Below are 67,969 nucleotides of genomic sequence, written 5' to 3' on the forward strand. Positions count from 1 at the left end.
TTTGTCATTTTTAATATTTTTCACCTGAAAAGAAAATGACAATTTTCATTGAACAAAAAATTGAAATCTAAAAAAATAAATAAATAAATACACCAAAAAAACAAAAATTTACATTTTTCAAATGGAAACCATTTTCCTTCAAATTTTACATGTGCAATCATAGTCCAACATGCCCCATTTTCATGGTGTCGATTTTAATCCACATCCCAACGTTTAAAGTAGTTTTTCAAAAAATTTCTACCAACTTCACTTGACTTGACTTATAGAAATCAAAACCAACGTCTGTCTTGCGACATATTGCCGAAATCTGTGATTGAAAAATTAAAAAACATTGTCAGATATATAGTAGTGACACCGACTACCTAAAGCAATCCAAGTAATTATGCAAGAAAGATGAATATACTAAATTACAAAATAAAAGTACCTCTACCATATAATTTTTTATGTTTAGTGTCTATCTACCATATAAAGCAAGAAAAGTACCTCTCTTCAGTAAAACTTTATTCGAAATTTGGGCCAATCAATAATATCACCGCATGTCAAATCAGCGAATGTTCCTTCTCCACTCTGTAGAATCACATTCCCATCAAGGACTTCATCTATAAGAATATCGTAACTATCTGAATCTGCATTAGATGCACCTATCACTCTTCCTTCAGCAACACAATCATGTGGTCGTTGTAAGCGATTAACCTTACAAGGACCTGTCTATATGCTTGATGAACTGTAATAATTGATAATTGACTATAAGCATCGTTTGAGGAGGGTGAGGAGATCATCTAGATAGAGTGAATATAATATATTTGGAAAGTAGTTCCTATAACATACAAGAAATATGATAAAAATGTCTTCTTAGAGATAAGTTTTTATAGGTAACTAGTTTTCAACACTTAGTCAAAACGAGCTTTCGACTTTTTGTGATTGTAAGAAGTCGACGTGCTTTTTATTACCAGAATATGTTCTTTGGTCTGTGGCATGGGCCCATCAGGGGCAGATACAACCAGAATGCCCCCGTCCATTTAGGCAGCCCCAGTTATCATGTTCTGTGATTCAAGCAAACTCATAAGGCAGGGCACAAGGTAATGAAGAAATTCTCCCATCAAGCAAATATGATAGCTTGGACGTGAATACAAGAGACAGAAATCAATTTAATCACTTCAACAACAATGGTGGAACCAACTGCTAATCTAAGGGAAAAACAACTAATTGAACTTCAAGGCATAATTAAATGATGTGATGTTCAGACTATTATGTTGTATGACAGTCAACAGAACAGTAATTTTTTTTCTTTTTTGGCTCCAACCAAACATTATTAATTAACTTAATGAATAAATAATAAGTACAACTTTTAAAACAATAGCATTCAAAATGAGAACATTAGAGATGAACACAAACACTCTTTGCTAGCAAGCTTTAAATCGGCAAAAACAAAGGGGCAATAGATGTGAACCTTGACCACCATTCACTGTTTTACCATTACGATGGTGGGTACCTTTTCTAACAATAACTATTTAGCAACAGTTATTTTCAAGTTAAATCAAAGGAACATCCCATGAACAACAAATTTAAGACTCCAGATTTATAGCATAACTACTTATTAGAAGGACAATCAGAGGCTACACCATTTTACTATATGGTATAAGACTCAGATCATGCTTTAAAATTATAACTGAAAAGGATGCTTCATTTCCATCAAAACAGCTATAGTTGTGAGCACATACTACAAGATAAAATATGTAAACAAAGCTGTGAAGAATATCTTTGTCCGTTTGAGCATTGAGAATGTAAGGGAATCGAGATTCTTGTAATAAACAAGTAGGCTCAGCAATTTTGGGCTCAACTAATGGTAAAAGCATTAAATGTTATTTTAAGAAGTAGAAGGATATCCTTTACTTCTTTTAATTTTGGGCTCATCCTGACATCAGACCTGTCACTTGTTTCTCAGAATTATTGAGAAGAAAAGTTGTGTATCTCAAGACTATATAATATATATCATTTAGATTGTCTACAAGCCCTTTCCCCTCTAGATTTTATGGCTGGGGTGATGTTAAATCCAAATAGAAATCCACAGCAGGCTGACTTACAGTTTTTCCTGTATTTGAGCCCCATTGGCAAATGAGTCGGGCTGGGGTGACACAAAGGGAGACACAAAGATGACAAAAAAAATTCGTGGTGTCATGGACATTACCAAATCAGCCAATATGCATGGCTGGTGGACTGCCTACAGTATGAACCAAATTCCTTGCTTCTGCCCCTGTACATGATTAAATTAATTTGGTAACTAGCTGTGCTGTCCTCTAGCATGTGAGATTGGTTAAGTTTTGGTTGGATCTGAATATTGTTCATTGGAGTAGGTATGAACACACTTGCAATACCAATAGACATGGGTTTATACACAGATTTGGGCCTTAATTCTCAATCAATAAACAAAATAACTAAACTATACCTAGTTATGAAGCTAACTCACCGAGATTTCTAACATTGCTACAAACTGACCACAAAAATCAACCTAGTGCCTACTAGGTGTTGTTCTCATATTACATGATCAAATATCAAGTTAAATTACAATAATTAATCACCATATATTAAATTACAAGTAACCACATGTCTATATAACACAATCAAGGTTTGTATTCTTCTAAATATAAAAAGATTACACTCATGAGTGCAAGTTAAGATTTATTAACCGATCAAAATTAATCTCATCTTCATTTGCATCCTCATTACGTGATACTTCATTGGTCAAATGATCACTACCATCTTTATCAAAATTAATCTCATCTTCATTTGCATCCTCATTTGCATCCTTATTTCTTATAAAATAAATTAAAACTTTGTCATGCCATTTACATACAAATTCTGAACTTCTTATAAAATTATAAATCCAAATCACAATTAATTGAGGTGAACCTTCATAAAGAGGACCAGCTGTTATTGACAAATAACATAGAGAAGCCTTCAACAAAACAAGCCAAAACACAGGGAAAGGAGTAGAAGAAACACAAAATACCAACAAATCAACAATCGCAGAGATAGATCCCTCTTGAGAATCAAAACTAATCGGGTTTCTGAAATTATTAAATTGTTTAATACTTCTAAAATTATTCTTAATGTCAGTCGTCTCGACTTGAAACAGATCTTATTAGATCAGATTTACTTGAAAAAAATTCCATATACAGTGAATCCCAACCAGCCCCATCATCTCTTCCTCTTCTTAGGGTTACAAATACAACAACATGGAGAGAGAGAACTACCTGGAAAGCTTGTGCCAGAGAAGATGGTGTCGAACTTTGCCTGATTTCGTAATCACTTTGGGTTGCTGAAGACTCTTTGTTCTGATCGAGAGAGAAACGATTGTAAATCCGAAACGCTAAATCGCGAAAGAGGATACTGTGAGAGGAGATCGAAAATAAAAAAACCTAGAATCGTGAGAGAAGAAATCGAATCGAGTATGAGATTTGAATTCTAGGGTTTTTTTTTAAGAAGATCATTCGAATCGGCTGTTGTTAAGGTTTTGAATCTGAATTTTAATCGATATAAATAATACTGCCAGCATAATTTTTTTTAACGCCACACCATTTGGTATAACATTAGTAAAAATAGGTGCGGCAATAGTAACTCGCTTAGTTATTTAATGACGGATTAAGTTAGTTGTTAATAATCGACAATTATAGACGTCGTTAAGGGTTAAACAACTAACAAAACCCGTCGTATATAAACAACTGCTTTCGTCCGTCGTTTTTTCCGCCTTTTTTAGTCGTTTTTTCTTATTTGTGACGTAGTGCATGTTCTATGATTGTGAAATTTTATCCCAAGACTTTGAGTTATCGACTCTATAGTTAAGTCGTTAAAGATATATTATGATAATTCTATAACTGTGTTTTTCTCTAAGAATGGAAAGCACTCAAACGGTGCAAAACACATGAGTCTAGAAATAATTAATGTCACTAGAGAACAGTAGTACCACTCAAGTGATTGCTAATCCATTGACAAAGGGACTATTATCAAAAGCTTACAAATAACATGTTATCAAGATGGGTATTTTGAAAAAATCTTTTATGTATTTGGAATAAATTATGTTAAAGTGGTTATGTAATTGACATTAACATTAATACTAAATAAAATTTATTTATGTTTATTTCTTTTTCTATTTATATTATGTATATTTTATTTGAATTTAAGTAATGCAAAAAATATCTTGACAAGAAAAATGACATAAGCAAAATTAAAAATTATATAAGAAAATGTATTGATGACGTGGTATATGAAAGGAAATGTGGTATAGATGACATACAACCGTCATGACTTACATTAATATTTAATCGAAATATGACATTATACAATCTAATTGTAATATTGGAAATATTGACAATTTTTAAAATTCGTAATCACGTATAAAATATTTTATTTATAGAATCCTAAATTGAGTTTTTTCAAAATATTTTGAAAATTCACTTTAGCACAATCAGTCTAATGGACCAAGTGGGAGAATGTTAGAATAAATCGTATGGCCCATTGACCTCACGTTTGGTATTTTAATTGCATTAAAGATTTTATAAAGATAATAAATATAAATATTGAAAGAATCTCAATATCGTTGGAATTATATAGTATTCTTTTAAGGTTAATAGGAAACTTTGATGGAGAGGAATCTTACTAAAAGAAGAACTCTAAGTCCTCAACCTCCATCTATAAAAGAGGATTGACAACCCCATATTGGTAATTGTGGAAAACGCACATAAGGTAGAGAGTTTTAAAATAGTGACACCCATCAATTACTAGAATCTTAGCCGTTCCATATAGAGAACATGGACAAGGTGAGTCTAGAATGTAAATGATTAATTTGATTGGGATTTGAACACTTCGACAAACACGTGGATTGCAAAGGCACACTGCCAACGATTATTGAATCAACATTTTATTATGGCACAAGGTAAATATCCTAACTCAATATAATTTACATGAATAATATTCTTGAAATATGTAATAGATTCCGATCTTATTGGGAACCATAGTTTATGAAAGTTATGTTAAAGATTTGAATGTGTGACATCTAACAAAAGTAAAAAATTGATGATCTAAATATACTTTGGAACAACAATTTCCGTGATCTTAAATATATTAAAAGTGAGAATGGAAAGATTGAAGAAGATGTTACCCACTGAATCAAATTTGGATGGTTAAAGTAGAGGTGCACTTCTGAAGTACTGTGTATACCAATCAAAATAAGGGAATTTTTTATTATTAGACAACATTAAGACCAACTATACTTTATGGAACTGAATGTTGGGCAATCAAGAAACATCATGATTAAGCTTTTTTAACTATTTATTGGAGACATATGTGAATGGATGGAATGGAGTTGACCCAAAGTCCAACTTAAGTTGGACTTTTAGTGGGTTTGTATCTTAACACCATTATCAATAAAAATTATTATTTTCTAAACACTCTATCTCTCATAGTCCTAATGGAGATGAATTATTTTATGTTTTTTTCATCTTTTGAATTTCTTCTCTTAAGAAGGCTTGAATCCACTAGTGGAAATCATGGACCTACAAACTTGAATGGTTCTAGAGTTAGAATCATGCAAGGAGACCCATTCTTGAACAGAAACGTCAAGATCTTCAAGATTGATGCTTTCGAATTTTCCTTTTTTGGTCAAATTCCTTCATTAAGACCATTTTTCAGCAAATTTGCCAATTTAGGAAAATTTCTGTTTTGATTATAACTTTACTTATAGAAGTCAGAATCATGCACTGGCAGTTTCACCATACTTGTAGGGTTTACTACTACCTATTTCTAAGCTTAGTTAGTTAGTTTTTTCTTCTATTGTTAGCATTTTTTTTTTCTTTCTAATTTTTGTTATTTTTGTGTTACTAGGAATAATTTTTTTTTTCTTCCATAAATAGACTGCAACTACAATGTAGAGCCATCTTCAATTTAATAAAATTTCTCTTTGAGAGCTCTCTTTTCTTATGGATTCCAAATTTTCTTTTTCTTTCATTGTTTTACCCTATATTAGATGCAATCGTTTTTCATGCTTTTTAATTGATTAGACATCATCATTATATATAGATAATAGAACATACATCACACTTGCATTTGAAAAGAAATACCAAATATTCAAAGAGTTTTGCCAATTTTTCTCCCAAGTATCTATTTTATTTTAAGAATACCAATTTTGTTGCTCCATCAGATTGTTTGTCTAATTTTTGTCATCAGCATACCCTTAATATTGGTTCAAATCCATATCACTTTCATTTTCCCTTCATAACTTCAATAAACATGTTGAAATTCTTGGTAGAAGACCCATTTTTACTAACACTCTTTCTTGCCATTTCCTTTATCTCTAAAGCTCTTCCTCTTATCTTCTCATCACCAAGCAAATCTTTAACATTTTTATTAATTTCTTCCTTTGGGATAATTCCATTCTCTTTTGGGTTCAACTTTAATCCAACCTTCCAAACATCAGAAATGAAATTTTGGATATGGAATTGGTCTGCAAAGTAAGGCCAACAAAGGAATGGAACTCCCATGCTTAATCCTTCCATAGTTGAATTCCAACCACAATGAGTCAAAAAACAAGCAATGGAAGGATGGCTCAGTACCTGTTGTTGTGGGGCCCATCCCACCATTTGTCCACGTGAACCTACTCTTTCTTGAAAACAATTTGGGTATGTTGTGGTCGGACCATCAGTGAGATCCGGCCGCACGACCCACAAGAAAGGTTGACAAGTAAGCTCGAGCCCCAGTGCCAACTCATGGAATTGGTGCTGATTAAAGACTGTGAAGCTTCCGAAAGCTACATAGATGACAGAACAAGGAGCTTGTTTATCAAGCCAGTGTAGGCAAGTTGAGTCTTCGGGCCAAAAATTTCCATGAATTCGGTATGGGTGGCTACTTGCAAGTAATGGGCCGATTGGGAGGAAGTTGGGATACAATTGGAAAGCTGGTTGTTCAATATCGTAGAATGAGTTGCATAGAACCCAATCAACATCTCTAACTGCTTCAGTGTATGCGAATATGTATCGAAACATGGTTTGCTGTACCATTGGGTCACCAATGCAACTCCATACAAAATGGGCCGTGTTCATGGGAGGCATGGTAGGTGATAGGTGGATCATTTGGTGATTTATGGGAGTACCTGCATGATGTAAATTTGATGAATCACTTATGTCCTATTGCTATTGGACTTAATCAAGGAGTATGACATCATTCTTTTATAAAATCTTTGAAAATGACTAATTTAAATTTAAATTCTTGGCATGTTGTTGGAATCTATTTTATATTAAAATAGACATGGTACAAGACAAAATCATAAATCTAGATTTAATGATTTGATCCTTTAAATCTAGATTTGATTTGATATACATGTCCTATGTGAAGTACCCATGTCATTATGTATAGTTGGAAAAAAGAAGATAGATTCTATTGGCACACCAATTTTTACTTAAGACAAATCAATCCGTTTTGAACCAACTAGTGTTAGAAGTAGTGGTCAGGGTTTCCCTCCAAAAGGCAGAGGTCTTGAGTTCAAGTCCCTTAGTTGGCTATCAATAGGGATTTATCCCGACTTACCTAATATGTGTGATTTGTAGGGTATTGCATGTACGCGGGTATTAGGGTGAGATATGCTACTTTAAGAGGTCAATTGGCTCACTTCATACTACTAATTGGGCATATTAAGACTTAAAATAAGATGAATTTTATCCAAAATTCAAGTGATCTGAATATTAATTTAGCAGATTTGGTTCCTTTAAGTATATCCAAATTAAAACATGGGTCGGATATGGGTTGATGACCCTTAATTAGAGTCGGATCTAGGTCGGATACGGATATATCTTACTTTGCAAGTTATATTTTCATATTTTTCAAGATATTTTTCATCAACCAATAATAATTGGCCGGCATACGGTCCGGACATCCCGTCACAAAAATAGACAAAAAAAAAAAAGAAAAAAGAAAAAAAAAAACTAATTTGAAATTAAATGCCTGTATATATATAGATTCATGTGTTATAAGTAAAAGTTGGTGTGTTACTAGAAACTCTAAAAATTGCAATAATTCTTACCATTTGTATCAATTATTCCCCCTTCAATCAGCTTTGGAATGTGTAGGTTCAAGACTCTTGACGCTGCCGCAGCAGGCCAGAAGGCTGCACAACGGATTCCCATCTTCTTGGCAACTTTTACCGCCCAACCCATGATTTCATCAACAATGATGCACGTGATCTTATCATCGTCGGATTCATTCATCTTTTCTATCAATTCCTCGAGATAACGCGGCATGTATCTCAAGATAGAGTCAGATAAGTTCCCCAGTTGATTTCGGTCTTCTTCAGGTCCCATTCCATCAGGAATTGAGATTAGATGAATCTGATTCTGTTTGATGTAGTTCTCCTCCTCACCTAAGGAGGAGATGACACGTGTGTGATTGAACTCTGTGTTAACGAAGGTGATCTTGAACCCATGTTCGGCTAAGCGGTGTGATAACTCCAGGAGGGGTATTACATGGCCTTGAGCTGGATATGATATAACCAGAGCGTGTGGTTTGCCCATGTTTTCTTGTTTCTATAACTCGTCCATCCACAACCACAACCACAACCAGCTCTTATATATTTGGCGTTTGCAACTTGCAACAGTATCTATGCAATTATTGCATAAAATAGTGTCAGAAGATGCGATCTAAAAATCACTGAGTCTACTTGAAAATTACTTGATTTGACTCGATCTAATCAGTTCCAACGTGACTCGGCTTTAAAACTTGTTTGAACCAACTCACTGAGTCAAATTGGCAATGTGGCCAAGTCGAATGGGTAGAACTTGAAAAGACACTGAAGCTCATGTATTCACACAATCCTGATCGTGTAAAGGCAAAATCAAACTGTTGGGTTTATCTTAACTTAGAGGTCCCTTTGTGTATTGGGGATATGTCTTTTATATATCCCAAGTATTATTGATTTAATTGCATTTATTTGACTGGAATTTATTTATTTATTTTTGTAACGAGGTGGTGATCCCCGTGGTAGCACGCAAGCATTTGTTCCATTGGGCTTTTGCCCGACCCAAAAGGATTAATTCTTGGGTTGCGCACACCATCCCACCTGTCACATGAAGTCGTTTAAATAGTCAACTTTTGATGGAGGGGGATATAGAGATTTGAAGTCAGCTTGGGGAGCACACCCAGTTGTTTCTTACCATCTCAGCTAACCCCCGGTGACATATATGTTCGGAATTGTGTGTGAACATCCAACCTTTTACGCGAGGAAACATATCCCGTTCCATATGTTTTTTGTTTTTTCAGAACGGTGAACAAATTATCCTAATAAATGATAAAATTACTTTTAAATATACTTAAAAGCTTTAACACATCTGTTATTGATTTCCTAAATTGGCTCATGATTCATCAAGTTGACTCTACTCAATGCACATCCTAGTCGAATCAAGATTTAATATATTGCCCAAACCATCCTAACAAGAAGGGTTTTAAATTTGCTTCTGAGTTGTTTGGTGGTGAAATCAAAGGCCCAATTATTTCTAATTTGTACTTTGTCCATAATGTTCACGTAGTTAAAGACATATATAACATACATCTATTTATAATAATAGCAACCTTTTTACTAAAATAAAGCTGGCAAAAACAAAATTTCCATCAAGGTTGAAAACAACCCAAGGAAAATGATAAGTATTGCCAATAATGGGTTCAAAGAAAAATACCTGTAATGCTTCAATAAACAATGCAAAACAGATTCAATACATATAGAGGCAATTCCTTTGACCTTTAGGTGATCAAATCGATGGGAACTTCATAATCTATTGGGGTAGGGGACGGCCTCCACATTCCTTTCACTACGTGAAAATCCGAAATTTTAACCAAAAAATTCGATGGGCCTGGCCCGTCAAATTTTAATACCAAAATTCCGCGGCCCTCGGACCACGTTTTCCATCTCTCGTTCGATCTCACTCTCTCACTGTCTGTCTCTCGATCTTATCTCTTTCTCTGTCTTTGTCTCTCTCTCTCTCACAGTCTCTCTCGATCTCATCTCACTCTCTCTCTCTCTCTGTCTCTCTTTCACAGTCTCTCTCTCTCGATCGACCTTGCTCTTTATATCTCTCTATCTCGATCGATCGATCGACCTCTTCATCTCTTTCTCACAGTCGCTCTCTTGATCGATCGACCTCTCCATCTCTTTCTCTCACAGTCTCTCCCTCGATCGATCTCTCTTTCGATCTGTCTCCCTCGATAGATCTCTCTCACTTCCATATCTTTCTGACGTAATCGCAATCGGATTTGAAGTCTCTAGGGTTTCGATTTCTCTCACGTAATCGGATTGAACTCTCTAAGGTTTCGATTTTGTCACAATCCGTCGTCTTAGATTGGAAGTTGAGTTTCTGCTAAGGTATTCTCACTTTTCTAGGTATGATCGACTGTAAATCTTGATTTGAAGAGAATCGACTGTAAATTCGATGATGATTTGTTGGTTTACTAGTGCGTCTTACGATAAATCTATCTTCGATTATTTTAGTGATTCATTTTGTATTATTTTGATGGTTTTAATGGTGGATTCTATGAGGATTATGAGGGTTTGGATATGAAATTGTGAGATTATTCTGTTTTGTTGAGGTTTTGAAGGTATATGAAGTGGAAAGTTGGGTTTTTGGTTAATTTTTGTTGTACAATGAACATCTTTTAGTGTTTTCAGGTGTTTGTTGATTTTCTAAAGCAATTGGTTTGGTTCTATTTTTTGTTTCTGTGAAATTGGTTTCCAAATGTTGAATTAGATGGTCAGATTCTTGAGAAATCATAGCCATGTAGATTGTAGATTGGACTTTTGCTATAGGTTTCATCAAAGTATATAATCTGCCTGGTTTCATGGATAAAAGAGAATAAAAAGAACTGTTGGGGATAAAAATATATAATTTTTTATTCCCTTGTTAGTCTTCTTTAATGGACACACGTGCATACACACACACATATTGATTTTATAATTGAAGGTATGGATTAAATGAGATCACTTTTCAAATAAGAATGTAATTATCCTTATTAATTGATATTGTAAGTTTGGTTATTTTGAGTGAAAGCTCTTGGTTTGTTAGGAGATTAAGATCTGATCCTCTTGACCAGAAAAAAAAATCCAATTGATCACTTTTTGTTTCTTGAATTTTTTTTTCTTTTTCTCTATTTGAGTTTAGGAGACTTGTGGCCTTCATTGCAGTGCAAACTTGAATTGCTTTGTATTTTGACTTAACACATAAAGCTAGCAAATGGGTGGTGGTTGATATGAGATTAATTCCCAAATAAGCAAATGCCATTGTTCACCCAATATTTGTATAGAGTATGGATGATGTTGATGTAGTTTTCAAAATTCAGTTCACTATGTTTTCTGTATGTAATTGCCTTCTACTAGGAAGAACTATATATATTTTGCCTGGAGCTAAGGTAACTTGCCTCTCTCTCTCTCTCTCTCTTGTCCTTTTTTGTGTCTCCCATTTGATACAAGTTGTCCCAATGGACTTTGTGATGTGGGATTCTGCAGTCCCTGATCTCTTATATATTTCCTTTACAAGTGGATTAGTCATAGGAAACCAGCATTTGTTCTTGAAAAAAATTCAATTTAGTCATACAAGTAGTTCAGTTATTATGGTTAAGCTTCACTTTAAATCTTTCACACTTTTTTCAACTGATAGTTATGTTGATTTGAGCCAAACATAGAAGGGTTTGGAATTGGATTAAAACATAACATTGAAAGAGAGAGAAAGAAAGCAAGTGTGTTAGCAAGGGGTGTCTTGGATTAAGTAAAAAAGAGTATGATAAGTTTGAAAAGATGGGTGATGGATTGTGAGGTGAGGTCAAAGTCCAATAATCTAAGGGAAAAAGGGAAGTGCAAAGTCTTTACTAACGTGTTCTTTCTATGCTTCTCAGGTCATTCTTTACTATGAATTTTATAGATAGAGAGTTATGGATGATCATCCAACTGCTTATGTACTTGTTGTATACAAAGGTGATGTATGCTTGTAGTTACAATTTTTACTTGTTTTATGCTTATAGTTACAAATTGAAAATTCTATTTTTACCTCTAGAGGTGATGTATGAAAAGGTGATGTTGTTGTGTTCGTAGAGAGAGTTTATGAGAAGTACACCTACATTTCCTAGCATCTGTTATTTCAATAGTTTGTGAAGCTTTCTGAATTTGCATTTCTGGTCTCAAATTTGCTTACTTGGTTAATCAAACACGCATTTTGAAAACCATGCATTTAGCTTTGTTTCTCTTTTATGTTACATTCAAGTCAATAACGAGACGAGTTTACTTCAATTGAGACCCAGATAATTGAAATAATTTTCATACACTACCAGTTGAGTGTCTCCTTAGTGTAGAATCTTCATGATTTCCTTTGAGAGGTTTTTTTTTTCTTTGTAGAGCGGTAAAAGTGTCCTTGTTAAGTCTGTTGGTGTTGTTGATGCAAGCTTGGATACAGTCTTTGAAGTGATTTTGAGCCTTGACCAGCGTAAGAGATACGAGTAAGTTGATCAGCCTATGTTTACACTACTTGCATATGCTATCTAAATGAAGTGCCAACTAGCTAAGTTGGTAAGATGTGTGGAGTGTTCCCACGTCTTAGGTTCAAACCACCCTTAAATCCAACTTCACTTTCTAACTTTTGACTTTTTACCTGTCAGAAAAAAAAAGTTACCTAAATATCTCTAAGAATGATCTTTGCAGGGGGGATATGTTGACATGCGACCTAGAACTAGTAGATTCTTTGGATGGGCACTATGATGTTGTCTATGGGGCATATGACCCAAAATACCTAACTAGGTATGTTGTTGCAGATGACTACTTGTTTACTTATTACTGCATGGTTGGTTGGTTGGTTATAATTTGATAGGTTGTACTCCTCGAGCTTTTATCTATGTTGATTCTAATCAAAATAAGTTATTCTGCATTTTACAGATAAAAAAATGTTTTTCTGCCTTTATTTGATATATAGATATTGTTTTTTCTTACGAAGGAAACAATATTCACATAAAAACACATTTGTTAATCTCTCATAAAAGTTAAGGGATAAATAAAGAACCACAAATCTAGGTTGTCACGCAACAATAGTTTACTGGGTTGTATGTGTTCCTTTTTCTTTTCTCTTTATTTATTTTTGGTGAATATTGCCATTTCTTCCTCTGTTTGCTCTCTTTCATTTTCACTCTGGAAACATCAGATGGGAATTGTATCATATTCGTTTGCACTCCTGCATTCATCTCTATATTTATGACATTTACATTCATCTATGGATTTGTGATTCTGTTAGTTTATTTGTGACCCAAGATGGATATAAGTGTTTGTTCTAGTGGAGTGTTGTAAATATTTTGATGGTCTACTACCCCAAGAGAGCTATAGATAACGCTAGAGTTTCTTGCCCGTGTTTTACAGCCGCTCATTCCTTCTGTAAGCTCTTTAGAGAGTTCATTGGTGTTTTTTTTCGAAGGTCTTGTGGGGAGATGAGATCGGGTTTGTTCAATTTCCATATTATTGCTTTGTCGGTTTGTATTTGTCTTTTTAATGTTTCTTTCTTTTCATGTTTTCTTGATTGGTCTCCTCGTCCGCCTTTTTAATAAAAAAAATCATTTACTTGTAAAATATATGTATTTGTGGGTGGTATTTTTTTTTTTTTTTAACTTTTTTGACAAGTGGTTGAGTTATGCTAATATATGCTGAATTGGTGGGAACCTTGAGCTCCTCCAAATACTGCCTAGCAATCTACACTTTAACATCCTTTTCCTTTTTTCTTTTTCTATTTTCCTTCTTTTGTTCCTTCTCTATATTTAGAAGAATGGGGTTGGCATTATGTGAAATTATTTAACAAGTGGGGAAAGATACGTAATCATGGTTCAAACTTCAAGGTTTTGTGCTGTTTAGAATGTTTCGGTGGTATATCCCAGTTTCGTCTGAGACCCTTATGGGACATGGACTCCGAATGTTGTGATGGAGGATGTTTTGGTTTTTCTCCTGATCAAAACATTGCTTCATAACAAAATTTTAAATCTTGCTTGTAAGTGGTTTCAATACTTTCAAATCTTTTTGAGTGGGATTCATCAATGTTCCAACTCCCAAGTCATTGACTATTATAACTTTGAATTGTACTAAATTGGCCTACATATTTTATTATTGTTTCCAAGTTATTTTGTATTGTATATTTACCTCTAAAGTTTATATGTCCTAACAATGCAAGTATTTCACCCTTAACCTCGAGTTCATTTCTCATAGGACTAGGAGTTCTGTTTGTTGATTTTGGAGAGGAAACCATCCTCACAAAAAAAAAAAACCCAACACTTCTAACCCTGTGACTGCCTATTTCACCTTCAATTTTTTAAAATAGCTCATTGTAACATATCAAACATATAATTTAAAAGAATCTGGACAATTGAAATCCTAATCTACTTTAAGTTCACAATTGATGAGGTTGATAAGTTTAAGAATGAGCTGATATTTGTGATGGAAGTGACCTTATTCTCACTAAAAATCAGCCTTGTGAACCAGTCTGTAGTACCCTATGAGATTTTCAGGGAAAACGACACCAGATGATTCTTCCTAGCCTCCAAGTGTGTCACTTGTTTTCCATGACTCCATACATTGGAATGTTTTTGAATTTTCCTCAGGTTTCCTCTTTTAAGTTTTAAATTGGTTGTATTGTTTTGTGTCTTGTGCACACCATTTACTAACTTATATGCTCGAGTGAGATGTCATAGTTTGGGAAAATGGATCATGGGTATTTGGTGCTTTTTGAAACATAAAATGTTTCGTTGAATTATTTTTAGTTATTTACATGATCTAATGAGTACTCTAATTGTGATGATAGTCCAATATGCGAATTTTGGTTACTGGGGGCGCCGGATTCATTGGTTCTCACCTAGTGGATAGATTGATGGAAAATGAAAAAAATGAGGTACTCTTAATTTTCTTTATTTTCATAATTATTTTCTTTGTTTGATTGTTATATATCACCCAAGTGTTGGGTGATATCACTCCCGCATAAAGTATTTAGTTAGAGTATATGCTTTAGTTGTGGTGCCAATCTTATCTTACAAATACAAACATTCCATCATCTTTTCTTCTATTGGTAGAATGATGCAGAGGAATAGGCAGCATGGCATTGGTAACATACCATTAATTATTTGCTACTTCTGTGGTGTCTATAGTGATCTTCAATATAATACACTCACTTGTCTCAATATTTGGTTCAACTCTGTAACAGAAATACGCATTGCTCAAATCTTCAATACGTATGGGCCACGCATGAATATTGATCACGGGCGTGTTGTCAGCAATTTTATAGCTCAAGCACTCCGGTAACTTCTAATTTTCTTTCTTGGCTGTTGATTATGTTTTTTTATTCTTTTGATAGAGAACTGTTTCTATGTGTCATATCCCAATCAAATTTTCTTGAGATGGTGTATTTCTCTTTTATATGACTCGGTTATTTCTTCATCATACCTTGACCTGTTGGGGGCAATAGAAACCTTTCTGCTCGCTCATCTTTTTATGGCATTAGCTATTGCTTATGCTTTTGCTTTGTGCTCATGCAGAGGTGAAGCCTTGACAGTTCAAGCTCCAGGAACGCAAACCAGGAGTTTCTGTTATGTCTCTGATATGGTAAGGAGGATATTGATAGCTGCCTTCGTATCTATTCAAGACCATTGAATTTTGTTGTAAAATGGATGTTTAGACCATTCATTGTACCCTCAATTTTTTTAATTTTTTTAAAAAAGGAGTTACATGGTAATACATATATGTAGAAAATTCAATAGTACCCACAATTATAATTATATGATACTGACATCTCACTGTTATTGCAGATTGCTTTTCTCATATAAACAAGAATCATCCTGTACGAGGTATGCATGCCACTATCACATTTTAAATCCTTGTTGCAACTTTGATATTTAGTTGACTAGTTGGTGCCTCAATTTGATAAAACAATTAAGTCAATGTATATGTATCCATTCCAACTGAATACTTTACCTTTCTTGTGCTTCAACATCTTCAAATCAAATATGTTGGCTCCTAGACTGCTATTTAGACTTCAGTTATGTTGACATTCTCATTGCTCCATAGGTGATTTTAACTTGTTAACATCATTTATCTGTTTCATGGCAGCTAAAAAGAAAATACAATATTGCAAAAGAAGCTATTCAACGTGGCAAAACAACGGCGGTACATTTTAATGTTAATCCCTTTCTTAGATTATGAGATTTCTTTGTTTTTGGTGTTTGTTTTCTTCGATCGGTACATTTTGTTAGTTTTTGTTCTTGAAATGAACTTCGGCCATAACTACAAACTCTTATCATGTTGTTACTTCTATCTATGGCTAGTAAAATCCATGCACGTGAGTATGGGTTTTCAACCAATATCAGTACTTAGTCCTACTTGCGATAGTGATACATGCTTGCTTGTATCTTGAATCTTTTTAATGTTACACTTTCCACAAACCATTATGATGGTTCTGCTCTATGTATCTTGGTGAAACTTTAATTTCATTTACCAGTAAGGCAGTGACTGATCAATCCGTTGTTACCATTTACTTAACGGATGTTCTGCATTCTTCCTTATAGATCACTATTCCATGTCCACAAGTTACTTGAAACTTCCACTGTTTAAGTGCCAAACTTCCAAACCTTTCTTGCCGTCCAAATGCATTTCATATTTGCACACATCCTTGGAGTTCTGCAGAACAGGGGAAAACTTAAAGACATCATTATTACAATTCCAGCAGCTATTGTTTTAGGCCATCCTAGATACATGTTTAGGTGTCACCACCATTTTTTGTTATTCGAAAATGCTGTTTTTTTTTTTTTGCAATGTTATTTGTGAATTTTAGAAAGTAGTTCCAAATGCATTTTATTGCACATCTCAATATAATCGATCATATTTTCCAATGTAATTTTCATCACCTGTTGTTCAGGATTTACTCTCTCATTTTCAGTATTGAGGAACTACACTCGTAAGTCATAACTTATAAACTAGGCAATTGATGACAATCTCTTTTAAGCACTTGTTGCTCCAAGTGCCTTTTTGGGCTAGGGTTAACTTCTATTTAATCTCTATGATAGAATATAGTACATTAGTAATGATTTTCTAAATAAGTTTATTTTTTCGCTTGGTGCAGTAACATCAGTTATTATATGTATAAGATCCTTATATCTTCCACTTTCAAATTTACTAGATTCTGCAATTACTAAGCAAGCAAACTAGTGGTTAGTAGCAAGCTAGCACCATGTACTAGATTCTACAACCAAAGTATTCAAATATAATTGTATAACTACTTGATGCACGCCTTTTGAAAATATAGTCCTTCTCAATCTTTCTGGTAAAATCTTTGTAGTGAATCTGATCCTACATGATTTGATCTGTCATTTGATATGAGGAAGTTGGTTCGATTATCCATGAACTTGGATATTTCTTTATGCTATTTATGGAGTAGTTTCTTATTTGTTTTTCCTGAATTCGTGAAAAATTTGTATATGCCAATATTAATTAATTTGGACATTTATTGATTAGGCGAAGATCCTGTTTCTTAGATTTCTTGAAATTGGGTTTGGGCTGTTTGTTATTCTCAAATGACTTGTTCTTGCTATCTCACTCAAGACTTTCCTTCAATAAGGTTAGTATTGTTCAATTTCTACATTTTGATGATTCTCACATTCTCAACATAGATCCATTGTAGTACTTTAGGCCACTTCCAACATAGAACCATGTTCTAGCACTTTTGGTAACATATTTATTATTTTTTAACATTTGTGAATAAAATCTAAATATGTTCTTCTATTACTTTGGGTTGATATCTCAATACATCAAATTTTTTTCGTGTAGGTACGAGAGCGCTATTAGGATTTCTTTTAGAACAGTAGCAATGTGGGGGAAATCCAAACCTTGAGGAAAATAAGAAGACCGATAGAACGGAGAGAGTTAGAAGAGATCAAGGGCATCACAACCATTTGCTTCTAACTGTATTTTATTTCTAAATAATTATGTGACGTAATTTCATTTGTAACTGCCCAATTACTTCAATTAGAGCTTGTTTAGTAATGAAATTTCAATATATAATATGAATTTTGAGCTGTTTAGTTTAATTTGGAGCTTGTTTTATGATTTTTGTTTTGTTTGTTATTTTTCTGATTTTTTTTTTTATTATTTCATTTATTGTGATTGGTGAATTAGAGGACCGTCTATTGTTTGTTAAACCTCCATATTCGATGGTCATATTCTATGGATTTTTTTTTTATTTTTTTAAAGCCCATTCTACAAGAAAAAATTTGATAGTCCAGGGCCGTCAAAAAAAAAATTCTACAAGAGAATATTTGACAAACATATTTGACGGGAGGGTCCGTCAAATTTCTCAAAATTTGACGGGCTAAGACTGTCAAATATGGGCCTTTTTTCACATAGTGTTTATAGCTTTGTCCTTCGCATTTATCAACATCACCAATTTGGAAAGAACTCTAATTGTAATGGGAAGCCAAGACAGTTCCATGGTCTCAAGACCGGACACTAAAGAAATCAAGAGTTTAACTTCATAGTGATTTTAATAGTCTCAAAAGATCATGTACACTCATGCAATCCTTTTCGTACATTCTTTAAATTCATCAAGCTTTACACTTTTGGGTGTGTTATTTTGATATATAACAACAAAACCTACCATGTCAAAACCATCACCATCCTATAAGAATAAATGTTTCAACAATGCATTGTCTAGGTGCTTCTAACCCAAGCCAACCTTATGAATACTATAATTGTATTCCCAGGCCAAACCTTTATCTCCATTGCATATGCACAAAAGTATACTATGGTATATAGTAACAATAACGATAATGATTGTAGACACCCAAATTTGAATTGGCCCTATGTGTAAAGTCCCAAAATAGTTAAAATTAGAATGAGTTTCAAGGCCTAAACCTTCAAAAAACTTGCTTGGCGCATGGGCTAAAAATCTTTCTCATTCTCTCACCATCATCACCTTACCTCTCAAACCCAACTCTAACCAAAGTAAACCCAACCCAATCCTATACATACCCTAACTCAATCATTCTCAACCTAACACCTAAGCCCATTAGATCCAAAGCCGAACCCAAAAGCCCTTATCCTAAGTCTCAACCCAAGTCCAATAATCACCACCAATCATCACAATGATCCAATGATCATCACTTATTACAATTCGTTAGAATGTTGAAAATTCACCTCTTGGTGAACATAGACTCTAAGATAATAGGAAATATTATTTTTCACCATGTTCTTAGGACTCACAATTGGACTGGTCTCACTAACTTAGCTTGCCCAACCTTAAAAAATAAGGGTTAATGCCTTAAACTTGATTAGGGTTGGCTAATATATATATTTTCACTTCCTTTTGTTATTCTTATTGAAAATTTTGATAAGGCTATTACCAATATTATCAATTGAGTTTTCTATTACAGTTTGCCCCCTTGGAAGAAAATCATGGCTCCACCCCTAGAGTTGAGGACCTGAAATCTTTTATCCACCATGAGTTACAAGATATCATTCATCGTCTTTGGCTTGCTCGCTCGGAAGGTTACTCTAGAATTTAGGTCCAATCTGACTCGAACTAGCTATCAATGTCTTGAAAGATAAATGGAGTGCCCCTGGGGGCGTGCTTCACCTTGTTTTGTTAATCAAGAGGGCTCTCGGCCAACTTTCATGAAGTCAGGTTTTTGCATGTTTTTAGAAAACTAACAAGGTTGTTGACATCCTTGCTACCTCCCTTTCTATTGTGGGATGGTTGGAGATTGATTGTGGCTCCATACCTTCACTAGTTTCTCTTCTTTCTCAAGATTCTAGAGGTCTACTCTCCCTATGGTTGTAGCTAGTCAGGGTTTGCCTTACCCTATTGACCTTTAAAAAGAATCATTTTACACCACATAAGAGAAAGTGGACACAAATCAATCTATTTGAAGTCTATTTCAAATTCATCTGATAGATATTTTTATTGCAATTTAGTTGGTAAAATATCATACTAGTGAAAATTAAAGCCATAGATTCAAAGCGTATTTGCAACTCAAAAAAATAATTTTGGCAAGTATTTTGCATAATCCTTTTTTCACGTAAGAGAACACTTGTTTTATTATTGATAATAATCCTCCTATTTGCTGAAAATACATATTGTAATCCATGAATTGCTTTCTCTTGATGTATTGGCATCCTTAACATTATTTACTATGGAATTTTAGTAACCACATAATGTATATAATGGAAGTTTCTTGACTAAATTAGATTCTGTGTTTTTTTTTTTCACATTAAGATGTGTTTGATTGCATGGAAAATCAAAATCCATGAAAAAATGACTAGGATAGAAAACATGAATCTATTTTTTAATATTACTTTGAAAAAATAAGAGGGGAAAAAAAAAAAAAAAGAAAAGAAGAAGAAGAAGAAGAAGAAGAGGAAGAGGAGGATGAAGAAGAAGATAGGGAGGGAGAGGGAAAGGGAAAGACATGGTGGTGGTGGCAGACGTGAGGGAGGAAGAAGAGGGGATTTGGTGGCTAGGTTAACGGCAAAGGCGAAGGAAGAAGAAGAAGAAAAGAGAGAGAGAGAGAGAGAGGTGGCTGATGATGGTGTCTGTGTGAAAATTTTAGAAAGGTTTATAACATCGGCTTATTGATAAATCGACATTAATAATATGCTTTTTTTTTCCTGCAGTTTTCACGCTAAAACTCTAGAAGGTTGACAATGACATCTTTTCACAAACTAACGTGACAAATCATTAATAAAATTACTTCTGATTCTCATAACCTTTTCCATTCCCTAATTCCTTCTTCTATCTCCCAAACCCTAAATCGTTTCATCTTTATTGACCATCTTAGGGTGTATAACAGAAAGCATAATGAAGATCGAGAAGAAAAAAAACTTCATCTTCAAATTGGCATAGAAGGGTTTTGGAAAGCTTTAACTTTTCATAGTGGTTGTAAACTTCACTTTGCAGCCACTATGAAGGAAGGAAAGCAACACTGGCAGATACAATCGTAGTGTTGCTGAAGATACGTGCCATTAATTTTTTTACCATTTTATCTTTTTTTTTATAAAATTTTTAATTCATGTTAGGAAACTCTTTGGCGAAGTGTCCTCGTCCACCACAATTGTAGGAATATATATGTGGAGATAGAAATTTGGATTAATGTGTATAATTAAGAAAGCAAAAAAATAAAAAATAAAAATAAAAATAAAATAAAAATAAAAAAATAAAATAAAACCCATATAACATCAATTTTTAGACAAAATGACATTATATATTAAATATAACGTCAAATTTTACTAAAACCGACGTTATGTAGGGGTGGTATTTTTGATATTTTTGGACATTATATATAACGTCATTTTGAATAAAACAGACGTTATAAAAAATTATAACAATGGGTCAATTAAAATCGACGTTATAAACCGTTTTAAAAATTAAGGCTTTTGCACCATATTCTTTCACTTTCTATCGATCTGTTCATCTCAAGCTCTCTCACTCCTCTTCTTCTCGCATTCTCTCTCTCCATTTAATGTCTTCTACTTCTCAGTGAGCTAAGGGGACACTATGTGAAAAAGCTCATATTTGACAGTCTTAGCCCGTCAAATTCCGTCAAATATTTTCTTGTAGAATTTTTTTTTTTTGATGGCCTTGGACTATCAAATTATTGGAAAATGAGCTTAAAAAAATAAAAAAATCCATAAAATATGATCGTCGAATTTGGATGTTTAACAAACAATAGCACTGTCCTCTAATTCACCAATCACAATAAACAAAATAATAATACAAAAATTAGAAAAATAAAAAACAAAAGAAAAATCATAAAACAAGCTCCAAAATAAGCTAAACAACTCAAAATTCATATTATGTATTGACATTTCATTACTAAACAAGCTTTAATAGAAGTAACTAGGCACTAACAAATGAAATTGAGTCACATAATTGCTTAGAAATAAAACACAATCAGAAGCAAATGGTCGTGATGCCTTTCATCTCTTTTGGCTCTCTCCACTCTATCGTATCCTCTTATTTTCCTCAAGGTTTGGATTTTCCCTACATTGCCACTGTTTCCTAGATCAGATACTCCATTGGTTCGATTTTGAGATGGTTAAAGACTTCACCACCGTATCAAAAGTTTATTATGTGATGTATACTCAAATTTCAAGTTCAAAGATCTTGTCACGTGGAATCAATCACTATATATAAACCACTAATACCATCAAACAACCAAACAGAACCTTACATTCTCCCATGCCTCATGAACACAAAACATGATTACCAAGATATCACTCCATATCATCAATATCAAAGGTTCATGAACAGAAGTGTGACGTTTTTCTGATTTCAATGCCGGAGCTAAAAAACAATAAGCAGAAGAAGAAATCAATGATCTTGCAGAAGATGGAATACAAACAAAGTATGTCATGTAGTTAATTAAAAAGAATAATACTAAACTCAAACACACTCAACTGACGTGGGATGTGCACAGAACTATAGTGCTTGAGTCACATAGGGATAGATGGGGCTTGAACTTAAGTTGTGCTTTTGTTTTTTTTTCTTTTCCACTTATTTCTCTTCCCATCTGGGTTTTCTGATTAATGGAAAAAGTTGTTTACCATATAACAATTATGAAAATGCATATAAACAGATTAAAGGGCATCAAGACAAATACCTCAGGAGTGAATGTGAGACCAACTCTAATATCTCCACAATCCCCTTGGTCCTTGACTGCATTGTAAGGAGTTGGTGGCAAGTTTCCCTCCATAAACAGTGGATCAAGAGGAATGCTGGAAGAATCATAAAATAAAAGTTTGAATAACTTCATTTCAAATATGATGATAATACATAAAAAATAGTAGAGCTAAACAGAGCAATGCCAGCCTTGTATATTTTGTGATAGCCACTGACCCATGAGCACTTTTCAAGCAACGATTTAATGAGATTTTAATAATATGAAAAATAAGAATTGAAAGATGTTCCTTTATAAATTAAGAAAGACTGTCACCACAAACAAAGGAACTGGAGGAGGGGGGGGGGGGGGGGGGGGCTATGTCTAAGAGTTAATTCAAAGGCAATAAATAGTAGCAGTTGCAAGCACACCAGATAATATTTTTTTTCCCCACAATGTCAGAAAAAAATAAATTTCTTCCTTGTATGCGTGATGCATACCACGATTGAAAATGATTTAATAGTAAATATTCTATATATTAAGGCAATACTCACGTTGCTTCTCCCACAAAATCATATGAAGCCACACCAACTTTTTCTAATGCCACCCCAAGATGTGTGATAAATCTTTGGTGATTTAATTCAAAGTTAAGTCAAAGGCAATAAATAGTAGCAGTTGCAAGCACACTAGATAATATTTTTTTTCCCCATAATGTCAGAAAAAAATAAATTTCTTCCTTGTATGCGTGATGCATACCACGATTGAAAAGGATTTAATAGTAAATATTCTATATATTAAGGCAATACTCACGTTGCTTCTCCCACAAAATCATATGAAGCCACACCAACTTTTTCTAATGCCACCCCAAGATGTGTGATAAATCTTTGGTGATTTACATATGAATTGGGGTGGCATTAGCAAAAGTTGGTGTGGCAATAGAATCACAAAATTTTTTGGGGTCAAATTACACATACCTGCGGTGGAATTATGGGCATGGGTTGCTGGGTGTGTTGTATTGGTCCAGCTCCAACACTTCTGCCCCCCTGATGTTGACTCTGTTGTTGGCCCATTGGCATAAAGAAGTTTGGCATTGGTGCACCAGGCCTCATTCCAAGAACAAGTTGTTGCTGATACCCAAACCTAGGCTGGCAAATTATAAATTAATAGAAACGAGATCATTACCACCATGCAAAGGTTAATAAACATTGTATATGTTAACGATACAGTGAAACAAATGCCTAATACAATTTTGAAACAGTACTAAATGCAGCAGCCAATTTTTTGTAGATCAAGTTTGAAGAAAGGGTGACAATAAATCCGACAATAATTCATAAAAACATGTGTTTAAAAAAATTATTTCCTATTTACATTGAAATAGATGCTTAAAGAAAAATCTACAAATAAAGAGTTAAAAGGGTCTCTCCAGGAAAACACAAAAATTAAAAACAAATGAAATTCTAGAAAATATCATTTATTATTGTTTAAAAACATGTTTTCTGTTTATTGAGATACCAAAACTTGGAGTATTATCATCGCTTTAGGAAAACAAATACCGTTTCCATGTAGATAAATGTCCAACGTAAGGCCCTACAACAAAAATTGTACAAAATACCAGGAACATAGCTAGTTCAAACATGGGGTTTTACCTGAGGAGGAAGTATAGTAGGCGTGCCTTGACCATAAAATATTTGTTGTCTAAGACTTGGACCACCAACATGGTACATTGGCATACGAGGAGCAACAGAAGGAGCCATTGCAACTGGCCTCATTTGAGAAAATTGTGCCTATATAAATATTTAGGGGAAAAACGTACATTACTACTTTTACTTGAAATGATACAGTAAAGCATGCCAACAATTGCTTGGCATAAGTGAAGAAGTGACTCATATATGAAACAACTTTCAATTTACAATAAAATGGTTAAATAAACACTGAGAATATTCAATGAAGAATAAGAAAGAATGACAATGGAGATTACGATAAATTATAAAAACAGAACCAACATTATTTGGTAAGAAGGCAGAAGCAGAAGTAAAATAAGCAATGCAATAGCAGGAATGGTAACAACAACAGCATATAACCAAGAACAATGTTATATGCCTGGGAATAACAACAATGAAGTTAGCTACTTCTAGAACCAATTCCATACAAGAGCAACAAAACAAATCCAAATGGAGTGCGTACAATATGGTAAAAGAAATATGATCCACCAAAACACGACAAGTACCTAATGAAGTTAGCATCTTTCCATCAAGAAATTCATGGTTCGAATATAAATGTTTAGATATGTGAATCTAGAAACTTACCTGCAACTTTGCCCTTCTATTCTCTTTCTACTGCGCAAGAGCAACATAAAGAGGTTTGCTAAAAACCATTTTTCCATTCATTTCTGAAAGCTACAAAAATAAGAAGACAAAAATTCATTTCACTGCAACTCCAAGTGTTTAATTTTTCTTGCTCAAGTCTTGCTAGTTAAGATTGATAAGCGAGACACACCCTAAAATAGATTTAATGCAAATTTAGTAGGGAGACTCAGAAGAATGAGATGCTAGTTAAGACTTAAAACTGATATGCAAGAAATACTCTAAAAATGCACTTCTGTTATTTAAATTTCATTAACCATGCTTATCAAAATAATAACAATCAACCATAAAGATAGAGCTATTGGTGAGGATGTGTGGCAAAGAATAAGTGTTGGTGGCTGAAGTAGAAATGTGCTTCCGAAGTATTATGTGACTAACTTGTACCAAAAAACTACATGCAAATTTACAAAACAACAATAATACCAACTAAGCTTATTCTTTTTTAGGTAAGTGATACCAACTAAGCTTTATGGAGTTGTAATTCGAACAATCAGGAAAAATGATGTTTCTAAAACGAGCACAACAAAAATAAAGATGGTGAGATGGATGAGAGGTAAGACTAGGAAAGGCAAAACTAAAGGGGGAGATATTGGTATGTGACTCAAAAATTTAGTAGATGATAAAAGTGGAAATATCTTCTGGAGTATTATGTATGTTCAAATGTAGGGAACAAACTGAAGGGGAAATTTACAAGATCGCAATAAGGCCAACTAAGTTTTATGAAGCTGAATGTTGAGCATTCAAGAAATGGATGTTCATAGCAGAAATGAAATGTGAGTGGGCTGAAAGACTAGGAAAGGCCAAACAAAAGATGATTTGGCTCGAGAAATCTAAGTATAATACTATTTAACATCCAAGGTGCAATTATGAAAAATAGATAAAGGTGAGAAAAAAAAGTGCACATGGAAAGGTAAAATGGACTGAAATATAAGATACTGTCAAAGTCATACAAACTAGGCCAGGCAAGCAATGGATTGGTGAATATTCGGACTTTGAAATGAAAAGCTTGAGGGGCTAACCATAGTTATTGAGTCACCAGAAAGGTTATCAAGTCCAGACAAGCCAAACACTTGCTGACATTAAGCACAATAAGCATGACTTTCAAAATTCTCAAGTACATTAAATGGGAAGTAATGTATATTTGGCTTTTAGTTTTTTGAGATGAAACCCCAAACCCCTCTGTTTATCTATTTTCCATCTTCACTTGACGTAGTTTTTTTTTTGGAAGGTAATGTTTAACAATCCCTAAAAAGAATTGGAAATTTTACCTCATCATCTTGCTCAAGAGATCCATGAACCTACAGCCACGCACAAGAAGAACCAAATTACCTCCACAGAATAATAATATATAAGTTACACATTTATCAAAACGCATTTAATAAAAAAAAGAAGAAATATTGAATGAGCCTATTTAACAAAAGAGACTGGTTGTGTGGGGAAAAAAACAAACAAGCATGTTACATAGATTACAACACTTTCCTACATTTGATTCATATTTGTACAGAAGCATAAATTTATAGGATTTTTAACATAGTATATGTTGCTGAAGACATTCTTTTAACTTTTGAAAGGTGACAGGCTTTGATACAAATGAGACCATACCATTTGCTAGAAACTCATCTGCACTCTCTGCCAATGCATTTGCTGTAATCAGCGATTTGTACAACCAATTCCCGTTAGTCAACATATATGTATTGCAAATACTTGTAAAAAATTCTAAGATGGTATGAAACTTTATATATATATGTGTGTGTGTGTGGGGTGGGAGGGTTGTGTCAAAATCTGATATGTCCAATGCGGATACTAGGCCCTTTTATAAAAGTCCACGCAACATAGATTTTTAATTGTACTCTTTTGGATGATTGGAAAAGAACATAAATAAAGATCCAGAAATTATATATATATATATATATATATATATATATATATGGCAATGTTCATCCACTCAGATCAAATTTTTTATCAAGAGCATCTTTTTAGTTGGACCCACCAAAAGGCACAGGCAGGTTCAACCCAATCTATGCCACAAGTATTAAAGAGCTGAATTAATGTGCCACATGATAGAAAAAACAAAGACTTCACAGAGACATTCTAGTTCCCTGAATTAATGTACAACGTCATACTGATCAAAATCGAGCCTTGAAGATGAGCAAAATAGTGTACAGTTTTAGAGGCAGTCTTGTCAGTGGGACATTACTTATTATTTGGGTGATTTAGACTACGGGTGGCAATGGGTCGTGTGGCGCCCCGCCAAACGCTAACACAAATCCTCATGTCAGATCCCGAGGTATTAGGTGGCACCTCGAAATTTCGGCATGGTCTCCGCTATTTATATTAGTATTCCAAGGCGTTCAACCTGTACCTAATAAACGACATACAATCCTGTATATATATATATATATATATATATATATAGCAATTGCGGCGGAAGACGGTTTGACCTTGAAATAGGCGAAATCCGAGGTAGAAGTTTCAAAACCCCCGTATATATATACAGCTGATTTTTGACGATACGGGGTGAAATAGAAAGTGAAATGGAAAGAGATTGGGTGGATTTTGTAGAGAACGCGATTGCGGATGTTTCTCCCTTCTGCGTTGGTCGTTGACGGTGAGCCGTTTGCGAGGTATCTGAGGTGGAAGATCAAAGAAAAAAAAAGATTTTTTTTTGAAAAAAATGAGTTGACTGATGTTGGGTCGTTTAAAATGAAAGTGAATAGTAAAAAATTTAAAAAAAATTATTTATATATATCTTAGGACAAAATCGGTATTTTGCCTATTATTTCGATCGACGTTAACTTGATCGTCCGGACTCCAAAATTGACAAATGAATACTCTATTTATCTAATTTTTTATTTCAAATCTAATGGTATGGTCAATTTCTACAAATTTTGTCTCTAACAAAAATTTACATTTTTTGCCTGAGGTGACTCCTAAAATTGACGTCATTTTCGTTTCTAAATATAATTCGACTTTCTGTGCTCCAAAAATGACAAATAAATAGTTCATATTCAATAATTTTCGTTATGAATCTAATGGTATAATCAAATCTTAATAATTCTTGCTCTAATAAAAAGTCACTATTTTAGTCTGGTCCGACTCTGTAATCGAGGATTTTGTAACTTTTATGTTCGGACTCGCATTTGAGCGTGCTTACAGGCTAAAGTGTTTTTTTCGATCATGTTGAATCTAATGGTGAGGTCAGTTTCCATTAAAAATGATCAGAAACATCTTAAAGGTTTACCCCTAAGTCATACTTCCAAGATTTTCTCAAAATTCTACTATTTATATTTTCTCAAGATACGAATCAAAAACTCAGGATTTTACAGTCGTGTCGTGTTGAGTTAAGGGTATTCTAAAATTTACCCAACCTAAACTTATAGATTGTGTCAACAACTTAAACCCATCACACTGTATGAGTATAGGAATGAGATATACATCTTTATATAGCAACAATTAAAAGCAAAATCATATTCTCACATTTGAGGTGCAGGACCAACAAAGAAATTTCCAGCATATATATGTATGTGTGTGTTAGTGATGAACCAAAAGTAATCCGTCTTTGGAATTTATATTTATATATCTTCATCATGGAGATCATCAACAATAAAACTCAGCTAAATCTGAAAATTCTATCCTATAAAACTAGTTTACAAGTTATAAAGTTCGGACCATCCCTTTATATGCTATTTGAGACCACTTTTCATATATTTGGATTCTTTGGAATGGGCTAAGGAATGGTTTTTTGTGAGGATGTCATCCAAACAACAAATCAGACTCAATTTGATGTAGCACCCCCCCCACCTCCTCTCCCTCTCCCTCTCCCTCTCCCTCCCCCAGACCACATAAAGATCTGTGTGAATGCATTTTTTCAAATTTGTTATTTTTGATGAACTTTGAAGCTCAACAAAGAAAGTAGGCTTGTCAAGTACTCAACATTATTCATCAAACAAAAATTAACTGATAACGTTAGTAAATGTATGCAATAAGGCAATCTCTTATGGCCTACAGTCACCTTCGTCATCAATTGAAGGAACTGATCCCTTTACCGTTCATGTTTGTTTTGGGGTTTTTAGGTCACCCTAGCAACATTGATGGTCTTTTATTAAAGAAATACCAAAGATATACAGTTAGGATCACATTGACATACTACAATGCATAAAGCTAAAAATGGGACTACGGGGAAATATTTCTCCAATGTCAAACTTTTCGAAGAGCTCTAAGAGAGATGCACTTACAATGACTGACTGCAAGTATCTTCTTTGAAACAAATCCAACATTCTGGATTTTGGGAGGTGTTGAAGTGATTCTATATAATCCTGGAAAGAAATAGAATTATTAGTCCCTCACATCGACATTCCACAAATGATCATAAGCTGTAAAACACGTAGAAGAATGTAAGCAGTAGTAATATTTTATTTTTACATACTTTTCAATTAAGGTGAGTATGTAGATCAATAATTTTAGTAACCCACTTTTGTGTTGCAATACTTCTAACCTGATTTAATGTCGTCAAGGTTTCTCAAAGATTCTTGGGGTGCTATTTCAACTATGAACATGGGTACCTGTTTATCGATTTAGTAACGACATTAAGACTAAAAGTAGAATTTTGAAGATTTAGAGAAATACACTTTAACTGAAAAGAGAAAGAAAAGCACATATACCATGTAGGAAGAAACACCCATCGCATATCCCGTTGAAAGTCTTCCAACAAGGTTGAGTGCCAAAGGTCCCGTTTAAGGTCAAGATATGGAGAGGCGTAACAATATATTTGAGGAGATGATAATGCTTAATTCCTTCTTCCTAGCACTTTAAAAGTTAAAAGGACTTAAGATAGATGAAGCAAACCTTAGCAAAGTGTATGGCAAGCCATCCTGCAACACTTTAAGCAACAGCAGTTCTCATGGCCTATTTTCATTCCATGAAATAAAACTAAAATTTAGTGATCCAAAAAACACTTAGTATGTTAGATATTATTAGTGTTGTGCTCTTCTTACCCCTTTTCGACCGATGGAATCAGTAATAGGCCCACTCGTGATCGCACCAATCATTGCTCTAATAGTCAATATAGATCCAAAAACTGAGTACAACATAACAAGACACCCAAAACAGAAAAAAAATGCAAAGTTATCGTGACTGTTTAGAGAACCCTGTTTTCGCCGTTTAATTGTATTTATTTCTATATCTTTTCTTAAGATTTATGTTCTAAAAATTTTCATCCTACCTCAAATCAAATATAAAGAACAAAGTGAATTCAAAATGCTAAAACAAATGCAAAGGATTAACAATCCATGACTCATATATAATCATAAAAAGCATTGGATCATGGTCAATCCAAGGTTGAGGCAGAGATGCACAACCTTGAAGAATCCGATTTTAATTGTTTTAATCCAACATATCAATTGAGAGTATAATCACACTGCACATATTTTCATAAAATACTGGCATTAAATATCCCACCAAAGTGCAACCCTTAGGTTTAACTTAAATAACAAATCTCCAAAAACATACATCCAACTTCAACGGCATGATGGAAGGCAAGAAGGCATGCCGTATCTAAGATTCATGTACTTCCAATATAAACCTAAAAATAGGTCTTGCTTTTTTCATTTTTTTTTTTTTAGGAGATGGATCAAAACTAGTTATCATAAGAAAATAACAACAAAAATAAATCTAGAATCAATTGGATTATTAAAAAAATGCCCTAAATTTGAAATCTGTATACTTCTTAGAGGCACAAACCTATAGCTCACGCTTGTTTTGGTCCAGGTCTAGATCAATATCCTCTGCCTCCATTAAAAACAAATTAGAAATCAGAATTTCTTCAGAAAAACAAAGAAAGAGAAAAGAAGAAAAATTGATGAAGAAAGGATGACCTGAAAAGATCATCTTTGGAGGGCTCACAGAAAAAGATTGAGATTTTTCTTAGCTAATTCTTCAAAATAATGAGGGTTATCCATATAAATTGCATACACATACATAAATACACACACACACACACACACACACAAAGAGAGAGAGATTAGATCATAGAGAAAACCATTCAAATTGCTACATTTTGCTATTAAAAAAAATTTGGGCAAAAAAACTTAAATCTGAGTTATGAAATTCAAGAAGAAATCCACAAATCTAAGGATTTAGACCTATATATGGAAATAAAGAGAAAAAAAATCATAAGCAATATGTGTAAATTGTACAAGGATTGGCATGTTGATGTCTATGAGATCCTACATATAGAAGTAACATTTTTAATGAAAAATTATTAAAATAAAGGGTAACACTACCTTGCATCTTAGGATATGTGAGATGGTGTGTCATGTGTGGTCGTTATAGTCTCTCTTGCTTTTTTTTTCTTTGCATGTTAGTTCTCCTTTTCTCTGAGTCACAAGGTATTTATGCTAAATATCTGGGATTAAATTAATATTCATATAATCTTGCTACTTCTACATGGATAGGTTATTTATTTTTAGAATCTTCCAATTGCACACTAAAATCAGAGAAAGCTAACCTTGATTTGTTTGTAATAGTTTGAACTACTTTCCAAGTTGAATATATATGAAATAGGGTATTCATGTTAGACTGATCATAATCTTTAATTTCATATGCTCGACCATGATCTAGATATGGTCCAACACACTGCAAAGAACGATTTTGACTGCAAGTCCTATTGTCGGATTTCCAAAGGTTAGTAATTATTTATGTAAGTATTATTCTTTTTGTTCAACCTCAACTTTACACATTTAGTACTCAATATGCTTTATATTGCAACTGGGTGTGGTCCTAGGAACTCAAGAATGTGCTTCAAATGATTCGTCGAAAACCTCTTTCGCAAGATGCATACAAGGTTCTCATTTATATTGTTGAAAAAGGAAATGTTGAACCGCATGGACTAGATGGATAACATTCGACTTTAGGCGAAGTTGAAACTTGGAACATGATCATATGTTAGATGGCCTCAAACCTTTATTGCGTACCTCGATTGGTTTATGTTTTGTCATTTACTCTTTGAAGTGTTGACTTGATTGTACTACATTGCTTTTATAATTATTTTTTTACAATGGACGAAATCATGGATGTTGTGATGGACGTCTATGAATATTTTTCGTGGTTATTATTAAATAGTTTAGTTTCTTTTGTATAAATATTTTAGTTTTTTCTCTTGCTGCTCCTTTACAAGATTATTTTTAAATCAAGAATGACATGAAATTGTTTGCTTAATATATTTTAAAACAAGTTGGAAGCCTTACCACAATAAATTTAGGAAGGTTTTAAAACCCTCAATGAGGAACGGTTACTAAGTGTTTCAAAATATTAGGAACACCCCATTTGAAAATTGTTTATAACCTTTCCAGTTGCATTAAGAACGGTTAATAATTGTTCCTAATTGTGAATTTTGGTGGTGTATACCAATGAAATATGGGTATTTTGCATCAAAATTCCATAGGTTTATGGCAATGGCAAAAAAAGGCCACTTTGTTTTAATGCTCAAAGTAGGGTTATTTGCTATAATAACTTATGTTTTAGACATAAATGCCCTTTCCTACAATTTCTCTTATAAACCCTTGAAATATAATCTTCTAAATTGTAACTTCCTCGTTCCCAACATTTTATCCTATTGAAAGAGAGAGAGAGATCCATTCTCTCTACCAAAAATAAATTGGAGTTCACAAAAGAGGTTCTATATTTGAAGAACAATGGTGAACTTTGTAGATCTGCGTATTCTCGGGTATGATCCACGATCTATTTAAGATTTCCACCAAGATTATCAGTTTCTCCTCTATTTCATTCATTTTAATTTTTAAAATCATTTACGTATTCTTATACTCTTGATATATTACTTTTCCATAGTTATATAAATGGAAAATGGTAGAAAAAAATTGGTTTCACTGGATTTTTATGGTTTTATTCGTAAAGTTTACTAAGCATCGAACCTAGATGCTAGAATGTATTGTAGTGTTGAGGCTCAATGGTACCTATTGTCAAAATTCGACGAAGTTGTCTAACAGAAGTTTCTAGAAGTAAAAAATGTCTATATCGTTTAATCTTAGACAATAGATACCGTTGAGGCTCGACACTATAATACATTCCAGATAGCATCAAAGTTCGACATTAGGAAAACAGGTCAAATCAAGTATTTCAACTGCTCATAAATTTTTTACCAAAAATTTCTATCTACTAACCAATAGCTCTTGTATTTTTTTTTTTTTTTTAAAATACACATGACACAATGCTATTGGTCCATCAGCTTAGCACATAAATTTCACAACACTGTGAAAACTGAAAATTTTGACGGGTCAAGGCCCAAGAATGTTAGAAACTGAATTGCCACTATGCAAGTCCACAAGGCCATTGAAATTTTTTATGTTCCCTAGATTCAATGGCTTAGAACCGTCTAATTTCTCCCATCATTAATTTGAAGATTTCGACCTGTCGAAAAAAAAAATTATTTGATGCCTTGGTCAGTTGAATTTTATGAAACCCTTCAATTTGGGGCATATATCTAAAGAAAGTAATCCTTGATCATGCTCATCATTTTAATGGGCATCCTTATGAGATTCTTTCAATTCATTAGAAATTGAGGAATTATAGAACATATAATCAAAATTGCATTTAACAAGAAATACCTAGTGTTCAAAAAGTCTAGACAATATTTTTTTCTCTCAAGAACATTTATTTATTTTAAGCGTACACATTTTGTTGATTTCTCATCAGATTGTTAGTCTGATTTTTGTCATCAGCCTTCCACTCATTGGATCAAATCTCTGTCAGTTTCCCTTGATAGCATCAATGAAATTGTTGAAGTTCTTCTTAGAAGACCCTCCTTCACTTATACTCTTCTTTGCCATTTCCTTCATTTCTAGAGATCTTGCTCTTATATTTTCATCACCAAACAAATCTCTAACCTTCTTATTAATTTCTTCCCTTGTGATTATTCCATTCTCTTCTGGGTTTAACCTTAATCCAATCTTCCAAACATCAGAAATATAAGTTTGATTAAACAATTGGTCAGCAAAGTAAGGCCAACAAAGGAAAGGAACTCCAAAGCTTAAACCTTCCATAGTAGAATTCCAACCACAATGGGTCAAGAAGCAAGCAATGGAAGGATGTCTTAACAATTGTTGTTGTGGAGCCCACCCCACCATTCTTCCACGTGTACCTACTCTTGCTTGAAAACCATCTGGGTATGTTGCGGATGGACCATCAATAAGATCTGGCCGTACGACCCACAAGAAAGGTTGGCCAGTAAGCTCAAGCCCGAGTGCTAGCTCATGGAATTGGTGCTGGTTAAAGACTGTGAAACTTCCAAAAGCAACATAGATGACAGAACATGGAGCTTGTTTATCAAGCCAGTGCAGACAAGTTGGGTCCTCTGGCCAGAAGTTTCCATGGATCGCGTCTTCATGGTTGGACGCAAGCAATGGGCCGATTGGTAGGAGGTTTGGATTCAATTGGAAAGCTGGTTCTTCGATCTCGTAGAATGAGTTGCATAGAAGCCACTTAACATCTTTTATTGCTTGAGTGCTTGCGAATAGGTATCGAAAGAAGGTTCGTTGTGCGATAGGGTCACCAATGCAACTCCAACCAAACTGTGTTGTATTCATGGGAGGCATGGTAGGAGACAGGTGGATCACTTGGTGATTTAGGGGAGTTCCTGCAACAAGTTTTATTAACCAATTTAATCCTAGAAATTAGAATCTGGCATCACTCTTTTATAAAAATCTATATTTTATGTAGGTAACAAACATTTTAATCATTCCAAAATCTTAATTACTCTTTTTTAAAAACTTAAAACCCAATGACTAGCCAAGTTTTCATCAACTTGGATTCAGGATGGCTCAATGTGATGGACAATTCACATTGAAAATTTTGCACGATGGCCTTCCCAAGTCATCTTGGTTTCAGACGAGTTTTAAAACCATTAGGAAACGTGGCATCTATCAGGTCTAATTTGGTTTTGCCACAACCTGGCCCTAATGGGCTTGAGTATTTTTTATTATAGTCAAAATAGTGGTCTAATCTCTATCCTAATTGAAAAAATGGATATAGATGAAAGTAAACTTATTATTATTTATAATATGTTTTACTTATCCCTTATTAAAAATTGATACAACTATTTATACAGTATAAATTTAAAATATATTGGTGGATCGGATTGGGCATTGTTAGGCAAGACTTTCCCAGATTTAACAGGTTGAATTTCTTTGTAGCCCGACCCTACTTGTTCAAGATCAAGGCCCTAACTCTCTTTTTATTAGTAAGGCTAGAGTCTTCCCGACAAGTCAATTGGGCTTGTGGTATGATTCAAATGCACCCTGAGTTTTGGGGCGTACCTTAACAACAAAGTGTTTTTTTTTTTTTTTTGGTTTCTACTCCCAGTCTCACGCCCCCTCAAAAATTCCTAAATGCAAGGTTGCCCTAAGGAATACATTGTTTCTTGGGATTTTGAACACTTGACCTACCTTTCTTGAGGAGCTTGCTAGGCTTGCCTCTAGGCTAACACCTTGGGATTTTAGTAACGAGGTTTGTCAACTCTTTCTTTCTTAATGTCCCATCACCCCAATACATGATGAACTCTAGTTGTCGATCTTGACAAATCTAATCAGTCAAATCTTTCCTTACATTGATAAAATGATAAATCAAGTCGTCAATCTTGACCATTTGAATTGTGGACTTGGCTATTAATGTTTAAAGATCGATGATTGCAAAAAAGTCAATCTTGACGATTTGAATGGTTGATCTCAATGATTCACCTTCAAACATCATGATTGTGTAATCTTGATGATTGGAAGAAAGGTTGACGTCAATTATTTGGATTCTCAATTTTCACCATTTGAATCATCATTGTCACTAATTGAAAAGAGTAGAAGGGCATTAAGAAAAAAATAGAAGGTTTTTAGAAGAGTTGTGATAATTTGACTTAGACACACGGCATACTCAATCGACATCCGAGTCATAGGCTTAGATAAAGTAGACTTACTCTCTTTGGATACAAAACTGCATCTTTTTACAAAGAATCATAGTTCTGTATCTTGAGAAGAGCAGATCTACAATTCCCAAGTCTGTCACGTCAAGGGTGTTAATTGAGTATGTCGTGGGCAGGATTACCACAATTCTTTTTGGAAAGAAATCCTACTATCAGAGTTCTTTAAATAATTTTCCCTAAATAGAAAGAAAAGTGTCCTACCTCTCATCATAGTTTGGATGTCTGTTTAGTTCATTAAATATGCCTTGGGATTTGATTTTTTAATCTAAACTGCCCTCAAAAAATATATTTTTTACCAAAATTGCCACCAAGGTGTATTTAATGTACTGTAACAAGACTCCTGTTTTTCATCTATATTTTCTATAATAATAATAATAATAATGCAAGAATTGTTACCGTTGGCATCAATTACTCCCTCTTCAATGAGCTTCGGAATGTGTTGGGCCAAGACTCTGACCGCAGCCGCAGCAGGAAAAAATGCTGCAAAGGGTATTCCCATTTTCTTCGCGATTTCTACAACCCAACCCATACCATCATCAGCAATGATGTACGTGATCTCATCATCGTTGGATTCGTTGATCTTACCTATCAATTCCTCGAGATGAGGGGGCATCGATCTCAAGATAGAGTCACAGAGACTACCAATCTGGTTTCGGTCTTCCCCGGGTTCCATTCCATCAGGGACTGAGACTAAATGGATCCGATCCTGATTATTGTGGTTCTCCTTATTCCGTAAGGAGGAGATGACACGTGTGTGAGTAAAGTCTGTGTTAACGAAGGTGATCTTGAAGCCATGTTCGACTAAGAGATTTGATAATTCAAGAAGCGGTATTACATGGCCTTGAGCTGGGAATGGTATAACCAGGATGTGTGCTTCTTTACCCATATTATCAGGACTCTCTCTCTCTCTCTCTCTCTCTCCCTCTCAACTTCTTTCTCTCTATTTATCTACACTTCCATCTACTCTTTATATTGAGATAAGAGGAAAAATACAAATTTTCTAAGCATTTTGTAGATAAGGAATGCTAGGTCACACTCCTTGACAAAGTATGGAGATAACCTTTCATCTCTTGATGACACGTTGCACTTCTAAATTTTAATAATTAGGAAAATGCTGGAATGATACAAACTGAGACATAAAAAGTGACAAAAATAATGTGGTGGTGTGCACATAATCGTAGATGTTTTTTACTTTTATCTCACGGAAAAGCATCTACAATAATGTGAACGAGTTTTTGTCACCTTTGTGTCACCCAGCTCGTCTCTAATAATTTTGTTAGATGACCATGTGTTTTCACGGATGACATACCTCTTTATATTTCTCCAAATATTTGAAACACCCCTAATCATGTTTTCAACTCGCACGATGGCAAGGCTGCCTTGGCATCTTTTCTTATAAACTAATTGTAAATGATCACGATGCCATCATCATCAATTTTTTTTTTTTCAAGTGGTAAGGTGACTGATTTGAAAGAAAAATCTAAGGATTTTAAGCCATTTTTTATTAGTTTATGCTAGAAAACTGAGGTCAAGAGGCATGAAACCGATTTACAAACTTGAGGGTATCTAAAATATTCACCAATTCATGGAAACACCTTGGACTTCTTTTACATGCTAGTGAAAAATGACCTAAAGCACTTGTTTTTTTTTTTCCTTCTAAAATTTCTTTAACATCTTGGATAAAATGATATTTGATGATGATGATAACAATAGTAATACCGATGATGAGGACAATGATATCACTTTTAGATGGTGATGATTGAGGATGAAGAGGGCATCAAGATCACTTTTCTTTAGTTCATAATAATAATAATAATAAAAAAGACCAGTGCCAAGGGGTTATTTCATCCTTTTGAAAATATATGGAGGCATCATAAATGTTTATAAAACTATCAAAAGAGCCTGATAATAGAAGGGCATCAAAATAACTATTAAAACTTGAAGAATGTCATCCAGAAATGGAGAGCAAACGCCACGGCAATTTATCCCTACTTACTTGGGATGTGTGGCTTGTGGGGGTATTGCATGTATGGGGGATTTGGGCAAGGCAGGGTGCTCTAGGAGGCTAGTTGCCACTATGTGAAAAAGTGCCTTATCTAACGGTCGAGGGCCATCGAATTTTGCAAAATTTGACGGACTATCCCATCAAATTTGCCTGTCAAAATTTTCAATGTAGAATTTTTTTTTTTTTTACGGCCCAAAGATGTCAAACTAACTTAAAAATGCAATTGCCCAAAGCTATAGAATTTGTCTAGGGAAATTTTGACAGTTGTAAGCCATCAAATCTGGGCAACTTTCAACTTGAATTGTATCTAATAAAAATTTAATTTTTGTTGTTGTTGTAGATTAGTAAAGCCTATAAACAAATATACGATATCCAGCTGTACACCAAGCCATCCAACAATCGACATCTAGTCATTCAAACTATTGCCACACAATTCATAGAAACTATATTTCATTAAATAAAATCTAAAATATAATGGCAAATCCAGTTTGTTAGATAATTCACATCCAAGCCATGCTGATTACAATGAGTTATTGATTTAAAACCAACTGATCTTGCCATCATCCTCATCAAAGCCTTATCCGAAAGATTTTTGGGTCAACTAATTAGATCTTGTTCCTCTGTGATTTCCATCCATAGTCACGTGTTATAATCCGATCTTGTAATAAACCTAAATGAACTAGAACAAAATCATTTATCAAAGAAAAAGTATTATAATGAGTATCATCTTTATGAAAGCATTTGTCATAACTCAATAATTGAAATTCAAGAACAAGTGCTAAGAAATTGAAAATCAAACTCTCAACATCACAGAAAATTTCAAAGGTAGTACTTACAAAAGGCAACTACTGAAAGTTGCATCTCTTAACAGGCCAAGAAGACAACATTTTAATGACTTACAAGTCCTGCATTGTGTAAACAAAGATCATGCATGATGCTGTAGACACCCCATTTTTGCACTCGTCTGATTAATCAACTTGTTAACTCGATTGCAATGGTTCCTAATGATAGATGTTTATTCCAATGCTTTATTTGTTAGTAGATGTGTTTCAGAAATTCGGATGAGGTATCTCAAACTAACAAAACTATAAAACCCACGCTACGCTAGGAAAATATAACCCCAAAAACATAGAAATCATCATTTTTTAGACAAAAAGAAGTTTCACAATAAAAATCACTAAAAAATGATCAAATTATCAAAATACCTCTAATCTTAAAACATCCCTAGAGCTTACGTTACGCTTAGAAAAATCCTTTCAAACATAGAAAATAACAAATCGAAACCAAATAAATCATTTCGCCAATTTTCACAGAATTCGATAAAATTACGAAAATGCCCCTCATAAAGTTCATGACCATTTCGTATAAAAAATTTCATAAATGATAAAAACCAATATTCCCATTGGATGCCTTACGACAAATCGATTCCAAAACATCCTGGAACATTGAAAACAGACTTAAAACGCGAAAAGTCCTCTCCGAGGGCAAAACGATAATTTTACAATTTTAATAATTAAAAATTAAAAATTAAAATATTAATTAATGTAAAGTGAAATCTTAATTAAAATCTTAAAGTCAATCAAGTAAGACTAAAGTCAAGATCTTAAAGTCAATCAAGTAAGACTAAAGTCAAAATCTTAAAGTCAATCAAGTAAGACTAAAATCAAGATCTTAAAGTCAATCAAGTAAGACTAAAGTCAATCTTAAAGTTAATCAAACAAGACAAAAGTCAAAATCTTAAAGTCAATAAAGTAAGACTAAAGTCAAAATCTTAAAGTCAATCAAGTTAGACTAAAAGTCAAAATCCTAATAGAATTCTAATTAAATAATAACTCTATTTAAAATAATTTTAACTAAATAATAACTCTATTTAAAACAATTCTAAATAAACAATAACTCTTTCTAAAAGAATTATAATTAAACACTAAGGGTATGTTTGATTGCATGAAAAGTCACTTTCCATGGAATTTGAAATCTATAAAAAATTAGTTGTGGAAAATAGGTAGGGTTGGAAAATCAAATTCCATTGTTTAATTTCACTTGGATAAAATCATGGAAAATTATGAGAAAAAAGAAGAAGAAGAGAAGGAGGAAGAAGATGAAAGGAGGGGGAGGGGGAGAGGAAGAGGGAGGGGGGAGGATGTGGTGACGGTGATGACGAAGGTGACAGTGGCAACGACGACGGAGGTAAGTGAGGAAGATGGAGGGAGAACGTAGTGGTGGTGTGGCGAAAGAGGTGAGGGATGAAGAAGAAGGAGAATAAGAAAAAGAAGAAGAGAGAGAAGGTGGTCGGAGATGGAGTCAACGGCGACGGCGACGACTACGACGATGGTAACGACGTCGATGACGACGACGACGAGGTTAGTGTAATGGTGGTGGTGGTGGTGGTAGTGGTGGTGGTGTTAGAGAAGAATTAAGGATGGAAAATATGGGTGGATTTCATTTTCCCACTCATATGGGTGGGAAAGTGAAATCCATGATTTAGTGGATTTTATGAATGGGGTGGAAAATGAATTTTCATTTCCATGTGCAATCAAACACTTGAAAAATGTCATTTTCTATGAAAATTGATTTTTCACCCTATTTTCCATGTGCAATCAAACATACCCTAAATCTATCTAAAAGGCACTTAAAAAAAAATCTATAAATAGGGGTCCTTATAACTTATTTTCATATCTAAAACAAAATCCTAAGAAAAGTAGGTCAAAAAGCTTCCCCCCTCTCAAAAACCATAATTTTGAAGTCCTAACTCCTTACCTAACATCCATACCCCAACTTTAGCTTAAAAAACACCCAAAAACCCTTATAAAATACCTTAAAATTCATAAAAAAAATCAGAAAATTTACAGATCCAAGAAGAAAATACATTAACTTGGAGATTAGAAATCAGATCTAGCAACAGAACGAAGCGAGGAATACTGTACAAGGAATTATTCTATCAAATCTGAGGGAACAAAATCATTGCGTTCGGAAAAGGTAACTATTTTTATTTGTTTATTATTATTTAGGTCTTGTTAGCAATGTAATTTTATTTGGAAATTAGTAGAGACCGGTGTTTGCCAAGAGGGGTTGGTACCTAACACCTTTCAACCATATAACGTGATCCCCGGACCGTATTTTTCTTTCCTAGATTAATAGTATTTACCTTTTTAGAGTCAATATTCGGTTCCTAGACCGTAATAACTAGGTGGCGACTCCCAAACCTCAAAGGTCAAAAGCGGATCCACGCACCCAACGGATCGAGGGTGCTTTTAGTGACGACTCCATTAGGGATTATTGAGGATCAAACTTGAAAAGCTCCAAGTATGGGAAGCATTGCCAGTAGGACCTTTTATTTTAATTTATTTTGAGTTATTTGTTTATCTGTTAATTTTATTTTTTTTATCATTCTTTTTGACTTAATTATTGATCATTTGTTTGGATTCCAAATACTTTGGCACATTTTTATGGTTCAATCTAGGATCATCTGGATTGACCCTAAATAATGCGAGATCTCAAGAGGATAATATTGTGAAAAAAATGATTGTTGAACCAATTTCATTATTTGGTTTATTTTATATTTTTGGATTGTATTATTTGGCATTATTTGGATTGATTTTGGGTATGTCATTTTGGAATATCGCTTTTTATGATTCAATGTAGGGTCATTTTGGGATGACTCTAAATAAAGATAGATTCAAATTGACATAAATTGAGGACAGAATGATGGTGATTGGGATGAGAGGTATGAATTTTTTTTAGTGCATTACTAAGCATATGCGTCGAGTTGTGAAAATAAATTATTTATGAGTAATGCGCGAAGAAAAAAAAAGTGCGTTTTTTAATGTTGTTTGTGATGAGGAGAGAATTCCAAGAAAAAAATCAGAAAAAAATCACAAATTGTTTTTTTCTATGCGTGGTGTGCCATTAGCAGAAATCCGTTTCTGCTGTTTTTCATCTCCTTCTCCAATAGAAAAAAAAACGAAAAACAGCAAATAAAAAAAAATGTTATATCTCTCTCTCTCTCTCAAGATTTGTGCTTCAAGTTTCAAATAACAAGAACTCTTGAATCCGATAAACAACTTGTTTATTATTGAAAAATTTCTGTTAAAAGAACCATATTGGATCCAACGCTATTTTCTCAATCTTGATCATTCTTGTTCTGATTCTGTAAATCTTCGTTTTTGATGGACAATATTGAGATACCCAATTGGTTAAATGGATTGCCCTTAGCGCCCAAATATCACTCACCGATTGATTTTCACAAGTTTTGTTAAAACAAAAAAATAAAAATAAAAAACAAAAAAACAAAAAAACAAAAAAACAAAAAAACAAAAAAACAAAAAAACAAAACAGAGATAGAGAAACAATCCATGGGCTGATGTGAAAAAAATATAAAAAACAAAATTTCAAAACAAAATTCGATTTTCCTCTTTTAATAAATTTATTTTATTATTTTTTTTACTCGAATTCAGTTTTTTATTTTTTATATTTAAAAAAAAAAACAGAGTTCAATTTTTTCTCTTTTTTTTAAAAAAAAGTAGAATTCGATTTTTTTTCTTAAAAAAAAAAAAAGAGTTTTCATACGTTGCTGTCCATGGCGTGCTGTAGCTACAACAAGAAGTTTTTTTTTTGGTGTGCGGTTAGTAAAAGTGTTTTTTTAACTATTTTCCATCTATCTGTGAAGAAGAAACAACAATAAATGGAGTGACATCTCTCTCTTTCTCTCTCGGTTGGTCATAGTATCAATGGATGCAGATCCATTGAAGCGTGCATTGTAGAACAACAAGGCTATTCTCTTTATCTGTGTTTGCTATACTTATACTGGTGAAATTGTGCGCACGTTGTCAAGTAGTCTGATAATGAGAAAAAGGTTGAAATTCGACAATTGTTAACTAGTGAGGTGAGAGAAGAGAAGCAATGGAGATAAAAAGGAACGTGGATTTTATGGGGTTTCTTTGCATGATTGAGATGGAAGTGATTTAATGGTCAGTTGATGGGCTTGTGAGATGGTGTTAGGTGCTGTTTGTTAAACTGAAAAAAATAAGTGCTGAATAGCATTAAGCACTGAAACTTATAAGCGCTGAATTTAAGTGCTGAAAAAGTTGTTTGTTTAGATGCTGAATCATATTTGTTATACATTACTGAAATTGATAAATTGTCTTTGTTACCCTTACAATCATATTATACATTGTTTACATGTTTCAAATGCTTATTTATTATCAAACACAATAAAATATATTATTTCTTATAAAATTAAAATACAATTTATTTTTAAATAATAAATAATACTCAAATCTTCAATTTATAAATAATAATTTCTATTTATAAAAACCCACAAATTTCAAATTAAAAATAATAATGTCATACAAGTCACCAAAATTTGAAATCAACTTTAAAAGAACTTAATTTTGGATGAATAATTTTCAATGGAAATGAAGGATATGTAATTATAAAAGCACCCTATGAATTAATAAGGGCAACCCACACTATAGCCATTTTTTATTTTGTTTTATATGGGTTAAAGTTTTTGGAATGAGCAAATTTTTAGTGAGGATAATCTATATGGTCTAGAGATCGTCCTCACCAAAAATCAATCTATTTTGAAACTTCTAACTCATTAAAAATAATTTTCAAAAAAAAAAAATGGACAATTTATGGTTTTTGAACTTGTTTTGATAGGGTTAGAAGTTTCAAGATGTGCTGATTTTTTGTGAGGATGATCTCCTCATTGTAGAGATCATCCTCACCAAAAATCAACTCATTCAAAAACTTTTAACCCATATAAGATAAAATAATTTAGCTATGGTATGGGTTTATTAATTTGTGGGGTGTTTATATACTTATCCATGAGATATAAGAGGTAATATCCTTTTAAGAATAAGGGCATACTTGTCCGTGTTGAAAAAAGCGAAGTGCTTACCGTTTCAACACTTTTTTTTCAGCATCAAAATAGTGCTGAATTTTTTTCACTTATTTTCAGCAATAAGCACGAGTAAACAAACGCCCTATTTTGACAAAAGTGCTAAATTTAATTTTTTTCAGCAATAAGCACTGAAAAATAACGCAAACAAACACCGCCTTAGTCGTTCAAAGAAACATCCAAATTGGATGATTTTGTTTGAAATCATGGATTATGTTGTTGCTGTGAGTGGATTGGTAAGGGTGGCCACTACAAGAATATGATGGATGGTGATTCTGTTAGTAAAGTTCATAGTAAACTATGGTGTTGATTACAAACACCTCTCTCGTGTGTGGATCACTCATAATATTGTCATTTGCCATTTTTTTTCCTTCTTTCTTAAAAAAAAAAAAAGTTTTGTTTTTGTTACTCCAAACAAACTTTGGATAGGACCCACTTGTTCATTTTTAAAATTAAAAATCATTCAAATATGTTTTTTAAGATTAAAAATCCTTCAAATATGGTCTTTAATAAGTATTTATTCTTTACAATACCGTGGGCCCCACTTCAAAATTTTGGAAATCACATCCCTTACTAAGGATTTTTCACCACAACGGTATAATCTAACTCACTTAGTAAGGTTTTACTTTTGCTACGGGTCATTAAGCTCTCAGGTTACATGATCCAATGTCACCGATTCGATGAATTTTGAAAGAATTTTTTTTTTCTTTCTCTTTCAATGTAAAATATTAGGACTTTGGTTGAAAGTTAATAGTTATAAATTTTCAAGAACTTGGATCTAAGCTCATTATTTTTTAATATTATTTTGGATCAAAACCTTTTCCTTGAAATTTAGAAGGTTGTGACATTGAATTATCGATTATGTTGGCTTAAGGACTATTCGTAAAATTTGAAATCTTAATTTGTTAGCCAAAATAGTACTCATTGAGAAGTTTGCTGAGTACCAAATTTAATTTTTTCATTTTTTTTTTCACAAAAAAAAAAAAAAGTTTCATCACTCCTTATCTCTACCAATATCGTTATGTCCTCAATTCAATATTCGTGGAAAATTTTGGATCATCCAAAAGTGATCAATGATTGGACCATAAAATAAAAATTTTGTTTTGGTTAATTCTATGTTGATTTGAATGTTAGATCTGATTGAATATTCTATGATTACTCACCTAATACACTCTGATTTGATGATGTGCATGCTTTGATCTCGAATTGCATGGATGTTGTTTATATTTGGTTCAATATTTGAAATCCATATTGTGATAGTATGATCAGGCCCATGGGTCCATTTGTTTGAAAAATACCCTGAGCACACCCCACCTTGGTTTGCACACACCACTAGCATGTTTACTGCTTTACATGCTTAGATGTCCCTAACAGCTAACGTGGCACTAGTGCGTGGCCCAGTCTCTTTGGAGATGCGACGTCATTCAAGAAAACCACAACTCCAGTTACGTACCTTAGGGTATATTAAATTGGGGCATCAATACCATCTGATCAGGTGACTCTGAAAAGTATATCGATGCACTCAAGCTGGAGCGACCTAAGTATTTGATCTATTATAAGCCGCACAGTCACATGTCTCGTTTGCCAACGTAGTACTAGTACATAATCGGTCCCCTCGTGGGATGTCAAACCATTTATGAAAGCCACAACTCTTGACTCGTACCCATAGGTATATAAAAGATGATCAAAGTACATCAGTTGCACTTCTTGGTTAAAACCAGTACCTAAGCGAGATCCTACTTCGATGTACTACTGTACTAGGAGGATAAAGTACGTCTATTACAGAAAAGAGGTGATTTAAGGGTGCCTTTGCTCAAGCATCGCCCACCACCTTTGATATGGGGATTAAAGTGGTTGCTTTTGGTTTCAGAGAAGTGAGTTGAAATTTTAGATTCTCATCTATACGGTATATCAAATCAAGTCACCACGTACCGTCTGATTGAGTACGTTCGAGAGGTATATAGGTGTACTTGGGCAAGGGTGGTAGATAAAAATGCATTGCACATAATAAGCTTAGAGTCTAGAAACCTCCCTTGTAGGTTACGACTTGAACTTATCGTGGGTGTTCCCGGGTTGTTTATTGAATGAGATCTTGTGAATGCTGAATGCATGTGAATGATGAGATCAGGATACATGTATGTGAATGATGAGATCAGAATGTATGGTTGTCCTTAAGGATAAAAGTTTTTTTGTTTTACCTAATTAAAATGGGTGCACTGACCCAATAAAGAATCTATTTTTTGTAATAATTCATAATGACGCAGTTCATCTCGATCCAACAATCATGATGGGCTGGACCATTTAAATCAAAATGGAAATCAAATTCTTTTCTAAATTCGGATTTCAACCTATTTCCAAAGAAGAAAAATGGTTTACAAAAGGAAGGTATTTTTTCAAGAAAAATGTTTTCCAGAAGAAGTGTTCTCTACAAAAAATGTTTTCCAGAAAAATTATTTTTCAGAAAATATTTTTCATAAGAACAAGATTTTCAAAGAGAAAATGCTTTCCAAATAAAAAAATATTTTCCAGAAGAAAATATTTTTCAACAGATTTATTTTTTTCAAGGAAAAATGATTTACATGGACCTTGAAAATTTTCTAAAATATTATTTTTCTAAAGGAAAAGAAAAGATTTTTACAAAAAATCTACTTTTTTTTGCATGGTCCTTGAAAAATTACTAAAATATGTTTTCCTAAAAAGAATATGATTGCAAAAAATAATCATATTTGTGAAAGTTTGAAAACATTATTTGTTAATAATTTTCAAGAGTGCAATAGAATTGCATAAATGGATTGTTTAATGGATTGGTGCACAAATTTAATAAAATCTTAGGATTTATTCAAATGTTATCAAAGGGGTAACACTAGAATTCACTTTTGATGTGGTTATCATTGTACCTAAGCTCAATCGTTCATCGTTTTGTTAAGGTCACTAGTCTGGTCAGTTAAAACGAACATCAACACCAAATGAATTGTCAGAAATGACGTCAAAATTTTTCAAAATTACACAATTGTTCCCTAAAGATCACCATGCCTCAATCCTGTCAGTTGTAACAATGTCTCAATCCTAATCAAGCTCATTATGGGTAGTTATCTTGATTTTTCATAAGTCATTTGGATTAACTCGAGTTCTTTTTTTCAGCAAGGTCATGACTTCTTTAGATTGAATCTACTCTTTTTTATGAGTCGAGTTCATTTGTCAAGTCTAGAACTACGTCTATCACCCCATTTGAATAAATAAAATTTTTGAATACGTCGAGCGCATTAACGAATTAACTATTAATCTAGCTTCAAGGATAGATTTCTTTCTAGAACAAGAAGATAAGGGTTGGGCTCAACTTTTAATCAAGAAAGTAAATGTCATTGACCTCGGAACAGAAAATAATTCGTAAAGAGATTTAAGTAGAAACCATCCTATCCCTAAAGGAACACCAAGGGATAATAAATTTACTCAGAAATTTTAAAAAACTTGTTCACGTGGTCTGATGAGGATATTTTAGGTGTAAGCTTGGGTGTTGTCTGACATGGAATAGATACTCGCTTGATGAAATGAAAATAGCAAAGAGATCAAAGAAGATGTTACAAAACGATTCAATGTTGTCCGTACTACAGCTATCATAAGTTAATATAGGGTACCTTTGAGATTGATATCTGATAACGGGTCACACTTTAAAGTCAATGATTACTTTGTGTTCAAATTTCAAGATCCGACACCATCTCTTTACCGTCCTCAGATTAATGGAGTGATTGAAGAAAATAGCTAATAAGAGTCTCAAAATAATTATCGTGAAAATGTATCGATTGCACCAGGAATGGTCAGAGAAGCTGCCATTCACACGGGGCATATTGTACTTCAATACAGTCTTCCACTGGAGTCATTCCCTATTCTCTAGTGTATGATATGGAAGTAGTCTCACCAGTTGAAATGGAGATCCCGTATATCAAGGACTTGATGGAAAGTCAATTGTTAGAAACAAACTGAGTCTGACATCAGTACAAAGAACTGAACCTGACTGAAGAAAAGAACCTAAAAACTTTGTACCACGTGCAGGCTTATCAAAGAAGAGTTGCCCATGCGTTTGACAAAAAGATGAAGGCCCGTCACTTACAAGTCAGAGATTTGGTATTCAAAGAGAATCGGGGACTTATTTTTGACCCCAGAAGGAAGTTCAAACCTAATTGGGGAGATCTGTTCATCATCAAAAAATATTACTTGGAAAAGCTGTCAGACTTCAAGACCATGATGAAATCAAACTATCAGAGTCAACCAACTTTGACCAGATCAAGCGGTACTACATTTAAGAAGGCCATCTTTAGTCGAATCAATTTTTCTACTATCCAGTTCAATATCTCCATTCTCAGCCCTTTGTAACCATTTAATATATTTATATATATATATATATACACCTTTTTTTTTTCTCAGCCCAATCACCTAACCCAGGAGAGGAAAAAATTCGAACTACGTTTTGGTCTGATCCCAAAATTCTAGGGTACGTAGGCAACCTGAGAAGTTACTTTAGGCCCGACCACATCAAAATAAAAAAAATAGATTCCCTGACAAAGGAAAAAAATCTAAAAAGAAAAACTCAAAAGAAAAAGAAATATCATCCAAAATGGGGAAGAAAATTAAAAAAAAATAAAAATTTAAGAGAAAATATCACACAAGGGGCATTCGGGTTTTGAGCCTCAAAATCCCTTTCTTTATATAGCCAGTCCTAAGTTTACCCATAAAAATCCTCCTAAATACCGTGTGAAAAGTCAAGAAGATAACATAACATGATTAGATAGCAATTATATAAGTTCAGAAAGAAAAAAAAAGAGAAAAAAGCTCGCTAAGTTGAAAATTCGAAAAAGGCGACTTAGGCAAAAATTAAGGTAGGCTCGTAAGGTTGAAAATCTGAAAGGACGACTTTGACAACAATCAGATCAAAGAAAAAAAAAAGAAAAAGCTCGTTAGATCGAAAACCTGAAAAGACGATCTAAGCAAAAGCTAGAGCATGCTCGTTAGTTTGTAAACCTGAAAGGGCAATCTAGACAAAAGTTAGAACAACAAAGAAAAAATAGAAAAAATCCCCAGGGAATTAAAAAGCTAAAAGCGGTCTGAGCTGAAACATCAGAAGTCCGAATAATCAAGTTCAATACTTAACTTAAACCAAGCACAGACTCAGAAGCCACAAGTATCTTGTCTACGATCGATCTGAAAATTTTTACTTTCCCAAGTGAACAAAGGGAGAGAAGGGTGAATTCTATGATGAGTCTTAAAAGGAAATATTTTGTTTTCTTGAGCCTGACTTAGAACCTTCAGTAAAATTAATCAAAATTAAAAGTTGGATCTTTATTGCACTTGTGGTAATCAAATATTTCAAACCTTCATACAAATGGCATTTTTTTTTTAAATTTTTACATGATGTATTCAATTATCTCCAATGTCATGTTTATTATCAAAGTAGGGGCATTTTATTTTTAAGCAATGTTAATCCTAAAAAATAATGGGAACCCCAAACTTATGGTTACCCTCTTGATAACAATTTTTTTAAAAACCTTTGTGGTTCAAAAGAAATAAAAACTCAGGTTTTAAATTCATAAAACTTTTGGATAAAACCTTGAGATTCAAATAAAAACATTTCGGATCTCACATTTGGTTGTGCCTAGAGATTAACTCGTAACCCTTCACCTAGAATAGGAAATAGGGCATTCATTATTTCCCAGATATAGTCATTCCCAAATTCAATCACTCTTTTCCAGATTCATTTTCAATCGTTCTTTCCCAGATTAATTCCTTCATTCTCAGTTTTACTTAGCCAGATACCGCTGAGGGTTTCTCGAAATTATGCTCAGTTACCACCGAGGGTTTTCTTGGAATTATGCTCAGATACCGTGGAGGGTTTCTCAGAATTATGTCAGTTACCACCAAGGATTTTCTCAGAATTATGCTCAGATACCGCCGAGGGAGGGTTTTTTCAGAATTATGCTCAGAAACCGCCGAGGATTTCTCAGAATTATGCTCAGTTATACTCAGTTTATGCTCAGATTATACTCAAATTATGCTCAGTTATACTCAGTTTATGCTTAGATTATGCTCAAATTATGCTCAGTTTATGCTCAATTTATATTCACTTTGTGCTCAGATTGTACTAAATTCCAACTTAAACTCTTTGAAATTTATCTCAGATTTTAAGTGCACACATTTGCACATTAGTCAAGGAGAATTTTCTAAAATTCAAGGATCTGACATCGTCAGTGAGAGGTCACGCTCAAGGACCTGACAATCTTTTTGTTCGGGGAGAGTTTTACCCTCAAGGATCCGAATGCCCCGATGAATTGTTAAATCAGACTACAAAATGAACTGTCACTAGCTTTGGCATTCGGATATCGCACTATCTACCAAAATAGATTTGTCATCTAGTTTGTTTCAACTCTCTACCAAAAAGGGGCATCTGTAGACACCCCATTTTTGCACTTGCCTAATTAATCAACTCGTTAACCCGATCGCAACGGTTCTTAGTGATTGATGTTTATTTCAATGCTTTATTTGTTACTAGATGTGTTTCGAAAATTCGGATGAGGTATTTCAATCTAACAAAACTGTAAAAACCACGCTACGCTAGAAAAATATAACTTAAAAAAACATAGAAATCATCATTTTTCAGACAAAAAGAAACTTAATGATAAAAGTCACTAAAAAATGATCAAATTACAAAAATACCCCTAACTCAAAACATCCCTAGAGCCTACGTTATACTAAGAAAAATCCTTTCAAACACATAAAACAACAAATCGAAATCAAATAAATCATTTCGCCAATTTTCACAGAATTCGACAAAATTACGAAAATGCCCTCATAAAGTTCACGACCATTTCACACAAAAATTCTATAAATGATAAAAACCAGCATTCCCATTGAATTCCTTACAAAAAATCAATTTCAAAACATCTTGGAACATTGAAAATTGACTTAAAACGCAAAAAGTCCTTTCCGAGGGCAAAACGATAATTTTACAATTTTAATAATTAAAAATTTTGAAATTAATAATTAATGTAAAGTGAAATCTTAATTAAAATCTTAAAGTCAATCAAGTAAGACTAAAGTCAATCAAGTAAGACTAAAGTAAATCTTAAAGTCAATCAAGTAAGACTATATTCAAAATCTCAAAGTCAAAATCTTAAAGTCAATCAAGTGAGACTAAAAGTCAAAATCATAATATAATTCTAATTAAATAATAACTCTATTTAAAATAATCTTAATTAAATAATAACTCTATTTAAAATAATTCTAAATAAACAATAACTCTCTCTAAAAGAATTATAATTAAATATTAACTCTATTTAAAAGGTACTTAAAAAAATTTATAAATAGGGGTCCCTAAAACTTATTTTCGTATTTAAAAAAAATCCTAAGAAAAGTAGGTCAGAAAGCTTCCCCAACCTCCCCAAAACCTTAATTTTGAAGTTTTAACTCCTTATTTAACATTCATACCTCAACTTTAGCTTCAAAAACACCCAAAAATCCTTCTAAAATACCTTAAAATCCATAAAAAAAATCAAAAAATTTACAGATCTAAGAAGAAGATACATGAACTTGGAGATTAGAAATTAGATCCGGCAACAGAACGAAGTGCGGAATACTGTACAAGGAGTTGTTTTATCAGATCTGAGGGAACAAAACCGTTGCGTTCGAAAAAGATAACTATTTTTATTCTTTTTTGTTATTATTTAGGTCTTGTTAGCAATATAATTTTATTTGGGAATTAGTAGAGATCGGTGTTTGTCGAGCAGGGTTGGTGCCTAACACCTTCTAACCTTATAATGTGATCTTCGGACTTGTATTTTTCTTTCGTAGATTAGTAGTATTTCACTTTTTAGAGTCAGTATTCGCTTCTTAGATCGTAACAACTAAGTGGCTACTCCTAAACCTCAAAGGTCAAAAGTGGATCCATGCACCCCGTAGATCGAAGGTGCTTTCAGTGGCGACTCCACTAGAGATTATTGAGGATCAAACTTGAAAAGTCCCAAGTATGGGAAGCATTGCGAGTAGGACCTTTTATTTTAATTTATTTTGAGTTATTTGTTTATCTATTTATTTTATTTTTTTATCATTTTTTTGACTTAATTATTGATCATTTGTTTGGATTCCGAATACTTTAGCACATTTTTATGGTTCAATCTAGGATCATCCGGACTGACCCTAAATAATGCAGGAACTCAAGAGGATAATATTGTAAAAAAATGGTTGTTGAACCAATTTCATAATTTATTTATTTTATATTTTTGGGTTGTATTATTATTTATTTATTTTTTTGATATTATTTCGATTGATTTTGGGTATGTAATTTCGAAATATCGCTTTTTATGATTCAATCTAGGGTTATTTTGGGATGACCCTAAATAATGATAGATTCAAACTGACATAAATTGATGACAGAATGATGGTGGTTGGGATGAGAGGTATGGATTTTATTTTTTAAAGAAAAAAATCTTGGATGAATTATTTTTAGTGCGTTACTAGGCATATGCGTCGAGTTGTGAAAATAAATTATTTGTGAGTAATGCGCTAAGAAACAAAAAGAAGTGCGTTTTTTAATATTGTTCGTGATGAGGAGAGAATTTTAAGAAAATAAAATCAGAAAAAAATCGCAAATTTTTTTTTTATCGCATGGTGTGCCATTAGTAGAAATCCATTTCTGCTATTTTTATCTCCTTCTGTAATAGAAAAAAAAAACGAAAAACAACAAATAAAAAAAATGTTATCTCTCTCTCTTTTTCTCTCTCTTTCAAGATTTGTGTTTCAAGTTTCAAATCACAAGAACTCTTAAATCCGATAATCCAATCTACGGTTTGAATTCGATAAACAACTTGTTTATTCTTGGAAAATTTCTATTAAAAGAACCATATTGGATCCAACGCTGTTTTCTCAATCTTGATCATTCGTGTTCTGGTTCTTTAAATCTTGGTTTTTGATGGGCGATATTGCGATACCCAATTGGTTAAATGGATTGCCCTTAGCGCCCAAATATCACTCACCGATTGAATTTCACATGTTTTGTTACAAAAAAAAAAAAAAAACAGCAAAACAGAGAGAGAGAAACAATCCATGGGCTGATGTGAAAAAAATATAAAAACAAAATTTCAAAACAAAATTCAGTTTTTCTCTTTTAATAAATTTATTTTATTATTATTTTTAACTCTAATTCAGTTTTTATTTTTTATTTTTATTTTTATTTTTTATGTTTCTTATAAAACATAGTTCAATTTTTCTCTTTTTAAAAAAAAGTAGAATTCGGTTTTTTTTTCTTAAAAAAAAAAAAAAAAAGAGTTTTCATACGTTGCTGTCCATGGCGTGTTGTAGCTACAACAACAAGTTTTTTTTGGTGTGTTGTTAGCAAAAGTTCTTTTGAAACTATTTTCCATTTATCTGTGAAGAAGAAACAACAAATAAATGGAGTGACGTCTCTCTCTCTCTCTCTCGGTCGATCATAGTATCGATGGATGCAGATCCATTGAAGCGTGTATTGTAGAACAACAAGGCTATTCTCTTTATCTGTGTTTGCTATACTTCCACTGGTGAGGTGAGAGAAGAGAAGCCATGGAGATAAAAAGGAACGTGGGTTTTATGGGTTTCTTTGCATGATTGAGATGGAGGTGATTTAATGGTCGGTTGATGGGCTTGTGAGATGGTGTCAGTCGTTCAAGGAAACATCCAAATTGGATGATTTTGTTTGTAATCATGGATTTTGCTATTGCTGTGAGTGGACTGGTAAGGGTGGCCACTACAAGAATATGATGGATGGTGATTCTGTTAGTAAAGTTCATGGTAAACTATGGTGTTGATCACAAACACCTCTCTTGTCTGTGGATCACTTATAATATCACCATTTGGCATTTTTTTCTTCTTTCTTTACAAAAAAAAAAAAAAAGAAAATTTTTTTTTTACTCCAAACAAACTTTGGATGGGACCCACTTGTTCATTTTTAAAATTAAAAATCATTCAAATATGTTTTTAAAGATTAAAAATCCTTCAAATATGGTCTTTAATAAGTATTTAATTCTTTACAATACCGTGGGCCCCACCTCAAAATTTTGGAAATCACATTCCTTACTAAGGATTTTTCACCACAACGGTATAATCTAACTCACTTAGTAAGGTTTTACTTTTGCTACGGGTCGTTAAGCTCTCACGTGACATAATCCAATGTCACCGATTTGATGAATTTTGAAAGAAATTTTATTTTTCTTCTTTTTCAATATAAAATATTAGGACTTTGGTTAAAAGTTAATAGCTATAAATTTTCAAGAACTTGGATCTAAGCTCATTATTTTTTAATATTATTTTGGATCAAAACCTTTTCCTTGAAATTTAGAAGGCTGTGACATTGGATTAACGATCACGTTGGCTTAACGACTATTCGTAAAATTTGAAAACTTAATTTTTTAGTCAAAATAATGCTCATTAAGAAGTTTGTTGAGTACCAAATTTAATTTTTTCAAAAAAAAAAAAAAAGTTTCATCACTCCTTATCTCTTTCAATACCGTTATGTCCTCAATTCAATATTCGTGGGAAATTTTGGATCATCCAAAAGTGATTAATTATTGGATCATAAAATAAAAATTTTGTTTTGATTAATTCTATGTTGATTTGAATGTTAGATCTGATTGGATATTCTATAATTACTTATCTAATACACCCTGATTTGATGATGTGTATGCTTTGATCTCGAATTGAATGGATGTTGTTTATATTTGGTTCAATATTTGAAATCCATATTGTGATAGTATGATTAGGCCCATGGGTCCATTTGTTTGAAAAAGGCCCTGAGCACACTCCACCCTGTTTTGCACACACTACTAGCATGTTTACTGCTTTGCACGCTTGCATGTCCCTAAAAGCCAACGTGGCACTAGTGCGTAGCCCTGTCTCTTCGTAGATGCGATGTCATTCATGAAAATCACAACTCCACTCATGTACCTTAGGGTATATTAAATTAGGGCATCAGTATCGTCTGATCAGGTGACTCTGAAAGGGATATCGATGCACCCAAGTTGGAGCGACCTAAGTCTTTGACCTATTGTAAGCCGTACAGTCACATGTCCCGTTTGCCAACGTAGTACTAGTACGTGGTCGGTCCCCTCGTGAGATGCCAAACCATTTATGAAAGCTACAACTCTTGACTCGTACCCAAAGGTATATCAAAGATGATCCAAGTACATTAGTTGTACTTTTTGGTCAAAACCAGTGCCTAAGCAAGATCCTGGTCTGATGTACTACGGTACTAGGAGGATAGACTACGTCTATTATAGAAAAGGGGTGATTTAAGAGTGCCTTTGCTCAAGCATCCTGTACCAATTATGATCTGGGGATTAAATTGGCTACTTTTGGCTTCAGAGAAGTGAGTGGAAATTTTAGATTCTTATCTATATGGTATATCAAATCAAGTCACCACATACCATGTAATGCCTCGCCAAACGCTAACACAAATCCCAAGGTCAGCTCGAAGTAGTAAGTGGCGCCTCGAAATTTCGGCATGGTCTCCTCTGTTTATATTAGTGTTTCATGGAACTCAAACCTGATAAACTAATTTCAAACCTGGATATAAAGATATAGATGTATAAATAATAGCGGAAGACTAATTACATCTAATATGTAAATAGATCAGAGCGTGAAAATTTAGCGATATATATGATCACAAAAATTTAACCTCACTCTAACACAACCCTAACACTCAACCTCAAAATATGTATACACCTGGACGAAACTGACTACACAAAAGGGTATGGCCCTAGTGATCATCGTGCAACAAATTCTGATCGTCGATCTGATCGACCAGGTACTCCTCACTTACCGACTCTATGCCTGCCTCCGTAACTGCAAGTACTGAAGCTAAAAAAAAAAATAGGAAGGAAAGGGTGAGTAACAATGGTTACCTAGTAGGTCCACAAACAATTCCTACTAATAACCTCACCTAACGTGATCGAATAATCATACTGCATCGTTTTAAAACATGTAAGTTTTACAATTGAAACTATGATTAACTGGTACATACGGTCATGGATAAGCAACTAAACAGTTTAAAAGTTACACATAACATCAATCATTCATACTCATTATACATTTGTCATTTTATGTAAATACTATTGACAACATTAAAATAATAGACATGCTTTGCAGTTTAAAATTCAAAATATAACAACAGATATATAATACAAGTGGTGGAGTAATGGAATTTGAGCGTTGGGATTCACGATTGGATCGGTCCTAATCGAGACATGATGTTACTACATAAACCTGTCTTTTAGTTCCTGATTTTGTGACTGGTCGTGTCTACCACGCTTGCGAGACCATTTATCAGGCTCAGGCTAGCCGTTAGACGTGATCGTAAATAATATGTCTCTTTTCGATGTGTCAAAATGTTTAACTACAACTAGAGTGTTAGTAATCACTGACCAATCATCTTTGTCCATGCCTATCAACCGTGCATGTGATTCCTAAAATAGCACTCCACTCGTATACGACCACCTTTACAATACACGTTCACTGGTAAAGATAAGAAAGGAATGGACCTGGATTCCAGTTGTGACTCCACTCTCATACGCGTCCTAACCGCGTATAAGCTTGGTGGTCCCTACCGTACATCCTAGGATAGTACACCCCTCCGGATGATGTGACACACTATCCCTTTAGGCATTCACAGACCCTTTAACAGCTCACAAAATAGCTACATTATATATATATATATATATATATATATATATATATATATATATATATTGTCTTTCATTTAAAACAAAAGAGAAATTAACAGAACAGGGTTGAGAATGGATATCCAGTTCCTACCATGCAACTGTAGCCACCTGACCTAAAATAAATAACAGTACTCAGCGCACGCGTTAACATAATTGTAAATAAACATGCAATCATTTCATTAATAACCTGGATATCCTTTCACCAACCAACATACAACATGCAATGTAAAATGTAGACATCACCTCTCGGGTGTGATTCTGACATTTTATCGTTCATTCCCTCTTTCATTCTCTCGATAATCTTACTTTTTGTCTCTTCAAGTCAAATCATTCATTTTCAATTTCTCAAAGTCATTTTTGGTCTTTCCATAAAAAATCATCAAAGTTTCTTCAAAACGAGGTCCCGTGATGTACGGTACCTAAACTGGTCAAAATGGTAAAAGCTGGTGAAAATTTGGCTAAGTGTTGAAAACTCAAATTTTCAAAGTTCTCGAAATTGAAAATGAGTTTTTCGAAATGAAAGTCTCGATTATGAGATTCGACACCATATAGTTTTTGTAATCTAATTCAAAGTAATGCGAAAGTTATTATATTTAGAAAATTTGTCGAAAACGTCGAAATTTACGTTTTGCTCTTGACATCAAAATTTGGATTTTGATTCTTTGAGATTTGGATCTTGAAACTATTCCCATTATTCTGAAATGGGGGGTAAAACCTTAATTTCATTCAAGAACTTAAAGATGACATTTACTTAAATGTTTTTAATGAAATGAAGGGTGAGAAATCAAGTATAGGTAATGAGGGAGTCAGGCCAAGAGTCAGAGTCTGTTCTTGACTCAAAAAGATGCTGTCGGCAACAGAAGCTTGTTCTGTAGGTGGAACCGATAGTTCCTGTAGACAGAAGATACTTATCGGCAGCAAAAGCTTCATTCTGTAGGTGGAACTGATAGAATGGTTATCGGTGGGTGTCGGTGGGACCGACGGTCCTGCTGACAGCACTGAACTTCCTCGTGATTTTTGGGTTTTTCGATCCCTTCTTCGGATCTTTGTTCCGTTCTTCAAACCCCTCAACCCACCGACGAATTCAACATTAAAAACATAGATAAAACACATCAAATCCCTATTTCTAGCATGAATTTCAATTCAAACAAAGATTTCTACGATTTAAAATAAACAATAAGTTTTATTGAAACAACCTAAATGCACATTTTTATAAATCTAAAGTTACCAATAGGAATTGAAAGTCCCCTACATGTTTGTGGTTGCCAATGATGATGAATCAACACTAAGGATCAATGTTTGGCAGCTCGAAGTTTCAAAAGTGGTTGAACTTGGGTGCCAACGATGTGGTTGGTCGTGAAATCCTCTTTGAAGGTGTTCTTCCCCTTTCTAATGATCAACAACGACCCTCCTACGATTTGGATGAGGTTCCAAGTGATTATAAACAAACCCACTTGCTGATTTTTGTGGGAAGCCAAGAGAAAAGAAAAGGAAATGGAGGTTGGATGGGGTGAGGACGTAGAGCTCGACAACACCGACAATATTACCTTCTTCGTCGAGGTTCAACTTGGCTTCGTTCACACTAAAACTTGATGGAAATGGGTTGAAACCCTTAGGTTGAAAAATGGCTATCATTTGGAATTTCTTAGAGAAGAAGAGAAATGAATGAAATAAAAGAAATCAGATTTCTTTTATAATAAAGCTGAGGGCATACTTGTAATTTTCTCACAATTTTTAGTTTCGATCGTAACTTAACTATTCGGACTCGAAAATTGACAAGTGAGTATACCATTTCAAATAATTTTTCATTACGGACCTAATGGTGTCATCAAATCTCTTAGATTCTCACTCTAATGAAATTATACTATTTTGGGTCCCACTTAACGCGAAATTCGAGGATTTTATAACTTTTTAATCTGAACTCGAATTCGAACTTGCTTACAGGTTAATGTATATATTCCGATCCTTTTGAATCTAATGGCGAAGTCTATTTTCCTTGAAATCAACCATAACAACATTCGAGTATTTTACTCTAAGTCTCTCCTTCGATATTTTCCCCCAAATCTCACCACTTAATTTCCTTGAGATATGAGTTGAAAATACGGGGTGTTACATATCGTCTGATTGAGTACGCTCGAGAGGTATATAGGTGTACTTGGGCAAGGGTGACTAGATAAAAATGCATTGCATATAGAAGGTTTAGAGTCTAGAAACCTTCCCTATAGGTCATGACTCGAACTTATCGTAGGTGTTCGCGGGTTGTTTATTGAATGAGATCTTGTGAATGATGAATGCATGTGAATGATGAGATCAGGATGCATGTATATGAATGATGAGATCAGAATGTATGATTGTCTTTAAGGATTAAAGTTTTTTGTTTTAACTGATTAAAAAGGGTGCACCGACCCAATGAAGAATCCATTTCTTGCAATAATTCATAATGACCCAGTCCATCTCGATCCAACAATCATGATGGGCCGGATAATTTAAATCAAAATGAAAATCAAATTCTTTTCTAAATTCGGGTTTCTACCAATTTTTAAAGAAGAAAAATTGTTTACAAAAGGAAAGTATTTTTTCAAAAAAATATTTTTCAGAAGAAGAGTTCTCTACAAAAAATATTTTCTATAAGAACAAGATTTTTCAAGAGAAAATGCTTTCCAAATAAACAAATATTTTCTGAAAGAAAATATTTTCCAAAAGATCTATTTTTTCAAGGAATAATTATTTACATGGACTTTGAAAATTTTCTAAAATATTATTTTTCTAAAGAAAAAGAAAATATTTTTACAAATTTTTTTTTTTGCATGGACCTTGAAAAATTACTAAAATATGTTTTCCAAAAATAAAAATGATTGCAAAAAATAATCAGATTTGTGAAAGTTCGAAATATTATTTGTTAATAATTTTCAAGAGTGCAATAGAATTGCATGAATGGATTGTTTAATGGATTGGTGCATAAATTCAATAAAATCTCAGGATTTATTAAAATGTTATCAATGGGGTAACACTGGAATTCACTTTTGATGGGGTTATCATTGTACCTAAGCTCAATCGTTCGCTGTTTTGTTAGGGTCACTAGTCCAGTTAGTTAGAACGAACATCAACACCAAATGAATTGTCAGAAATGGCCTCAAAATTTCTCAAAATTACACAATTGTTCCCTAAAGATCACCGTGCCTCAATCCTGTCGGTTGTAACAATGTCTCAGTCTTAATCAAGCCCATTGTGGGTAGTTATCTTGAGTTTTCATGAGTCATTTGGATTAGTTCGAGTTCTTTTTTTCAGCAAGGTCATGACTTCTTTGGATTGAGTCTACTCTTTTCTATGAGTCGAGTTTGTTTGCCAAGTTTAAAACGACGTCTGTCGTCCCATTTGAATAAATGAAATTTTTGAATACCTTAAGCGTATTAACGAATTAACTACTAATCTGGCTTCAATGATAGATTTCTTTCTAGAATAAGAAGATAAGGGTTGGACTCAACTTTTAATCAAGAAAGCAAAGGTCATTGACCTCGGAACAGAAAATAATTCATAAAGAGATTAAAGTAGAAACTATCCTATCACTAGAGGAACATGAAGGGACAATGAATTTACTCAGAAATTTGAAAAGACTTGTTCACGTGGTCTAATGATGATCTGTTAGGTGCAATCTCGGGTGTTGTCCGACATGGAATAGATACTCGCTCGATGAACTGAAAACACCAAAGAGATCAAATAAGATATTACAATACATTTCAATGTTGTCCTCACTGCATCTATCATAAGTCAATACATGGTACCTTTGAGATTGATATCTAATAACGGGTCACACTTCAAAGTCAAGGATTACTTTGTGTTCAAAGTTCAAGATCCGGCATCATCTCTCTACCGTCCTCAAATTAATGGAGTGGTTGAAGCAAATAGCTAATAAGAGTTTCAAAATAATCATTGTGAAAATGTGTCGATTGCACCGGGAATGGTTAGAGAAGCTGTCATTCATACTGGGGGCATATTGTACTTCAATACAGTCTTCCACTGGAGTCATTCCCTATTCTCTAGTGTATGATATGGAAGTAGTCTCACCAGATGAAATGGAGATCCCGTTTATCAAAAAATTGATGGAAAGTCAATTGTTAGAAACAAACTGAGTCCGATATCAGTACAAAGAACTGAACCTGACTGAAGAAAATAACCTAAAAGCTTTGTACCACGTGTAGGCTTATCAAAGAAGAGTCGTCCGTGCGTTTGACACAAAGATCAAGGCTCGTCACTTGCAAGTCAGAGATTTGGTACTCAAAGAGAATCAGACACTTATATTTGACCCTAGAGGGAAGTTTAAACTTAATTGAGGAGATCTGTTCATCATCAAAAAATATTACCTGAAAAAGCTATCAAACTTTAAGACCATGATGAAATCGAACTAATAGAGTCAATCAACTTTGACTAGATCAAGCGATACTACATTTAAGGAGGTCATCTTTGGTCGAATCAATTTTTCTACTACCCAGTTCAATATCTCCATTCTCAGCCCTTTGCAACATTTTTCAATATATATATATATATACACCTTTTTCTTTCTCGACCCGATCATTTAACGCAAGGAAGGGAAAAATTCGAACTACATTTTGGTCTGATCCCAAAATTCTGGGGTACGTAGCAACCTGAGAAGTTACTTCAGGCCCGACCACATCAAAATAAAAAAAAATAGATTCCCTAACAAAGGAAAAAAAATCTAAAAAGAAAAATTCAAAAGAAAAAGAAATATCATCCTAAATGGGAAAGAAGATTAAAAAAAAATCAAAATTTAAGAGAAAATACCACACAATGGGCATTCGGATTTTGAGCCTCAAAATCCCTTTCTTTTTATACCCAGTCCTAGGTTTACCCATAAAAGTTCTCCTAAATATCGTGCGAAAAGTCAAGAAAGATTGCATAACATGATTAGATAGCAATTCCATAAGTTCAGAAAGAAAAAAAAAGAGAAAAAAGCCCACTAAGTTTAAAATTCGAAAATGGCGACTTAGGCAAAAATTAAGGTAGGCTCGTAAGGTTGAAAATTTGAAAGGACGGCTTTGACAACAATCAGAGTAAAGATAAAAAAAACTCGATAGATCGAAAACCTAAAAAGGCGATGTAGGCAAAAGCTAGAGCATACTCACTAGTTTGTAAACCTGAAAGGGCAATCTAGGCAAAAGTTATAACAACAAAGAAAAAACAGAAAAAATTCCCAGGGAATTAAAAAGCTAAGAGTGGTCCGAGCTAAAACAGAAGTCCGAATAATCAAGTTCAATACTTAGTTTAAACCAGGCACAGACTCAGAAGCCACAAGTATCTTGTCTACGATCGATCTGAAAATTTTTACTTCCCCTAGTGAACCAAGTGAGAGAAGGGTGAATTCTATGATGAGTCTCAAAAGAAAATATTTTATTTTCTTGAGATTGACTCAAAATCATCAATAAATTAATCAAAATTAAAAGTTGGATCTTTATTGTGCTTGTAGTAATCAAATATTTGAAACCTTCATACAAGGGGTATTTTTTTTTTAAATATTTACATGATGTGTTCAATTATCTCCAATGCCATTTTTATTGTCAAACTAGGGGCATTTTATTTTTGAGCAATGTTAATCCTAAAAGATAATGAGAATTCCAAACTTAAGGTTATTCTCTTAATAATAATTTTTTGAAAATCCTTGCGGTTCAAAAGAAATAAAAACTCAGGTTTTAAATTCATAAAATTTTTGGATAAAACATTGAGATTCACACAAAAGCATTTCGGGTCTCACATTTGGTTGTACCTAGGGATTAACTCATAACCTTTTCTCCTAAAATAGGAAATAGGACATTCATTATTTCCCAGATCTATTCATTCCTAGATTCAATCACTTTTTTCTTGATTCATTTTCAATCATTCTTTCCCAGATTAATTCTTTCATTCTCAGTTTTACTCAGTCAGATACCACCGAGGGTTTCTTGGAATTATGATCAGTTATTGCTGAGGGTTTCTCAAAATTATGCTCAGATACCACCGACGGTTTCTCAGAATTATGTTTGGAAAAGAGAATTTTTTAAAATTCAAGGATTTGACACCGTCAGTCAGAGTTCGTGTTCAAGGACCTTACAACATTTTTTTTTCGGGGATAATTTTACCTTCAAGGATCCGAATGCCCTGACGAATTGTTAAATCAGGCAGCAAAATGAACTGTCACCAGCTTTGGCATTTAGATATCGCATCATCTACCAAAATAGATTTGCCATCTAGTTTATTTCAACTCTCTGTCAAAGAGGGGCAACTGTAGATACCCCATTTTTGTACTCGCCTGATTAATCAACTCGTTAACCCGATTGCAACGGTTCCTAATGATGGATGTTTATTCCAATGCTTTATTTTTTATTAGATGTGTTTCAGAAATTCGGATAAGGTATCTCAAACTAATAAAACTATAGAAATCATGCTACGCTAAGAAAATATAACCCCAAAAATATATGATTTTTCAAACAAAAAGAAGCTTCACGATAAAAATCACTAAAAAATGATCAAATTAACAAAATACTCCTAACCTTAAAACATCCCTAGAGCCTACGTTACGCTTAGAAAAATCCTTTCAAACACATAAAATAACAAATCAAAATCAAATAAATCATTTTACCAATTTTCACAGAATTCGACAAAATTACGAAAATGCCCCTCATAAAGTTCAGGATCATTTCGTACAATTTTTTTTATAAATGATAAAAACCAACATTCCCATTGAATTCCTTACGAAAAATTCATTCCAAAACATCGTGGAACATTGAAAACTGACTTAAAACGCAAAAAGTCTTCTCCGAGGACAAAACGATAATTTTATAATTTTAATAATTAAAATTCTGTAATTAATAATTAAAACATTAAATAATGTAAAGTGAAATCTTGATTAAAATCTTAAAGTCAATCAAGTAAAGACTAAAGCCAATATCTTAAAGTCAATCAAGTAAAACTAAAGTTAAGATCTTAAAGTCAATCAAGTAAGATTAAAGTCAATCAAGTAAGACTAAAGTCCAAATCTTAAAGTCAATCAAGGTAGACTAAAAGTCAAAATCCTAATAGAGTTCTAATTAAATAATAACTCAATTTAAAATAATCCTAATTAAATAATAACTCTATTTAAAACAATTCTAAATAAACAATAACTCTTTTTAAAAGAATTATAATTAAACACTAACTCTATCTAAAAGGCACTTAAAAAAATCTATAAATAGGGGTCCTTACAACCTATTTCATATTTAAAAAAGAATCCTAAGAAAAGTAGGTCAAAAAGCTTATCCAACCTCCCCAAAACCCTAGTTTTAAAGCCTTAACTCCTTACCTAAAATCCATAGTCCAACTTTAGCTCAAAAAAATACCAAAAGACCCTTTTAAAATACCTTAAAATTCATAAAAAAATCTAAAAATTCACAGATCCAAGAAAAAGATACCTCAACTTGGTAATCAGAAATCAGATCCAGCAATAGAACGAAACAATGAATACTGTACAAGGAGTTGTTCTATTAAATCTGAGGGAACAAAATCTTTACATTCTGAAAAGATAACTATTTTTTTATTATTATTTAGGTTTTTTTAGCAATGTAATTTTATTTGGGAATTAGTAGAGACCGGTGTTTGCAGGGCAGGGTTATTGCCTAATACCTTCCAACCTTGTAACGTGATCCCTGGACTCAATTTTTCTTTCATAGATTAGTAGTATTTACCTTTTTAGACTCAGTATTCGGTTCCTAGATTGTAATAACTAGGTGGCGACCCCCAAACCTCAAAGGTCAAAAGCGGATCCGCGTACCTCGCGGATCGAGGACATTTTCAGTGGCGACTCTACTATTGAGGATCAAACTAGAAAAACCCCAAGTATGGGAAGCATTGCCAGTAGGACCTTTTATTTTAATTTATTTTTAATTATTTGTTTATCTGTTTATTTTATTTTTTTTATCATTCTTTTTTACTTAATTATTGATCATTTGTTTGGATTTCGAATACTTTGACACATTTTTATAGTTCAATCTAGGATCATCCGGACTGACCCTAAATAATGCAGGATCTGAAGAGGATAATATTGTGAAAAAATGGTTGTTGAACCATTTTCATTATTTGGTTTATTTTATATTTTTGGGTTGTATTATTATTTATTTATTTATTTTTTTTTTTGGAATTATTTGGATTGATTTTGGGTATGTCATTTTAGAATATCGCTTTTTATGATTCAATCTAGGGTCATTTTGGGATGACCCTAAATAATGATAGATTCAAATTGACATAAATTGAGAATGGAATGATGGTGTTTGGGATGAGAGGTATGATTTTTTTTTTTTTTTAAGAAAAAAATCTTGGATGAATTATTTTTAGTGGGTTACTAGGCATATACGTTGAGTTGTGAAAATAAATTATTTGTGAGTAATGCGTTAAGAAACAAAAAAAAGTGTGTTTTTTAATGTTGTTCGTGATGAGGAGATAATTTCAATAAAAAAAATCAGAAAAAAATTGCAAAATTATTCTTTTTACGCGTGGCGTGCCATTAGCAAAAATCCGTTTTTGCTGTTTTTTATCTCCTTCTCCAATAGAAAAAAAATGAAAACAGCTAATAAAAAAAAATGTTATCTCTCTCTCTCTCTCAAGATTCGTGCTTCAAGTTTCAAATCACAAGAACTCTTGAATCCGATAAACAACATGTTTATTCTTGGAAAATTTCTGTTAAGAGAACCATATTGGATCCAATGCTGTTTTATCAATCTTGATCATTCTTGTTCTGATTCTCTAAATCTTGGTTTTTGATAGACGATATTGAGATACCCAATTGGTTATATGGATTGCCCTTAGTGCCCAAATATCACTCACCGATTGAATTTCACATGTTTTGTTAAAAAAAAAAAGCACTTTAAAACAAAGAGAGAGAGAGACAATCCATGGGCTGATGTGAAAAAAATATAAAAACAAAATTCGGTTTTTCTCTTTTAATAAATTTATTTTATTATTTTTTAACTCGAATTCAGTTTTTATTTTTTATTTTTAATATTTTTTATAAAACAGAGTTCAATTTTTCTCTTTTAAAAAAAAAGTAGAATTCAGTTTTTTTCTTAAAAAAAAAAAAGAGTTTTCGTACGTTGCTGTCCATGGTGTGCTGTTGCTACAACAAGAAGTTTTTTTTGGTGTGCGGTTAGTAAAAGTTTTTTTTTAAAACTATTTTCCATCTATCTGTGAATAAGAAACAACAAATAAACGGAGTGACGTCTCTCTTTCTCTCGGTTATAGTATCAATGGATGCAAATCCATTGAAGCGTGCATTGTAGAACAACAAGGCTATTCTCTTTATTTGTGTTTGCTATACTTCCACTGGTGAGATCGTGCGCACACTGTCAAGTCGTCTGATAATGAGAAAAAGGTTGAAATTCGACAATTGTTAACTAGTGAGGTGAGAGAAGAGAAGCCTTGGAGATAAAAAGGAACGTGGGTTTTATGGGGTTTCTTTGCATGATTGAGATGGAGGTGATTTAATGGTTGGTTGATGGTCTTGTGAGATGGTGTTTTTCGTTCAAAAAAACATCCAAATTGGATGATTTTGTTTGAAATCATGGATTCTCCTGTTAGTAAAGTTCATAGTAAACTATGGTGTTGATCACAAACACCTTTCTCGTGTGTGGATCACTCATAATATCGCCATTTGCCATTTTTTTCTTCTTTCTTTAAAAAACAAAAATGGTTTTTTTATGTTACTCCAAACAAACTTTGGATGGGACCCACTTGTTCATTTTTAAAATTAAAAATCATTCAAATATGTTTTTTAAGATTAAAAATCCTTCAAAATATGGTCTTTAATAAGTATTTAATTCTTTACAATACCGAGGTCCCACCTCAAATTTTTGGAAATCACATTCCTTACTAAGGATTTTTCACCACAACGGTATAATCTAACTCACTTAGTAAGGTTTTACTTTTGCTACGGGTCGTTAAGCTCTCACGTGACATGATCCAATGTCACCGATTTGATGAATTTTGAAAAAAAAAAATTTCTTTATCTTTTAATGTAAAATATTAGGCTTTTGGTTGAAAGTTAATAGCTATAAATTTTCAAGAACTTGGATCTAAGCTCATTACTTTGTAATATTATTTTGGATCAAAACCTTTTCCTCGAAATTTAGAAGGTCGTGACATTGAATTATCGATCAAGTTGGCTTAACGACTATTCGTAAAATTTTAAATCTTAATTTGTTAGTCAAAATAGTGCTCATTGAGAAGTTTGTTGAGTACCAAATTTAATTTTTTTTTTTCACAAAAAAAAAAAAAAGTTTCATCACTCCTTATCTCCACCAATACCGTTATGTCCTCAATTCAATATTCGTGGGAAATTTTGGATCATCCAAAGGTGATCAATGATTGGATCATAAAATAAAAATTTTGTTTTGATTAATTCTATGTTGATTTGAATGTTAGATCTGACTGAATATTATATGATTACTCATCTAGTACACCCTGATCTAATGATGTGCATGCTTTGATCTCGAATTGAATGGATGTTGTTTATATTTGATTCAATATTTTAAATCCATATTGTGATAGTATGATCAGGCCCATGGGTCCATTTATTTGAAAAAGGCCCCGGACACACCCCACCCTATTTTGCATACACCACTAGTATGTTTACTGCTTTGCACGCTTGCATGTCGTTAATAGCCAACGTGGCACTAGTGTGTGGCCCCATCTCTTCAGAGATGCGACGTCATTCATGAAAAGCACAACTCCAATCACATACCTTAGGGTATATTAAACTGGGGCATCAATACCGTCTGATCAGGTGACTCTGAAAGGTATATCGATGCACCCAAGCTTGAGCGACCTGAGCCTTTGACTTATTGTAAGCCGCATAGTACCATGTCCCGTTTGCCAACATAGTACTAGTACGTGGTCGGTCTCCTTGTGGGATGCCAAACCATTTATGAAAGCTACAACTCTTGACTCATACCCATAGGTATATCAAAGATGATCCAAGTACATCAATTGCACTTCTTGGTCAAAATCAGTACCTAAGCAAGATTTTGCTCTGAAGTGATTTAAGAGTGCCTTTGCTCAAGCATCGTGCACCACCTCTGATCTGGGGATTAAACTGATTGTTTTTGAGTTCAGAGAAGTGAGTTGAAGTTTTAGATTCTCATCTATACAGTATATCAAACCAAGTCACCACATACCGTCTGATTGAGGACGCTTGAGAAGTATATCGGTGTACTTGGGCAAGGGTGGCTAGATAAAAATGCATTACATATAGTAAGCTTAGAGTCTAGAAACCTCCCC

General features: G+C 33.4%; 3 protein-coding genes across 13 annotated transcripts; 1 reads left to right on the plus strand and 2 right to left on the minus strand.

Annotated features, from left to right (window-relative positions):
• Positions 1 to 6,007: 6,007 nt before the first annotated feature.
• LOC147405889 (UDP-glycosyltransferase 83A1-like) lies at positions 6,008 to 8,614 on the minus strand. Its single transcript, XM_086433770.1, has 2 exons — positions 8,072 to 8,614; positions 6,008 to 7,144 (listed from the first exon to the last, which is right to left on the minus strand). The coding sequence occupies exons 1-2, from the start codon at positions 8,556 to 8,558 to the stop codon at positions 6,258 to 6,260; spliced, it is 1,374 nt and encodes a 457-aa protein (XP_086289896.1). The 5' UTR covers positions 8,559 to 8,614; the 3' UTR covers positions 6,008 to 6,257.
• A 1,277-nt stretch (positions 8,615 to 9,891) lies between these two features.
• On the plus strand, positions 9,892 to 18,140 carry LOC147405890 (UDP-glucuronic acid decarboxylase 6-like). Of its 11 annotated transcripts, XR_015176132.1 has the most exons (11): positions 9,895 to 10,399; positions 11,923 to 12,001; positions 12,419 to 12,519; positions 12,722 to 12,817; positions 14,853 to 14,939; positions 15,249 to 15,342; positions 15,580 to 15,646; positions 15,850 to 15,888; positions 16,151 to 16,207; positions 17,552 to 17,654; positions 17,864 to 18,140. XR_015176132.1 is itself a non-coding variant. In XM_086433772.1 (3 exons), exons 1-3 carry the CDS (start codon positions 15,119 to 15,121, stop codon positions 15,692 to 15,694), a joined length of 240 nt encoding a protein of 79 aa, XP_086289898.1. In that variant the 5' UTR covers positions 15,107 to 15,118; the 3' UTR covers positions 15,695 to 15,737. The 11 variants fall into 11 exon arrangements, 1 of the variants encoding a protein (XP_086289898.1); XR_015176134.1 differs by lacking the exon at positions 17,552 to 17,654 and having other exon boundaries at positions 16,151 to 16,219; XR_015176131.1 differs by lacking the exon at positions 17,552 to 17,654 and having other exon boundaries at positions 17,864 to 18,138.
• Positions 18,141 to 33,629: 15,489 nt separating this feature from the next.
• On the minus strand, positions 33,630 to 36,977 carry LOC147405891 (UDP-glycosyltransferase 83A1-like). The gene is made up of 2 exons (XM_086433773.1): positions 36,427 to 36,977; positions 33,630 to 34,698 (listed from the first exon to the last, which is right to left on the minus strand). The coding sequence occupies exons 1-2, from the start codon at positions 36,914 to 36,916 to the stop codon at positions 33,812 to 33,814; spliced, it is 1,377 nt and encodes a 458-aa protein (XP_086289899.1). The 5' UTR covers positions 36,917 to 36,977; the 3' UTR covers positions 33,630 to 33,811.
• Positions 36,978 to 67,969: the final 30,992 nt, after the last annotated feature.

Source organism: Akebia trifoliata, chromosome 3 (genome assembly GCF_017979445.1).
Source record: "Akebia trifoliata isolate Shusen 1 chromosome 3, ASM1797944v1, whole genome shotgun sequence".
Classification (NCBI taxonomy): domain Eukaryota; kingdom Viridiplantae; phylum Streptophyta; class Magnoliopsida; order Ranunculales; family Lardizabalaceae; genus Akebia; species Akebia trifoliata.

Excerpts from the sequence above, each read along its gene's own strand:
- LOC147405890 (XM_086433772.1), top strand. The coding sequence starts at position 15,119 with ATGATGCAGAGGAATAGGCAGCATGGCATTG. Across the intron at positions 15,150-15,248 it reads GAATAGGCAGCATGGCATTG|AAATACGCATTGCTCAAATC; the intron begins GTAACATACCAT and ends ACTCTGTAACAG. Across the intron at positions 15,343-15,579 it reads TTTATAGCTCAAGCACTCCG|AGGTGAAGCCTTGACAGTTC; the intron begins GTAACTTCTAAT and ends GTGCTCATGCAG.
- LOC147405889 (XM_086433770.1), bottom strand. The coding sequence starts at position 8,558 with ATGGGCAAACCACACGCTCTGGTTATATCATATCCAGCTCAAGGCCAT. Across the intron at positions 7,145-8,071 it reads GGGAATAATTGATACAAATG|GTACTCCCATAAATCACCAA; the intron begins GTAAGAATTATT and ends TACATCATGCAG.
- LOC147405891 (XM_086433773.1), bottom strand. The coding sequence starts at position 36,916 with ATGGGTAAAGAAGCACACATCCTGGTTATACCATTCCCAGCTCAAGGC. Across the intron at positions 34,699-36,426 it reads GGGAGTAATTGATGCCAACG|GAACTCCCCTAAATCACCAA; the intron begins GTAACAATTCTT and ends AACTTGTTGCAG.